At 33.7% G+C, this 72,089-nt stretch overlaps 1 protein-coding gene across 1 annotated transcript; it reads left to right on the top strand.

The window, feature by feature from the left end:
• Positions 1–47,936: 47,936 nt before the first annotated feature.
• On the top strand, positions 47,937–52,144 carry LOC134722322 (uncharacterized). Its single transcript, XM_063585930.1, has 2 exons — positions 47,937–48,316; positions 51,174–52,144. The coding sequence occupies exons 1-2, from the start codon at positions 47,953–47,955 to the stop codon at positions 52,142–52,144; spliced, it is 1,335 nt and encodes a 444-aa protein (XP_063442000.1). The 5' UTR covers positions 47,937–47,952.
• The last annotated feature ends 19,945 nt before the right edge of the window (positions 52,145–72,089 follow it).

Below are 72,089 nucleotides of genomic sequence, written 5' to 3'. Positions count from 1 at the left end.
CAATATATACACATGTTGTCTGTCCAAGGTCCCCTCTAAAAAGAATAGTAATGTACTAACTCCACGATAATATACTTCAGTATCACGTGACACCACCTTTCTTCTTCGCGCGTGTGTCTAATTTAAGATTTTAAAGAGTTCCCCAACTATATATAGACATCACTCTTAGTCTACGAGAAGAGAAAGGGGGGGGTGGTGTTCAAAGGCATGTATACTATACGTGCCATGTGACTTTGGTACACTCAAACTGGTTGCTGCTACTGTGACAAAGTCTAGAACGGGGTGACATCCTCCGCTATTGCTTGCAATGGCAAATCTAGTGTTAGAATAACTCATTCGCTATTCATTTTTTCTGATTAGAAAACAGGAAATAGAGTATTTTTCTCAATTGTACGTGTAAAATTGTTCACAGATATTTGTCACTGAACAGCACAAAACGTATAGACAAGGAATAAACCAATGCAAAATGTGTCACGTTATGCTGTACAAAGTATTGATCAATCAATCAAATCATGATTCAAGTGATCAAATCATGATAAGAGATCAATCAATCAAGTTTTGAGATCAAACAAGTAATGCGTCAAGTGCAGATATCGGAAAAAAACGTCCCCTTCCCATTTTACAAACTGCCTATCAATCGATTAATCAATCAATCAAACGATTAATCAATCAATGATTGATCAATCATGATCACAAACCATCAATCAACCAATCCACATATCTTTCACGTTGAGTTTATGAAACAAAATACGTTTAATTATCTGTTGAACAATCGACTTTTGCGTATTATTATGTCACCCCTTTGAAAAAGGGGGGATATATTGTTATGGCACCCTAAACGGAGTTTGGGTGGCATATTGTTATTCTACGTTTCTTTTTTTATGGCACCCTCAACGGAGTTGGGGTGACATATTGTTATTCTACGTTTCTTTTTTTCTTATTATGTCACCCCTTTGAAAAAGGGGGGATATATTGTTATTCTACGAATTTTTTCTTCCACACTTTTTGTCCAGCCGATTTCTCGGAGATGCCTTGACATGTATTTATAAAATTGCACCATAATGACAATCCCAATGTGCAAAGTTGCAGTAAGCATGGAATGGTTCAAGATGGCCGCCGTTACCATGGAAACGGCAAAAATGTAAAAAACCGAAAAATGGTCCAAATTACATAAAACTTTCAGAACTAATAACTCATCGATAGAAGACGTGACTTCCATCTTGAGAACTTTCAAAATGGCTACCGTTGTCATGGAAACCGTCCAAACGTGAAAAAAACGAAAATAAATCCTTAATTAATTCATAGAAAATAAACCGCTACAGATACGACCAAAAAAACCGTAAGTAGAAAACAGTAGTATAAACTGTAGAATTCATTGCCGTTGGAATTTTTAAGATAGCTGCTGTTACCATGGAGATAACGCTTAAAGTGCACATGGGGCCCATATGGTAAAAAACGTCAAAGTAACATTTTTGTACAGATTTTAACCTCATTCCCGTTAAAATTATATTGTATTGTCATCTGTCTTTGAAATTTTCAAAATGGCCGCCGTTGCCATGGAAACAGCTAAAAAAAAAAAAAAAAAAAAAAAAAATAACTCGAAAATTTGAGACAAAATTCTGTGATTAAGACTATGTGCAAAAAGTCATCTAGAATATGCTAGAAGAAAACTAATACATAATTCAAAGTGCTTCTATTCTATACGAAAATCGTGCTTAAGAGAGAAAATCGCCACTGAGAGAGAGAGAAACACGAAGAGTACACATAATTGACATTTCTGCACTTGCATTAAAGTACACATCCGTTAATTGAACACCTGCAAAAATATACACATTAGCTGAAATCAATCGATAAGCGTGTAATTAAATTGTACAAGATAAAATACATGTATCTCGTGATACGCGAGATATTGAAGAATAAAATGAACAGTTAGTATGCCGCTCCGTCAATATATACACATGTTGTCTGTCCAAGGTCCCCTCTAAAAAGAATAGTAATGTACTAACTCCACGATAATATACTTCAGTATCACGTGACACCACCTTTCTTCTTCGCGCGTGTGTCTAATTTAAGATTTTAAAGAGTTCCCCAACTATATATAGACATCACTCTTAGTCTACGAGAAGAGAAAGGGGGGGGTGGTGTTCAAAGGCATGTATACTATACGTGCCATGTGACTTTGGTACACTCAAACTGGTTGCTGCTACTGTGACAAAGTCTAGAACGGGGTGACATCCTCCGCTATTGCTTGCAATGGCAAATCTAGTTATGGCACCCTAAACGGAGTTTGGGTGACATATTGTTATTCTACGTTTCTTTTTGTTTTTTTTATTATTATGTCACCCGATCGACATTGTCGGGTGACATATTGCTTTTCTTATGTTTCTTTGTTATGGCACCCTAAACGGAGTTTGGGTGACATATTGTTATTCTTCGTTTCTTTTTTTCTTATTTTTATGGCACCCTCAACGGAGTTGGGGTGACATATTGTTATTCTACGTTTCTTTTTTTTCTTATTTTTCTTCCACACATTTTTGTCCAGGCGATTTCTCGAAATCCAATGGACCAATATTGATGGAACTCTACTATAGTGAGGACCCCCAGATCAAGTTGTGCACGAAGCATGGAATGGTTTAAGATGGCTGCCGTTACCATGGAAACAGAACAAATGTGAAAAAATCCATTTTTTTGTTTTGGTGAACTATTTGGATATGCTTTATCTTGGAATCATTATATTTTGATACAATGTAGGTGCCCACTATATACAGGTGTTGGATGATTTTGGCACTCATTAGAACTACTATGTTGCCATGGAAACTACTCCAAAAAATTCAAAAATCTCAAAATGTTCCAAACTTAATGAAACTTCACAGTAACGATGAGCAACATTGGAAGATGTGGAATTTGGCGTTGGAATTTCCAAAATCGCTGTTGTTACCATGGAAACAATGCAAAAAGGTCAAAACTTTGAATTTTCACAGAACATTCTAGAACATCAATGTTTAATTTATTCTAGAGACATTAAATGGTATATGATTATGGAGGGAATAAATTGCAGCGGGGGTTTGACTTTGGAATATTCAAAATGGCCGCCGTTACCATGGAAACAGCAAAAATACAAAAAACTTCAAAATGCTTCAAATTTATTGAAACTTATAACAAATGTTGCTCAGCTAATGTAGACTTGACTTTTGAGTTTGGAATTTCCAAAATGGCCGCCGTTACCATGGCTACCGCTCACCTGGCAATAGGGGAAGGGTGCCATCCGCTATTGCTTGCAATCGCAAATCTAGTTATTATGGCACCCTCAACGGAGTTGGGGTGACGTATTGTTATTCTACGTTTCTTTTTTTCTTATTATTTTTATTTTTATTTTTCTTCCACGCTTTTTGTCCAGGCCATATCTTGGCACTGTATGATCCAATGGTCATGGAACTATACCATAATGTTACCCAGCATATGCAGTTTTGCAAACAGGGTATGGCATCACCAAGATGGCTGCTGTTGCCATGGAAACTGATAAAATGTGAAAAAAATTGCAAATTCTAAATCTTTCATTATAAGACCTAGCTGGATGAAACTTTATGGTAATGTTCCTTGGTATGACTAGATGTTGTTACAATATTAGGAATTTCCAAAATGGCTGCCATTGTCATGGAAACAGGGCGAAAGTTTAACATTGGCCCTATGGGAAAACACATTGAAGCTGCATTTCCTGCAAGAATATCGGATCAAACCTTCTACAACTTAATGGTTATGTAACATGGCATGTCCGAAAGAGGCTCCTGTCTTTGGAATTTTGAAAATGGTACCCGTTACCATGGAAATTTCAAAAATTTCAAAAATTTCAAAATGCTCCAAAATTAATGAAAAGTTACAAAAAGGTAAATAGACATCTGTAGATGCCGTCTTTGACTTTGTTTTTTTTTCAAAATGGCTGCTGCTCACCTGGCAATGTGGGAAGGGTGCCATCCGCTATTGCTTGCAATGGCAAATCTAGTTATTATTTTTATTCTTCCACACTTTTTTGTCCATTCTATTTCTCGGAATTGGCTTGAACAATATTGATGGAACTATACCATAATGTAGACAAGAACATTCTATAGTGCAGTGGGGTATGGCACCGTCAAGATGGCTGCCGTTACCATGGAAACAGAACAAATGTGAGAAAATCCAGTTTTTTGTTTTGGTGAACTGTTTGGATATGCTTGAACTCAGAATCATTATATTTTAATACAATGTAGGTGCCCACTACAGCCCTTGGATGGTGTAAACTTCCCAAAAAAACGTGTATGGTGTAATGGTGTATGGTGTATGGTGCAATGGTGTAAGGTGTATGGTGCTATGGTGTATGGTGTAAGGGGAATGGTGTAATGGTGTATGGGGAATGGTGTGATTGTGTAACGTGTGATCGGGAATGGTGTGAATGATGGTGTACGACATTTCATTAGTTGAAAACGAAGTTCTTTTTATTTTGTTTTTTCAAATTGTAAACATAAACAATGATAATAATCTTTATATTGGAAATTTAATTGCATAATGGTTTATTTCGGATCGTGTAGATAGAATGGGTAATGGTGTATGGTGTAATGTGTAAGGTGTATGGTGCAAAGGTGTAACGTGTATGGTGTAATGGTACAAGGTGTATGGTGTAATGGTGTATGGTGTATGGTGTTATGGTGTATGGTGTTAGTGGGAAGTTTACACCATCCAAGGACTGTATATACAGGTGTTGGATGATTTTGGCACTCATTGGAACTACTATGTTGCCATGGGAACAACATCAAAAATTTCAAAATTCTCAAAATGCTCCAAACTTCAGGAAACTTCACAGTAATGATGAGCAACATTGTAAGATGTGGAATTTGGCGTTGGAATTTCCAAAATATCTCTTGTTACCATGGAAACAATGCAAAAAAGGTCAAAACTTTGAATTTTCACAGAACATTCGAGAACATCAATGTTAAATTTATTCTAGACACATAAAATGGTATATGATTATGGAGGGAAACAATTGCTGCAAGGGATTGACTTTGGAATATTCAAAATGGCCGCCGTTACCATGGAAACAGCAAAAATACGAAAAAAATCAAAATGCTTCAAATTTATTGAAACTTATAACAAATGTTGCTCAGCTAATGTAGAGTTGACTTTTGACTTTGGAATTTCCAAAATGGCCGCCGTTTCCATGGCTACCGCTCACCTGGCAATAGGGGAAGGGTGCCATCCGCTATTGCTTGCAATCGCAAATCTAGTTATTATTATTTTTATTCTTCCACACATTTTGTCCATGCTATTTCTCAGAATTGGTCAAATCAATGTTGATGGAACTGTACCATAATATGAACCGCCATGTTAAGTTGTGCAAGAGACATTGGAATGGTAAAAAATGGCCGCCGTCACCATGGAAACTGAACAAATGTGAAAAAATCCAGTTTTTTGTTTTGGTGAACTATTAGGATACTATTTAACTCAGAATCATTATATTTTAATACAATGTAGGTGCCCACTATATACAGGTGTTGGATGATTTTGGCACTCATTGGAACTACTATGTTGCCATGGAAACTACTCCAAAAAATTCAAAAATCTCAAAATGTTCCAAACTTTATGAAACTTCACAGTAACGATGAGCAACATTGGAAAATGTGGAATTTGGCGTTGGAATTTCCAAAATCGCTCTTGTTACCATGGAAACAATGCAAAAAGGTCAAAACTTTGAATTTTCACAGAACATTCCAGAACATCAATGTTTAATTTATTCTAGAGACATTAAATGGTATATGATTGTGGAGGGAAAAAATTGCAGAGGGGGTTTGACTTTGGAATATTCAAAATGGCCGCCGTTACCATGGAAACAGCAAAAATACGAAAAACCTCGAAATGCTTCAAATTTATTGAAACTTATAACAAATGTTGCTCAGCTAATGTAGACTTGACTTTTGAGTTTGGAATTTCCAAAATGGCCGCCGTTACCATGGCTACCGCTCACCTGGCAATAGGGGAAGGGTGCCATCCGCTATTGCTTGCAATGGCAAATCTAGTTATTATTATGTCACCCGATCGACAATGTCGGGTGACATATTGCTTTTCTTATGTTTCTTTGTTATTATTATTATTCTTCCACCTTTTTTTGTCCGTCAGGTTTTTTGGAGTAAAATGGAAACAATGTTGAGGGAACTCTACTATAATGAGGACCCCCATCTGAAGTTGTGCACCTTGCTATGGAATGGTAAAAAATGGCCGCCGTTTCCATGGAAACGGAACAAATGTGAAAAATTCCACTTTTTGGTTTTGGTGAATTATTTGGAGATGCTTTAACTCAGAATCATCATATTTTAATACATTGTAGGTGCCAGCCATATACTGGTTTTGGATGATTTTGGCAATCATTGGAACTACTATGTTGCCATGGATACTACACCAAAAATTTCAAAAATATGAAAATGCTCCAATTCTTTTGAAACTTTAGCATAACGATGAGCAACTTGAATAGATGTGGAATTTGGCGTTGGAATTTCCAAAATGTCTGCTGTTTCCATGGAAACAAGGCAAAAATGGTCAAAACGCTTTAAAAACCTTAAAAAGTGGCATTTACTATATTAAAATGGTAGGTCAAATCCATTGAAACTCTGATGGAATGTTCCCTCCAATGTACCAATGTGGTATCTGCCATTAAAATTTTGGAAAGGTCTCTGTTACCATAGTAACCAACCAAAATGACAAAAATTTCCAAAATTTCAAAATGCACCAAAATTAATGAAACCTAATATGACTGTTGACTGTCAGGTCTGCATGAGATTTTTGAAGTTGGAATTTCCAAAATGGCTACCGTTGCCATGGAAACTGCAGAAATGTCAAAATTTTCAAAATGCTCCAAACTTAATGAAACTTAATATTATTGTTAACTCCAAACTTAATTAAACTTAATATTATTGTTAACTAACATGTACAGATGAGACTTTCGACTTTGGAATTTTCAAAATGGCTGCCGTTGCCATGGAAACAGTAGAAATATGAAAACTTTTAACAATGCTCTAAATGTACTCAAAATTTACAGAAAGATATATTGCAATTCATAGATCTGCTTAATTTACCGTTAAATTGTTTTGAAATGGCTGCCGCTTAGGGGCAATAAGGGAAGGGTGACATCCGCTATTGCTTGCAATGGCAATTCTAGTTATATTTATTCTTCCACACTTTTTTGTCCATACTATTTCTCAGAATTGGCTTGAACAATATTGATGGAACTATACCATAATGTAGACAAGAACATTCTATAGTGCAGTGGGGTTTGGCACCATCAAGATGGCTGCCGTTACCATGGAAACGAAACAAATGTCAAAAAATCCAGTTTTTTGTTTTGGTGAACTATTTGGATACTATTTAACTCAGAATCATTATATTTTGATGCAATGTAGGTGCCCACTATATACAGGTGTTGGATGATTTTTGTACTCATTGGAACTACTATGTTGCCATGGAAACTACTCCAAAAAATTCAAAAATCTCAAAATGTTCCAAACTTAATGAAACTTCACAGTAACGATGAGCAACATTGGGAGATGTGGAATTTGGCGTTGGAATTTCCAAAATCGCTGTTGTTACCATGGAAACAATGCAAAAAGGTCAAAACTTTGAATTTTCATAGAACATTCTAGAACATCAATGTTTAATTTATTCTAGAGACATTAAACGGTATATGATTGTGGAGGGAAACAATGCAGCGGGGGTTTGACTTTGGAATATTAAAAATGGCCGCCGTTACCATGGAAACAGCAAAAATACAAAAAACTTCAAAATGCTTCAAATTTATTGAAACTTATAATAAATGTTGCTCAGCTAATGTAGACTTGACTTTTGAGTTTGGAATTTCCGAAATGGCTGCCGTAACCATGGCTACCGCTCACCTGGCAATAGGGGAAGGGTGCCATCCGCTATTGCTTGCAATCGCAAATCTAGTTATTATTCTTATTCTTCCAATGATTTTTGTCCGGCAGCTTTTTTGGAGACAATGAAACCTGACTCTTGATTATAGTAAACTATAATGAGGAACAAAAAATTTCGGGTTGCAGTGGGTCTGAAGACCATTAAAAATGGCTGCCGTTACCATGGAAACGGAACAAATGTGAAAAATTCCACTTTTTGGTTTTGGTTAATTATTTGGAGATGCTTATACTTAGAATCATTATATTTTGATACATTGTAGGTGCCCACTATATACTTCTTTTGGATGATTTTTGGCACTCATTGGAACTACTATGTTGCCATGGAAACCACACCAAAAATTTCCAAAATATCAAAATGCTCCAAATTTTATGAAATTTCACAGTAATGATGAGCAACATGGGAAGAGGTGAAATTTGGCGTTGGAATTTCGAAAATGTCTACCGTTACCATGGAAACAATGCAAAAATGGTAAAAATGCTTCAAAAACCTTAAAAAGTGGCATTTACTCTCTTAAAATGGTAGGTCAAATCCATTGAAACTCTGATGGTATATTCCCTCCCATGAACCAAGGTGGTATCTGCCACTAAAATTTTGGAAAAGTCTTTGTTACCATAGTAACCAACCAAAATGTCAAAAATTTCCAAAATTTCAAAATGCTCCAAAATTGATGAAACCTAATGTGATTGTTGACTGTCAGGTCTGCATGAGATTTTTGAAGTTGGAATTTCCAAAATGGCTACCGTTGCCATGGAAACTGCAGAAATGTCAAATATTTTCAATATGCTCAAAACTTAATGAAATTTAGTATTATTGTTAACTGGCATGTACACATGAGACTTTTGACTTTGGAATTTCCAAAATGTCTGCCGTTGCCATGGAAACAGAAGAAATGTGAAACTTTTGACAATCCTCTAAATGAACTTAAAATTTACAAAAAGATATATCGCAATTCATAGATCTGTATTCACTGTTTTATTATTTTGAAATGGCTACCGCTTAGTGGCAATGGGGGAAGGGTGACATCCGCTATTGCTTGCAATGGCAATTCTAGTTCTTATTCTTCTCTTTCTGACCCCTTAAACTGTCCTACCATTTTCTTTAAAGCATTAGAGGATGAAAACTTTATATTTATTCTGGGTATAGGTCTGTATCATGGGGGTTGCAGAACCAAAAGTCCATGATACCAGGGTGTCATCTTGGCATAATTAGGGGGGCTCAAAGATGGGTGGGGTCATTTTTTTTTTACATTACCTAAATTTTCTGCTGTATATAGAGTAGATGGAACTATAATTTCTTTTATGTATATTTAGAGACACATGTCTGCTTCAATATGGAACTTATTTTATTTCAGTAGGGGGTCTCCTTGGCATAATTTTAGGGGGGTGAAATTTCATAGAACATTCCAGAACAACAATGTTAAATTTATTCTAGAGACATTAAATAGTATATGATTGTATATAATTATGGGGGGAACACATTACAGTGGGGGTTGGACTTTGGAATATTCAAAATGGCCGCCGTAACCATGGAAACAGCAAAAATATGAAAAACTTGAAAATGCTTCAAAATTAATGAAACTTATAACAAATGTTGCTTAACTTATGTATTCTAAACTTTTGAGTTTGGAATTTTCAAAATGGCCGCCGTTGCCATGGAAACAGCAAAAATGTCCAAAAATTTCAAAATGCTTCAAAATTGATGAAACTTAAAACAAATGTTGCCTACCATATGTGGACATTATTTTTGACTTCAAAATTTCCAAAATGGCCGCTGTAACCATGGAAACGGCAAAAATGAGAAAATATCAAAATCCATTCGATTTAATGAAACTTTACACATAGGTAATTTGGCATCATTGATACCGCAGAACAAACGATTTGGGGTCCGTTTTGGTGACTTTTGTGTTAGCATCCTAACACAGGATTACTTGTTATTATGTCACCCGATCGACAATGTCGGGTGACATATTGCTTTTCTTATGTTTCTTTGTTATTAAGTCACCAAAACGGAGTTTTGGGGACTTTATGTTTTTGTTCGGTTTCTTATTATTAAGTCACCAAAACGGAGTTTTGGAGACTTTATGTTTTTGTCCCGTTTCTTATTATGGCACCCTAAACGGAGTTTGGGTGACATATTGTTATTCTACGTTTCTTTTTGTTTTTTTTATTATTTTTATTATTATTTTTCTTCCACACATTTTTGTCCAGTCTGGAACTCTCATGGGAATTGACCCAAGAAGATGGAACTTTACCATAATGTTAACCACCAAATGAAGATTTGCTTTTTGGGGTTGGCACTTTCAAGATGGCTGCCGTTACCATGGACACGGAACAAATGCGAAAAAATCCAAGTTTGGGTGACATATTGTTATTCTACGTTTCTTTTTGTTTTTTTTATTATTTTTATTATTATTTTTCTTCCACACATTTTTGTCCAGTCTGGAACTCTCATGGGAATTGACCCAAGAAGATGGAACTTTACCATAATGTTAACCACCAAATGAAGATTTGCTTTTTGGGGTTGGCACTTTCAAGATGGCTGCCGTTACCATGGACACGGAACAAATGCGAAAAAATCCAGTTTTTTGTTTTGGTGAACTGTTTGGATATGCTTTAACTCAGAATCATTATATTTTAATACAATGTAGGTGCCAACTAAATACAGGTGTTGGATGATTTTGGTGATCATTGGAACTACTATGTTGCCATGGAAACAACACCAAAATTTTCAAAAATATCAAAATGCTCCAAACTTCAGGAAACTTCACAGTAACGATGAGCAACATTGGAAGATGTGGTATTTGAAGTTGGAATTTCCAAAATATCTCTTGTTACCATGGAAACAATGCTAAAAGGTCCAAAATTTCAAAAAAAATAAAAATGCTCCAAACTGGATGAAACTTTACAGGAATGGTCAATGACGTAAGCAGAGTTGACTTTTGAAGTTTGAATTTTCAAAATGGCCGCCGTAACCATGGAAACAGCAAAAATGTCCAAAATTTCAAAATGCTCCAAATTTAATGAAACTTAAGAAAAATGATAATATGAATGTGTAGATGCACATTTGGACTTTGAAATTTTCAAAATGGCTGCCGCTCACCTGGCAATGGGGGAAGGGTGCCATCCGCTATTGCTTGCAATGGCAAATCTAGTTATGGCACCCTAAACGGAGTTTGGGTGACATATTGTTATTCTTCGTTTCTTTTTTTCTTATTTTTAATATTATTTTTCTTCCACTTTTTTGTCCAGGCAATTTCTCGGAACTGTATTGACCGATGTCAATGGAACTTTACAATAATGTTAACCACCATGTGCAGATTTGCAAATAAGGGTTGGCACCACCAAGATGGCTGCCGTTACCATGGAAACTGGTAAAATGCGAAAAATTACAAAAATTTTCAAAATGCTCCAATCTTTCTAAAACTTTTCAAAAATGTTAATAGGCATGTGTAAATCGGGTCTTTGACTTTGGAATTTTCAAAATGGCTGCTGTTACCCTGGCAATAGGGGAAGGGTGCCATCCGTTATTGCTAGCAATTACAAATCTAGTTATTATTATGGCACCCTCAACGGAGTTGGGGTGACATATTGTTATTCTACGTTTCTTTTTTTTCTTATTATTATTATTTTTTTTTTTCTTGCAACAAATTTTGTCCAGGTGATTTCTCAAAATCCAATGGACCAATGTTGATGGAACTCTACTATAGTAAGGACCCCCATGTGCAGAGTTGCAGTAAGCATGGAATGGTTCAAGATGGCTACCGTTTCCATGGAAACAGAACAAATGTGAAAAAATCCAGTTTTTTGTTTTCGTGAACTGTTTGGATATGCTTGAACTCAGAAACATTATATTTTAATACAATGTAGGTGCCCACTATATACAGGTGTTGGATGATTTTGGTGATCATTGGAACTACTATGTTGCCATGGAAACTACACCAAAAATTTCGAAATTCTCAAAATGCTCCAAACTTCAGGAAACTTCACAGTAACGATGAGCAACATAGGAAGATGTGGCATTTGGCGTTGGAATTTCCAAAATAGCTGTTGTTACCATGGAAACAATGCAAAAAGGTCAAAACTTTGAATTTTCACAGAACATTCCAGAACATCAATGTTAAATTTATTTTAGAGACATTCAATGGTATATGATTATGGAGGGAAAAGATTGCAGCGGGAGTGTGACTTTGGAATAATCAAAATGGCCGCCGTTACCATGGAAACAGCAAAAATATTAAAAAAATCAAAATGCTTCAAATTTAATGAAACTTATAACAAATGTTGCCTAACTTGTGTAGACTTTAATTTTGAGTTTGAAATTTTCAAAATGGCCGCCGTTGCCATGGAAACAGCCAAAATGTCAAAAAAAAATTTAATTCTTCATATTGAATTAAACTTTACACACACATTATTTGGCATCAATGATACCGCAGAACAATGATGTGGGGTCCGTTTTGGTGACTTTTGTGTTAGCATCCTAACACAGGATTACTAGACTAGACTTGACATCTGTAGATGCACTATTTGACTTTGCAATTTTCAAAATGGCTGCCGCTAACCTGGCAATGGGGGAAGGGTGCCATCCGTTATTGCTAGAATTACAATTCTAGTTCTTATTCTTCTTTTTGTGACCCCTTAAACTGTCCCACCTGGAACTAGGAAGCAGTAGAGGATGGAAACTTTATATTTTTTATGGGTATAGGTCTGCATCATGGGGGTTGCAGAGCCCAATGTCCGTGATACCAGGGTGTCATCTTGGCATAATTAGGGGGGCTCAAAGAGGGGTGGGGTCAATTTTTTTTTACATTTCTTTAATTTCCTACTGTATGTAGAGTAGAAGGAATAATGATTACTTCTATGAATATTTACAGACACATGTCTGCTTCAACATGGAACTTTTTTTATTTCAGTAGGGGGTCTCCTGGCATAATTTTAGGGGGGTAAATTTTCATGGAACATTCCAGAACATCAAAGTTAAATTTATTCTAGACACATTTAATGGTAAATGATGGTATATAATTATGAAGAGAACAATTTGCAGCAGCACTTTGTCTCTGGAATATTCAAAATGGCCGCCGTTACCATGGAAACAGCAAAAATATGAAAAACTTCAAAATGCTTCAGATTCAATGAAACTTATAACTAATGTTGACTAACTTTTGTAGAATTGACTTTTGAGTTTGGAATTTTCAAAATGGCCGCCGTTACCATGGAAACAGCAAAAATATGAAAAAAATCAAAATGCTTCAAATTTAATGAAACTTAAAACAAATGTTGCCTAACTTGTGTAGACTTTAATTTTGAGTTTGAAATTTTCAAAATGGCCGCCGTTGCCATGGAAACAGCAAAAATGTAAAAAAAAATAATCTTCATTTTGAATTAAACTTTACACACACTTTGTTTGGCATCAATGATACCGCAGAAACAACGATGTGGGGTCTGTTTTGGTGACTTTTGTGTTAGCATCCTAACACAGGATTACTAGTTATTAAGTCACCAAAACGGAGTTTTGGGGACTTTATGTTTTTGTTCGGTTTCTTATTATTATGGCACCCTCAACGGAGTTGGGGTGACGTATTGTTATTCTACGTTTCTTTTTTTTCTTATTATTTTTCTTGCAACAAATTTTGTCCGCGCGAGTTCTTGGAATCCAATGGACCAATGTTGATGGAACTCTACTATAATGAAGACCCCCACGTGAAGTTGTGCACCTTGCTATGGAATGGTAAAAAATGGCCACCGTTTCCATGGAAACTGCACAATTGTGAAAAAATCTAAATTTTGATTTTGGTGAACTATTTGAATACTAATTAACTCAGAATCATTATATTTTAATACAATGTGGGTGCCCACTATATACAGGTGTTGGATGATTTTGGCACTCATTGGAACTACTATGTTGCCATGGAAACTACTCCAAAAAATTCAAAAATCTCAAAATGTTCCACATTTAATGAAACTTCACAGTAACGATGAGCAACATTGGAAGATGTGGAATTTGGCGTTGGAATTTCCAAAATCGCTGTTGTTACCATGGAAACAATGCAAAAAGGTCAAAACTTTGAATTTTCACAGAACATTCTAGAACATCAATGTTTAATTTATTCTAGAGACATTACATGGTATATGATTGTGGAGGGAAAAAATTGCAGCGGGGGTTTGACTTTGGAATATTCAAAATGGCCGCCGTTACCATGGAAACAGCAAAAAAACTTCAAAATGCTTCAAATTTATTGAAACTTATAACAAATGTTGCTCAGCTAATGTAGACTTGACCTATGAGTTTGGAATTTCCAAAATGGCCGCCGTTACCATGGAAACAGCAAAAATACAAAAAACTTCAAAATGCTTCAAATTTATTGAAACTTATAACAAATGTTGCTCAGCTAATGTAGACTTGACTTTTGAGTTTGGAATTTCCAAAATGGCCGCCGTTACCATGGCTACCGCTCACCTGGCAATAGGGGAAGGGTGCCATCCGCTATTGCTTGCAATCGCAAATCTAGTTATTATTATTATTCTTATTTTTCTTTTTCTAACCCCTTAAACGGTCCTACCATTTTCTTGGAAGGAGTAGAGGATGGAAATTTTATATTTTTTCTGGGTAAGGGTCTGCATCATGGGGGGTGCAGAACCCAATGTCCATGATACTAGGGTGTCATCTTGGCATAATTAGGGGGGCTTAAAGATGGGTGGGGTCATTTTTTTTTAACATTTCCTAAATTTTCCACTGTATGTAGAGTAGATGGAATTATATATTCTCTTATGAATATTTAGAGACACATGTCTGCTTCAACTTGGCACTAATTTTATTTCAGTAGGGGGTCTCCATGGCATAATTTTAGGGGGGTATATTTTCATGGAATATTCTAGAACATCAATGTTAAATTTGTTCTAGAGACATTTTATGGTATATGATGGTATATAATTATGGAGTGAACAATTTGCAGCAGAAGTGACACTTTGGAATTTTCAAAATGGCCACCGTAACCATGGAAACAGCAAAAATAAGAAAAACATCAAAATGCTTCAAATTAAATGAAACTTATAACATATGTTGTGAAGCTAATGTAGACTTGACTTTTTAGTTTGGAATTTCCAAAATGGCCGCCGTTGCCATGGAAACTTCAAAAATGTGAAAATTTTCAAAATGCTTCAAAATTGATGAAACTTTAAACAAATGTTGCCTACCATATGTAGACATTACTTTTAACTTTAAAATTTCCAAAATGGCTGCCGTAACCATGGAAACGTCAAAAATGTGAAAAAAATCAAAATCCTTTAAATTTAATGAAACTTTACACACAGGTTATGTGGCATCATGGATACCGTAAAACAATGATTTGGGGTCCGTTTTGGTGACTTTTGTGTTAGCATCCTTACACAGGATTACTTGTTATTATGGCACCCTCAACGGAGTTGGGGTGACATATTGTTATTCTACGTTTCTTTTTTTTCTTATTATGGCACCCTCAACGGAGTTGGGGTGACGTATTGTTATTCTACGTTTCTTTTTTTTTCTTATTATGGCACCCTAAACGGAGTTTGGGTGACATATTGTTATTCTTCGTTTCTTTTTTTCTTATTTTTAATATTATTTTTCTTCCACTTTTTTGTCCAGGCAATTTCTCGGAACTGTATGGACCGATGTCAATGGAACTTTACAATAATGTTAACCACCATGTGCAGATTTGCAAATAAGGGTTGGCACCACCAAGATGGCTGCCGTTACCATGGAAACTGGTAAAATGCGAAAAATTACAAAAATTTTCAAAATGCTCCAATCTTTCTAAAACTTTTCAAAAATGTTAATAGGCATGTGTAAATCGGGTCTTTGACTTTGGAATTTTCAAAATGGCTGCTGTTACCCTGGCAATAGGGGAAGGGTGCCATCCGTTATTGCTAGCAATTACAAATCTAGTTATGGCACCCTCAACGGAGTTGGGGTGACATATTGTTATTGTTCCGTTCTTTTTGTTCTTATTTTTATTTTTATTCTTCCACACATTTTGTCCATGCTATTTCTCGGAATTGGTCAAACCCATGTTGATGGAACTATACCATAATGTGAACCGCCATGTGAAGTTGTGCAAGAGACATTGGAATGGTAAAAAATGGCTACCGTTTCCATGGAAACAGAACAAATGTGAAAAAATACTGTTTTTAGTTTCGGTGAACTGTATGGTAATGCTTTAACTCAGAATCATCATATTTTAATACAATGTAGGTGCCCACTATATACAGGTGTTGGATGATTTTGGCACTCATTGGAACTACTATGTTGCCATGGAAACTACTCCAAAAAATTCAAAAATCTCAAAATGTTCCAAACTTAATGAAACTTCACAGTAACGATGAGCAACATTGGAAGATGTGGAATTTGGCGTTGGAATTTCCAAAATCGCTGTTGTTACCATGGAAACAATGCAAAAAGGTCAAAACTTTGAATTTTGACAGAACATTCTAGAACATCAATGTTTAATTTATTCTAGAGACATTAAACGGTATATGATTGTGGAGGGAAACAATTGCAGCGGGGGTTTGACTTTGGAATATTCAAAATGGCCGCCGTTACCATGGAAACAGCAAAAATACAAAAAATTTCAAAATGCTTCAAATTTATTGAAACTTATAACAAATGTTGCTCAGCTAATGTAGACTTGACTTTTCAGTTTGGAATTTCCAAAATGGCCGCCGTTACCATGGCTACCGCTCACCTGGCAATAGGGGAAGGGTGCCATCCGCTATTGCTTGCAATCGCAAATCTAGTTATGTCACCCGATCGACAATGTCGGGTGACATATTGTTATTCCTCCGTTTCTTTGTTATTATGGCACCCTCAACGGAGTTGGGGTGACATCTTGTTATTCTACGTTTCTTTTTTTTCTTTTTATTATTATTATTATTTTTATTCTTCCACACATTTTGTCCATACTATTTCTCAGAATTGGCCAGACCAATGTTGATGGAACTGTACCATAATATGAACCGCCATGTTAAGTTGTGCAAGGGACATTGGAATGGTAAAAAATGGCCGCCGTTACCATGGAAACTGAACAAATGTGAAAAAATCCAGTTTTTGGTTTTTGTGAACCGTTTGGATTTGCTTTAACTCAAAATCGTCATATTTTAATACAATATAAGTGCCCACTATATACAGGTGTTGGATGATTTTGGCACCCATTGGAACTACTATGTTGCCATGGAAACTACACCAAAAATTTCAAAATTCTCAAAATGCTCCAAACTTCAGGAAACTTCACAGTAATGATGAGCAACATTGGAAGATGTGGCATTTGTAGTTGGAATTTCCAAAATATCTGTTGTTACCATGGAAACAATGCTAAAAGGTAAAAAATATCAAAAAAATATAAAAAGGCTGCAAACTGGATGAAATTTTACAGGAAGGGTCAATGGCATCAGCAGAGTTGACTTTTGAAGTTTGAATTTTCAAAATGGCCGCCGTTACCATGGAAACAGCAAAAATGTCTAAAATTTCAAAATGCTTCAAAATTAATAAAACTTAATAAAAATGATAATTTGAATGTGCAAATGCACTCTTTGACTTTGAAATCTTCTAGAGTTCTGCCGCTCGCCTGGCAATAGGGGATGGGTGCCATCCGCTATTGCTTGCAATGGCAATTCTAGTTATTATTCTTATTCTTCCAATGATTTTTGTCCGGCAGCTTTTTTGGAGACAATGAAACCTGACTCTTGATTAAAGTAAACTATAATGAGGAACAAAAAATTTCGGGTTGCAGTGGGTCTGAAGACCATTAAAAATGGCTGCCGTTACCATGGAAACGGAACAAATGTGAAAAATTCCACTTTTTGGTTTTGGTTAATTATTTGGAGATGCTTATACTTAGAATCATTATATTTTGATACATTGTAGGTGCCTACTATATACTTCTTTTGGATGATTTTTGGCACTCATTGGAACTACTATGTTGCCATGGAAACCACACCAAAAATTTCCAAAATATCAAAATGCTCCAAATTTTATGAAACTTCACAGTAATGATGAGCAACATGGAATGATGTGAAATTTGGCGTTGGAATTTCGAAAATATCTACCGTTACCATGGAAACAATGCAAAAACGGTAAAAATGCTTCAAAAACCTTAAAAAGTGGCATTTACTCTCTTAAAATGGTAGGTCAAATCCATTGAAACTCTGATGGTATATTCCCTCCCATGAACCAATGTGGTATCTGCCACTAAAATTTTGGAAAAGTCTTTGTTACCATAGTAACCAACCAAAATGTCAAAAATTTCCAAAATTTCAAAATGCTCCAAAATTGATGAAACCTAATATGATTGTTGACTGTCAGGTCTGCATGAGATTTTTGAAGTTGGAATTTCCAAAATGGCTACCGTTGCCATGGAAACTGCAGAAATGTCAAATATTTTCAAAATGCTCAAAACTTAATGAAACTTAGTATTATTGTTAACTGGCATGTACAGATGAGACTTTTGACTTTGGAATTTCCAAAATGGCTGCCGTTGCCATGGAAACAAGAAATGTGAAACTTTTGACAATCCTCTATATGAACTCAAAATTTACAAAAAGATATATCGCAATTCATAGATCTGTTTTCACTGATTTATTATTTTGAAATGGCTACCGCTTAGTGGCAATGGGGGAAGGGTGACATCCGCTATTGCTTGCAATGGCAATTCTAGTTATTATTATTTTTCTTGCAACCAATTTTGTCCAGGCGATTTTTCGAAATCCAATGGACCAATTTTGATGGAACTCTACTATAGTAAGGACCCCTACATGCAGAGTTGCAGTAAGCATGGAATGGTTCAAGATGGCTACCGTTTCCATGGAAACAGAAAAAATGCAAAAAAATCCAGTTTTTGGTTTTGGTGAACTGTTTGGTAATGCTTTAACTCAGAATCAGTATATTTTGATACAATGTAGGTGCCCACTATACACAGGTGTTGGATGATTTTGGCACTCATTGGAACTACTATGTTGCCATGGAAACTACACCAAAAATTTCAAAATTCTCAAAATGTTCCAAACTTCAGGAAACTTCACAGTAAGGATGAGCAACATTGGAAGATGTGGAATTTGGCGTTGGAATTACCAAAATATCTGTTGTTACCATGGAAACAATGCTAAAAGGTCAAAACTTTGAATTTTCACAGAACATTCCAGAACATCAATGTTAAATTTATTCTAGAGACATTAAATGGTATATGATTATGGAAGGAAAAAATTGCAGCAGGGGTTTGACTTTGGAATATTCAAAATGGCCGCCGTTACCATGGAAACAGCAAAAATATGAAAAATTTCAAAATGCTTTAAATTTAATGAAATTTATAACAAATGTTGCCTAGCTTATGTAGACTTGACTTTTGAGTTTGGAATTTTCAATATGGCCACCGTTACCATGGAAACACCAAAAATCTCAAAAATCTCAAAATACTCCAAACTTAATATAACTTTACAAAAATGACAATTTGCATGTGTAGATGTATTTTTTGACTTTGGGAATTTTCAAAATGGCTGCCGCTCACCTGGCAATGGGGGAAGGGTGCCATCCGTTATTGCTAGCAATTACAAATCTAGTTATGTCACCCTGACGGAGGTCGGGTGACATATTGTTATTGTACGATTCTTTTTTTTATTCTTATTATTATTATTCCACACATTTTGTCCATACTATTTCTTGGAATCGTATGGACCAATTGTAATGGAACTATACCAGAATGTTAATGACCATTGTCAGAAGTGCAGTCGAGGTTGGCACTTCCAGGATGTCTACTGTTACCATGGAAACAGAAAAAGAGTGAAAAAATGAAGTTTTAGTTTTTGGTGAATAATTTTACTATAACGAAACATCTAATCCTCATATTTTTATACAATGTAGCTGTCCTCTATATACATGCTGTGGATGATTTTGAGATTAATTGGAACTACGATGTTGCCATAGTAACTGATCAAAAATATCAAAAATTTGAAAATTCTTAAAAAAACTATTAAACTTTTACAGAAATGTTGCCTGGCAAATCTAGATGTGGCATTCAACTTTGGAATTTCCAAAATGGCTGCCGTTACCATGGAAACAAGGCAAAAACATCAAAATGAGAAAATGTGATGGAACATTCCAGAACATTAGTGTTGTACAGGCATTAAATTTTATATGATTGTAAAATATTATGGGGAGTACAATATGAAGCGGAAGTATGACTTTGGAATTTTCAAAATGGCCGCCGTTGCCATAGAAACAGTAAAAACATCAAAATTTTAAAAATGCTTGAAACTTTCTAAAAATTTGCAAACTGATGCATTGTAAAGTAAATTAGTTAATTTAATGTTAAAATTTCGATATGGCTGCCGCTTAGTGGCAATTGGTGGACCAGGGTGACATCCGCTATTGCTTGCAATGGCAATTCTAGTTATGGCACCCTCAACGGAGTTGGGGTGACATCTTGTTATTCTACGTTTCTTTTTTTTCTTTTTATTTTTATTCTTCCACACATTTTGTCCATGCTATTTCTCGGAATTGGCTTGAACAATATTGATGAAACTATGCCATAATGTAGTCCACTATCTGAAATTGTGCAAACGGGGTATGGCATCATCAAGATGGCTGACGTTGCCATGGAAACTAAACAAATGTGAAAAAATCCAGTTTTTTGTTTTGGTGAACTATTTGGTTACTATTTAACTCAGAATCATTATATTTTTATACAATGTAGGTGCCCACTATATACAGGTGTTGGATGATTTTGGCACTCATTGGAACTACTATGTTGCCATGGAAACTACTCCAAAAAATTCAAAAATCTCAAAATGTTCCAAACTTAATGAAACTTCACAGTAACGATGAGCAACATTGGAAGATGTGGAATTTGGCGTTGGAATTTCCAAAATTGCTGTTGTTACCATGGAAACAATGCAAAAAGGTCAAAACTTTGAATTTTCACAGAACATTCTAGAACATCAATGTTTAATTTATTCTAGAGACATTAAATGGTATATGATTGTGGAGGGAAAAAATTGCAGTGGGGGTTTGACTTTGGAATATTCAAAATGGCCGCCGTTACCATGGAAACAGCAAAAATACAAAAAACTTCAAAATGCTTCAAATTTATTTAAACTTATAACAAATGTTGCAGAGCTAATGTAGACTTGACTTTTGAGTTTGGAATTTTCAAAATGGCCGCCGTTACCATGGAAACAGTAAAAATACAAAAAACTTCAAAATGCTTCAAATTTATTGAAACTTATAACAAATGTTGCTCAGCTAATGTAGACTTCACTTTTGAGTTTGGAATTTCCAAAATGGCCGCCGTTACCAATGCTACCGCTTACCTGGCAATAGGGGAAGGGTGCCATCCGCTATTGCTTGCAATGGCAAATCTAGTCTTATTTTTATTTTTCTTCCACGCTTTTTGTCCAGTCCATATCTTGGCACTGTATGGTCCAATGGTCATAGAACTATACCATAATGTCACCCAGCATATGAAGTTTTGCGAACAGGGTATGGCATCATCAAGATGGCTGCTGTTGCCATGGAAACTGATAAAATGTGAAAAAAATTGCAAATTCTAAATCTTTCATTATAAGACCTAGCTGTATGAAACTTTATGGTAATGTTCCTTGGTATGCCTAGATGTTGTTACAATATTAGGAAATTCCAAAATGGCCGCCATTGTCATGGAAACAGGGCGAAAGTTTAACATTGGCCCTATGGGAAAATACATTGAAGCTGCATTTCCTGCAAGAATATAAGATTAAACCTTCTACAACTTAATGGGTATGTAACATGGCATGTCCTAAAGTGGCACCTGTCTTTGGAATTTTTGAAATGGTACCCGTTACCATGGAAATAGCAAAAAATTCAAAAATTTCAAAATGCTCCAAAATTAATGAAAATTTACAAACTGGTTAATAGACTTCTGTAGATGCCGTCTTTGACTTTGTTTTTTTTTAAATGGCTGCTGCTCACCTGGCAATGTGGGAAGGGTGCCATCCGCTATTGCTTGCAATAGCAAATCTAGTTATTTTTATTATTATTCCACACATTTTGTCCATACTATTTCTTGGAATCCTATGGACCAAATGTAATGGAACTATACCAGAATGTTAATGACCATTGTCAGAAGTGCAGTCGAGGTTGGCACTTCCAGGATGTCTGCTGTTACCATGGAAACAGAAAAAGAGTGAAAAAATGAAGTTTTAGTTTTTGGTGAATTATTTAACTATAACAAAACATTCAATCATCATATTTTTATACAATATAGCTGTCCTCTATATACGTGCTGTGGGTGATTTTGAGATTCTTTGGAACTACGATGTTGCCATAGAAACTGATCAAAAATATCAAAAATTTGAAAATTCTTTCAAAATTTATATAACTTTCACAGAAATGTTGCCTGGCAAATCTAGATGTGGCATTCAACTTTGGAATTTCGAAAATGGCTGCCGTTACCATGGAAACAGGGCAAAAACATCAAAATGTGAAAATGTGATGGAACATTCCAGAACATTAGTGTTGTACAGCCATTAAATGTTATATGATTGTAAAATATTATGGGGAGCACAATATGAAGTAGAAGTATGACTTTGGAATATTCAAAATGGCCGCCGTTGCCATAGAAACAGTGAAAACATCAAAATTTTAAAAATGCTTTAAACTTTCTAAAAATTTGCAAACTTATGTATTGTAAAGTAAATTAAGTTAATTCAATGTTAAAATTTCGAAATGGCTGCCGCTTAGTGGCAATTGGTGGACCAGGGTGACATCCGCTATTGCTTGCAATGGCAATTCTAGTTGTAATTGTTGTTATATTTATGACGTACGAATAATCAATTGGTATTTAATATCTTATTTTATTTCAAATTTGAGAGGAATGTTCTGATGAAATAAAAAAAAGTAATTAGCATTTTCATTTGGTCCTGTCATTGTCGAGGTTTATCAGCTGCCCTTGTCAACGTTGATCGGGTCACATTACCGCTATCTTTTATATATATATTATTCCTGTATTTATGTAAACAATTCAGAGGAATATTCTGAGAAATAATAAGTAATTAGGTTTCTTTCATTGTCGAGGTCCTGTCAGTCAACGATGGTCATGTCACGTTTTCGCAAGTTTTTGAAGAAAAAAAATCATGTCTTGAAAGATGACTTCTTATTTTATATTTTACATTTGATATAATTCCTTTGGAAAATAAAAAAAAGTTATTAGCATTTTGTTTTGTCCTGTCATTGTCGATGTTGGCCCTGTCATTATCAGCGTTGGTCAGGCAGGTAAAAAAAAAGAGGGACGAAAGATACCAAAGGGACAGTCAAACTCGTAAATCTAAAACAAACTGACAACGCCATGGCTAAAAATGAAAAAGACAAACAGAAAAACAATAGTACACATGACACAACATAGAAAACTAAAGAATAAACAACACGAACCCCACAAAAACTAGGGGTGATTTCAGGTGCTACGGAAGGGTAAGCAGATCCTGCTCCACATGCGGCACCCGTCGTGTTGCTTATGTGATTACAAATCGGGTAAATAGTCTAATTCGGTAGGTCAAATTCATGAAAGGGAAGGGGATTGCAGTTACGACGTAAGGAACATATCCGATATCAGTTGTGAAACGGTTATTCCATAACGGTCAACCAACTCGTGATGGCGTCCGTAAAATTTACGAAGGGATGATTTCAACTTCACCATTTGGAACTCTTGGTTTAAAAGCTTCCTTGTGAGCAGTAACCCTCTATCAAGAAAATCATAATAGGAAATGCAAGTACGGGAATATCGTATCAATTGGGAGATATATACCCCGTATGCAGGTGCTGCTGGAATGTTGCTGCTTAGAAATGGAAAGTTCACAATTGGAAAGCTTAAATCATCTCTTTTGTCGTAAAATTTTGTCTTCAACCGACCCTCATTGTCAATTTCTAGGTGTAAGTCAAGATATGAAGCCGACTTAACTGTATCTGTAGTATCCTTTATCTCCAATTCGATGGGATAGATGCGATCCACATAGTCACCAAATTTTGAATTGTTTAGTGAAAGAACGTCATCTATATAGCGGAAAGTAGAGTTAAAGGATATTGCTAACTTCTTATCTTTCTTCCTAAGAAGTTTCTGCATGAAGTCAGCCTCATAATAATAAAGAAACAAGTCAGCAAGTAGAGGGGCACAATTTGTTCCCATTGGGATGCCTGTCAAAGACATGTTTTCTAACGTTTAAAAAAAAAAGAAAAAAAATTTTCTTCTTACATCGCTATATAAAATGATAAAATCTTATTATATTTCAAATTCTAAATAAATCCTTTCAGACCTTTGAGAAATGAAAAAGTTATTAGCATTTTTTATTTGATCCTGTCATTCGATGACTGTATATAAAAATCGATTTTATGAAGATTGCGTGTACTTTTATTAAACATGAACGCCTTAAACCTTATATTGTTGAACTGTTACACTAATTTAAGCAGTACAACACCTATACACCATTAAAAATCTTTTTCTTGGGATATATCAGTTTGTTTTGAGGATATTAGGTTTTTCTCGTATTTCCCGGGAAATAGTGGTACCCCTTAAAATGTAAACAACCCATAAAATACAATGTTATATGGAATCGTCCAACATTAAGGACGTATATTAGATTATGTTAGTTATACGTCCTTGTCCAACGTCCATTTATCATACGACTCAAAATGTAAACAACCCCTCAAATACAATGTTATAGAGAATCGTCCATAGCAGGTGAAAGACATAGAATTCACGAATGCACGGTTTCCCCTGATTTTGTCAGTTGGTATGAATGATATTACATGCATTAAAAATAAATATGTCGGGTGATAAAATATTTAATAGTTTTTTGTTGGTTGAAATGTCCCTGAAATGTGATGGGATTATGCAGCACTTGTATCCCTGCACCAGTTTACTGGCTTCAGTTTTGAATATAGACTAGTGTAGAGACTATAAATGTGTACAAACCTGACATCTAACTATGTTGTAGAAAACGTGATCATCAATTCATCACATATACACAGAGAACAATGTATTTCACAATACATATGCATTAATCCAAATTTGCTTCCATTCGAACGGTCTCAAGAGAAGAATTTCCCGCGGAAATGTCATGTGATATAAACATGGAATTGTCCACACCGATATGGGTGAAATACGTATAATAACGATTGTGGACACAGCAATAAGAATAGATATTAGACCCTCATGAGCTTGGTGTAAAGTAAAAAAAAAAGTAAAAATCATTTATTAAATAAATTTGCTCGATTAACTCTGAAGTTAATAAAAATTTGCGTCTATCGAGTGAACCCCTTAAATAAAATAATAATGTGTTCTTGACGACTTCCCGGCGGGATGATCAATAAAAAAGATATATTCTTATTAAGTATGTTAATGAAAGTGTTTTTAGGTCGTATACGAAGAATGAGGCATTATCTTATCATTTATTCTTACAGAATTTACATATATTCAATTTAGGTGTATTTTTGTCGAGCATGCAACTTGTTTCGCAGAAAGCTCGACATATGGATAGTGAACCGGCGGCGGCGGCGTTAGCTAACTTTTTAAAAGCTTTATATTTAAGAAGGTGGGAGACCTGGATGTTTCATACTTAGCATATAGATACCTCATGTTACGAAGTTTCCGTCAGTCACATGTCAAATGTCCTTGACCTCATTTTCATGGTTCAGTGACCACTTGAAAAAAAAAGTTCCCATTTTTTGTAATGTTGAATACTCTCTTATTATAAGTGAACAAGGTTTAGTTGTGGTGGTCAAGTCCATATCTCAGATACTATAAGCAATAGGGCTAGTATATTCGGTGTAAGTAAGGACTGTAAGGTGTGCATGTCCAACTGGCAGATGTCATCTGACCTTAACCTCATTTTCATACTTCAGTGGTTATAGTTAAGTTTTTTTTTGTCTGTTTTTCTCATACGTTATGCAATAGATCTACTATTTTTGATGTATGGAGTGATTGTTAGGTGAACAGGTCTAGAGGGCAGATGTCATCTGACCTTGACATCATTTTCATGGTTGAATGGTCAAAGTTAAGTTTTTGAGTTTTTGTCTTTTTATCTTATGCTATATGCTATAGGTCATTTATATTTGGTGTATGGAAATATTTTATGATCTATATGTCAGTCGCGCAGGTTTTATTTGACCTCGACCTCATTTTCACGGTTCATTGCTCAGTGTTAAGTTTTTGGTCTATTTTTCTTAAACTATAAGTAATAGGTCAACTTTATTTGTTGTATGGAAGTATTGTTATATGTACATGTCTGCTTGGCATGGTTCATTTGACCCTGACCTCATTTTCATGGTTCATTGGTTAATGATAAGTTTATGTGACAATTTTAACAAAGCTTTATTATTAGGACTATCAACTTAATATCAATAATAAATAAAGAAGGCGAGACATTTCAGTGTGTGCTCGTTTAATAATTACAACGGCCATAATTTTGACAGCCAACTTTTTTACAACAATTTATTCTGAAATTAAAATGCATACCTATAAAAATAATGACAATGAGTAGTAATTTAAACCACAACAACAAACTGGAACAGTAAAATGATATTCAACAATATTTATTAGAAACAAAATTCACTATTCATATTAGTGACACCATTTTAAATCCTCTTCTAAATTTGCATGTTCTTTGTCGATCCTGCAACTTGTTTTGCAGAAAACTCGACATAGGGATAGTGATCCTGCGTCGGAGGCGTAAGCTTACTTCTTAAAACCTTTATATTTTAGAAGGTGGAAGACCTGGATGCTTCATACTTTGTATATAGAAGCCTCATGTTACGAACTGTCCGTCAGTCACATGTCCAATATCCTTGACCTCATTTTCATGGTTCAGTGACCACTTGAAAAAAAGTTAAGGTTGCAGTCTTGTAATTGACCGCTCAATAGGCTTACATGCAAAACAGCTGATCTTTGAAAATAAAAAAATAAAAACTGCTACATAGAAAAAAAATCCATGTTCATATCATGTATGTACTAATGTGAAATTGTGATTTAATCCAAAAAAAGGGGGTCTTGCCATGAAGAATAAAAAGTTACGCAATCCTGAAGTCAAAACATTTTGTTTCTACTTTCTGTTTGCTATTTTTACTAGGACGCGCTACTTCCAGTAAACATGATGTTCTTCGACTTTCCTGGATTGATATCCCAAAAAGATGCAAGATTTTTTAAAAAGTCTATATATATGTTTCAATTAAGCATAAACCTATAATCAAACAGAAAAAATTGAGTTCAGAAAAAAATTCAGAAAAAATTACAAGACTGGTACCTTAAGATTTTTTGTAATGTTGAATTATCTCGTATTAAAAGTAATAGGATAACTATATTTAGTATGTGCGTACCTTGCAAGGTTTTCATGCCCGTCAATCAGTTTTCACTTTACCTCGATCTTATTTCATGGATTAGTGAACAAGGTAAAGTTTTGGTGGTCAAGTCCATATCTCAGATACTTTAAGCAATAGGTCTATAGATATAGGAAGATGTGGTGTGAGTAGTATATTCAGTGTATAGAAGGACTGTAAGGTGTACATGTCCAACTGGCAGGTGTCATCTGACCTTGACCTCATTTTCATGGTTCAGTGGTTATTGTTAAGTAGTGTTTTGGTCTGTTTTCTCATACATTATGCAATAGATCTACTATATTTGTTGTATTGAATGATTGTAAGGTGCACATGTCTAGCGGGCAGATGTCATTTCACCTTGACTCTATTTTTATGTACCAGTGGTCAAAGTTAAGTTTTTTGAGTTTTGGTCTTTTTATCTAATACTATATGCCATAAGTCAACTTTTTATTTGATGTATGGCAATATTTTGTTGTTTGGAAGCATAATTAGCTGTACATGTCTGCCTGGCATGGTTTATCTGACCGTGACCTGATTTTCATGGTTTATTGGTCTTTGTTTGGTTATCTTGGTAATAATTACATTAGATGTATGTTTCATTATAATACTTTATTCCGATTGGCTAACTGCACATCACATGTTATTCCTCAAGCAATTGCATCACTCAATAAAACTTTTCATTCACGATAACACATAGTCCCACAATAAAGTGCACAGGTGAATTGAATAAAAAAGTTATAAAATTCGTGTTTTCATGATCATAGCTAAAACATGTAATTATAAGTATTGAATGCTTCTTTTTGTAACTTAATAGGGTTATAAAAGCGTTGACCGTGCGCACATTTTTAGCGCTTCATACACAATGTACTTCGGTCAACGCTTTTACACCCCAATGAATTTACAAAAAGAAGCATTCAATTCTTAAACGTTAAAGGGAAACTTCGCAAAAAAATCAAAAATTGATATTATGTTCATTCTGTATAAAAATGCTCAAATTCATAGATATTAAAGTTTTATTCCGCTAGATAAGCGACCACCATCGATTTTAAATTTAGAGTATCAATTCTACGGTTCCGCCATTTTGTCTTCTTTCCCGATTAATAAAAAAAGATATGTCTATAAACCACAAAGAAACAAAACCACAGTAACCGATGTAGTCGTAATTGCGTGTCGATATCTTGTCAATCGTATGGTTGTTTTATCCGACTAACTAACTTGATACGGAAAATATTCTTTCAATTACCATGGTCTGTTGTTTTTAAACTTGATATTGGAATTAGGTGAAAAGTCAAAGTTGAAATCATAAATAAGTGTTCCATGAAAATTGTTTTCGAAAATCTAATTTGTTCATAATTCTTTAAAGTAATAAACTGTTTTCAAATAAATTTTGATCTTCCCTCTTCTGATCACCAGCATGGCTAAAGGTATTACTTTTTAAGGTATTGTGAGGGGTGTGAGGTGACACGTCCAGGTATTCAAGCGATTTCCTGTCGGGCTTGCAAGTTCACGCATCGTTTCACTTCTGCAGGTATTGATCAGTGTACACGGCTGATAACATTTAACTTTCCATTTTGAACTTTCAGATGTTTAATATACAACTCTGTCTTACTTGTCATTACCAAACTCATACGCTTTTTTATAAATAACATTTCTGGTGTAAAGAATAATATTCATAAAAATATAAATAATACCCAAAAAATTAGATTTGATGAAATTAAAATCTATTTAAATATTTTTTCCAAGGGTGAATTTGGGAAAATGTCATATATACTGATAGTCAAAAGTGAAGGACAGATTGGAACATACCAGAAATATTGATTTAAAAAAATGTACGCACTTGCCGACGATTCGTTTATACGACTGGATAGAAAGTTACGGAACTATAGCGCAATTTTAAATATATACATGTATACATTGAACATAAGAAAAAAACATATATTCTGAATAAATAGGGGTAAAAGTGTTGTAAATAGACTAGTCCACATATGCCAACAGTATGCACTAATCAATAGTCGATAGACTATTGTATACCAGAAGAAGAAGAGAACCAATTTGATTTAAATACAGGTCGATGTATAACTTTTGCTTTGGTTCATTGAAGTTGTGGACATAGTAAAATCACAGATTTATATTTCAATAAGATTGTTCTCGAACAGAGGAAGGAATTCGTCATCACAATTGTTATATATGCCACTGGACGAACGCTAATTATCCCGAAGGGATGTGAATATTTTGCTGGGAAAGTTTGGAGTATCAAAGTTTCAAATTGTCTTTCTTGGTATTCAATAACAGAAAAAAGAATAAATTACTTGTCCGCTAAATAGGGGTATTCTTGTCAGATGAAAGACTTTTAGTTATATTTAAAAAATAAAGAAATATGACATTAAATTGGTTCTGTCTTTTTTTTAAACATCGTTAAAAAGATGTGTGTCTAAGGTGAACGCCACAAGAACCCTGTAATACTAGTACGAGAGTATAGCATGTAAACCTTGCTTCTCAATAATATGGTTGTACAGGAAATCTTTTCATACAGATTGACAACTCATTGTCCGATATGCATGTAATATTTGCCACATGACGCCCATAGTTCTTTCTACCATCATCATCTTATTCTTTGATATTGCTGTCAACATCGATGGTTCACACCCAAACAAAATGGGAGTAATGGACCTTCAGAGCTTCTCCGTGTTATACACTTGTGAAATATATAGACGAAATTTCTGTATTAAAATGAATATACATCTCACAAACAGGATTTTCAAATAACGATTTTGAGTAATCACCTTACAAACCAATATAAACGTATGTCAAGATATAACCATGAAGGAATTTAGTTTTTGTCAGACACAAGAACTCATCACTATCATAAACGTATACGTATATATGCATACAATTTCAAATATCAAGAACAAGCGGTCGATGTCGATAGTGCGTTTTCTAACTGTTCGAGTTAGACATGTCACTTGTTCATTCTTGAAAGCCTTCGTATTCCCCGTCTAACGATGGGAACTATGGAAAGCCAACGGGGTCAAAATTCTTAATTCGTAACTTGTCAATTCGTAACTTGTAACTGTGTAATTTCTAAATTGTTAATTCGTAAATTGTCAATTTGTAACTTGCACCTTTGTAGTTTCAAAATACTTCATTTGTTAATTGTCAATTTGTAACTTGTAGATTTCATAATTCTTTATTGGTAAATTGTCTTTTTGTATATTGATGTTTTGTTACTTGTAACATGTAACTTGTCGATTCGTGAATTGTCGATGTGTGAAATGTCGAAGTGTTAAATGTCCTCGAAGTTGTATTATGCTAACGATCATTATGACGACAGATGGCGCTCGGGTTCTTCTTCGATGTATAATCGTCTTGTAAGTAGGAGTACCGCCATGTGGAATGTATACCTAAGTGATTTTAATCCATTAATTACAGCAAATGCGTCTAAAAAAAGAAAAACAAAAATGTATAGGATCCCAGTTTTATTTGTTTACTAACGTGGACTTTTGTTTGAGAACGGAAACTATAGAAAAAAAAACATCCCGACTAGTTCAGTCCCTCAACGTAATTGATCTCTCCTAATTTCGGGGTTAATGTAATAATCGTTGGTCAGTGGAATATAACGACTGGATTATTCAGGTATATACAATGAGGAGATGTGTTATTACACCGTATGATTGCCAATGAGACAGCTATCCACCAACGCGAAGTACAAATAAAGTCGATGTAAGCATCTATAGGCAACCTGGCTACGGCCTTCATCAATGACAAAACCTAATACCATATAGTCGGCTTTAAAAGGCTACATCATTACTGGAAAACCCAGGTACTAGTAATAAACGATTTCTATTAATCATAAAATGCCATTATCGGACCATTTTATTCTGACAGTAAAGGACTGACATATATATTCTATTCTGCTGTTGTCGGTTCTATGGTCGGGTTGTTGTCTCGATGACACATTCCCCATTTCCATTCTACATTTTATGTATTAATATATATGCCTTCTGAATTTTTCTGGTCAAGAAGCTTAAATATTGTCGCTACCAGATTTCCTAATAAAAATGTATAACCAAAAAGTCAAATATTCACGAGTCCCTCGATCTCAACAGCTGCTGAATGCCCCGTACTCCCGATATGAACCCCACCTGGTGCCACACATCCTTATAGCCCGCCAACCTTACTAAATCTAACATGTTGTCAATCGTTAATTAACTGAAATGATTTACGATTTTAATCAATAAATCTGTTTTTTTTTATACTTGCATGACAAATATAAAATAAAAAATCATTTGCAATGAATTCGTAACAATAAAATCCTAATATCCTATTGACAAACCAGGTTGTATTCCGCCTGCCTCTTCTGTCGAGCAGTCAGCCAGGATCATAGGCTATCATTTTACTCTAAAAATGACCAAATACATACTCTTTTGGCCAAACCCCAAATAATGTGCAAATATGTTCTCGGAGTAATAAAATTTAAGAACCTTAGTGAGCGCGCTCACATGCCCCACGCCCCGGCAATGGAGAAATAAAATAACTTTAAGAAAAAAAGTTGTATAAGAAAAAAAAAAAATTATAATTTCTTGTCGATAAACCTAAATAGTATATGTCCTTATTATCTACAAGGTTTCGTGAAATTCTGTAGTGTGGTTTCAGAGGAGTTGCGACGATAAATTGTTGCAGAGGTATATCCTAAAGCACATAAGTTCAAAGGGGCGTAACTTCTAGGAAAAAAAATGAATTGTAATTTCTTGTCGATATGCAAATCTACTTAGTATGTCCTTATTATCATGAAACTCTGTTGTGTGGTTTGAGAGGAGTTGCGATGACAAGAAACAGGACCGAGAGAATGACGTACGTACGGACAGGTCAAAACATTACACCCTCCGCAACTTCGTTGCGTGGGGTATAAATAGTGTAAGCATATAAGAGATAATTGCCTCTTTCATGCAAACGGCGATATGGCAATATCTTTTCTCTGACAAGTCAGAGGGAGAGGGCGTCAATTTGTTTAAAAGTGGGAGTATTAGGAAGGGGGGTTTGAGATTTCCAAAAAAACACTGGCCTTTGTTAGTCTTGTATGATTTTTATTTTAAATTTTATTTATTTGGTTTAATTCGGAGTTCAGTATGACGTCCGGTATTACAGAACTAGTATACATATTTAGGGGCCAGCGGAAGACTGACTCCTCCGGGTGCGGGAGTTTCTCGTTGCATTATATACCCATTGGCGGCCTTCGTTTCTTGTCTTCTCCATGGTCGGGTTGTTGTCTCTTTGACACATTCCCCTTCTCCATTCTCAAATTTATGTAGGTAACGCGTGTAGAAAAAAATAAACAGTTTCATAGTTTAACGATCATGGTCATTAAAAAATATATAGAGGGGGCACCTCCTAGTATATTTCGATCTAGTACCATGATCATTTTAGATCTGTATCTGTAGGAGAACGTTGTAGATACAACAAGTGAAACTGAGAGCTACTGCTCACTGATGATACCCCCGCCGCAAGTGGATAATATGCCAGCTATGCTGGCACTTATGGTAGAAGCATCGTTTTGGGACAAAGAACGATAACTCTTGCTAGACGACCCATCTGAAAAGTTTCGTCACTCTCGTTAAATCTCGTACGATTATTTTTTTTTAATGGCTGCCATAATTCTCGTTTCAACGCGATCTTGAAAAAACGGGACGGATCGGAATAATTTCGATGTTAATTACGTCATGAATTTTTATTTGTTTGCAAAAACAAGAATTCAGAAATTTTGGTAACTTTTGTAGTTTATTTAAATTTTATCGTACCACGGAAATTACCGAAGTTAGGACAACAACATCTGACGCCATGTTTCGTCTGCTACAACATGTCATTATCAGTGAGGTCAAATCAAGTCACCTAAATAATAACAGGTACTGCATTTAAAAGTCACAAAATCATAGTAAACGATAACATATTTAGTGTAAAAGTTCCGTCCAGTCATGGGAACACAGTAAAAAACTCTGCAAGTAATACATTTCGGATTTTTTTTTATAATGGCCATGCGGCATGCGGGGTAGACTCCAGTGCACCGGTTGTGGTTGACCACGACTAATTATGTACACCTGCCACATAATTCCCCATACCAAAGAACAGTGATAATGACGTTGGTTATACTGTTGATCACGGTAAGTCATGAAACCCACAGACTAATTCAAAACTAATGATTACCCCCCCCCCCCCCCCCCCCCCCCCCCCCCCCCCCCCCCCCCCATAATTCACAATCTGTCTGGTTTTTTTTTTTAAGTTGGTTAAAAAACTAACAATAAATGTGCAATTTGGGTACTCTCATGTTAGCAACTTCACAGCTACAAATTTATTTTCATAACTTCCTTTGGCAAACTCTCAACAAATCTTTTCAATGATTATGTCACATAGATCCCTTTATAACTCAAAATTAAATTGGTGACCGTGCAACTATATTGTAAACAAGAATATTCTAAAAAATAAGCACAAAATAAACTTTTGTCTGGTTCATAGAAAAAGTTGGTGAAAAAAACTCACAATATAGATGCAATTTGTGTACTTTCATGTTAGCAACTTCACAACAGAACTGCAAATTTATTTTGTATGACCAAAACAAACAAAAAAGTACAAACTTAAAGGCAATAAAATGCTTTGCCATGCACAGCCTGATACGACCGCATATGTATATTGAGCATATAAGGGAGTCAACATCAAAAGATCAATGAAGGATAAAAAACTGAATTCAAATAGTTTGGGGGTGGGGGGTTAAACTTGCTGCAAGTTTTGTTTAACCTACATTGATTTTACATATATTCATATGGGTCAATCAATTTTTACCAAATTAAGTTAAGAGGGGGGATGGGGGGTCAGTAAATAAAACTATCTGAATTAAGTTTTTTATCCTACATTAAACTTTTGATGTTGTCCCTAAATACCACAATTTTTTTTGTCAGTTGAAATCAAACATGTTTTAATTTTGGATCCTTTAAACTTCAATATGGACTAATTTGAAAACAGGTAGCAGGTAGACCCAAATATTTCTATTCAGCAGAAGTCTCTAACTACATATCTCCTTAATTTCATATGATAATAAGTCCTACAAAAATATTGAAAATGTGTACATTTAATTTTTCTTGTAGCTTCTCATGTGAAAGCAGTACCTTTTTGGTCACTATTTATGTGTTGCGTCTAAATAAGAATTGTAACACTTCATAGTGACCGAACAGGTTAAACAAATACTTCTGAAGAAACCGAAAAAGAAGACAACTTGAAACAGCACCAGCCATGCCAGTATACATGTACATGTATGTATGAATAAAAACTCAGATCAGAATAGCATGGACAATACAGGGGCGGATCCAGCAATTTTTAAAAATGGGGGGTTCCCAACACAGGACAAAGGGGGGAGGGGGGCCCATTCAAATGCATTGATTGGCCAAAAAAAGGGGGGTTCTGACCCCTGGAACCCCCCTTTCAATTTCAATACAACATGTTAGTTATATGTCCTTGTGAATATATCTTGAGGAAAGTTATCAATAAATCTGCAGATAATGCAATTTTATCAAGAGTTTTGTACATTTTCTGTTATAATTTTCATACAATCAGTGAAACATTTAAACAGGCTAAACTAAATCTTTATTGCTGAAAGTGTCAAACAATGACAAGTGTTTTATTTACCACTCATGTGTTTTTGTGAGAGAAAAAAATCTTGTGCAATATTTGGAATTAAAGGGAAAGAAGATCCTTTTTGCCTCGCACTGGCGCATGTCAATTGTGAATATATACTTACCAAATATATTTTCTTTATCTTGATACTCACAGAGACATTATCAAGAAGTACATATCATAGGAAAAATACACAAATTACAGATAAAATATTAAAAACACCCTATTTTAAGTGCATCTCCTGCCAAATCAGTATTTGTTGTATCTATATATATACTAGATAAGTATAATCAATGTAAATAAGGTAACTGGTCCGAGTACACAGTTATCGTCCTTTGATTTTCGTTGTCCACAAATATAGTCCTTAATGTGGACAGTGTGTTACTTGCCAATTTATGTTATACCCCTTCCAAATTTAATTCTCCATGTTTTATGCCTCATATAGCAAGTTGGGGGGTGAAATGACACTGTAAAAAAATTTGGGTCATAAATATTTAGGTAAAGTAGTGATTAGGTCCAGCTGAAAAAGGTCAAAAATTAGCACTTCGGAAGCTGTCAAAAGATTTCAAGACCCCCTTAACACAAAATTGTCCATATTTTGAGTTAGAGCTGATGAAGTTTTCTATAATTTTGATATAATTTGTCCCAAAAGTAGTACAACACACTGTAAAAATGTTATTGAGAAAGCGCAGGTGAGATTTTTTTTATTTACATTTATTGTCTAAAAGAAATGCACTACGAAATAACTGTGTACTCGGACCTAAGAGGTGAAATCAGGAAATATAGAATCTGTACTTTGGCAACTTCCCTGAATGATCTGATGGTGTCAATTTGTCAAATAGCATAAAACTAAAGGATTTAAACTTTTATTTGATAGAATTTCTGCAAAAATGACCAATTTTGGCATTATATGGTCAAAATAAGCATTTCATAGCTTTTTCAATTTTGATGCATAAGTGGCATTTTGACTTTCTATCTGACATGTTTTCATGTGTCAATTTTTGTGTTTCTATGCTTTAATCCAGTTGTATTACTCATTTGTCAACTCTGAATCTACAGAAAAGAAGATTATCTCAGACAATATGAGCAAAGTGTGTTGTATAAATGACCCTCATCTAACGCCTTGTTTGGATCAAGTTAAATGTGAGGAGCATGGTACATAAAAGTTGAAGTCCATAATAACGACCTCACTAAATTTGTATAAAAAGCACTTAACAATGTCTTTTGTACCTATTACATTTCACATAATATCTTTCTTTACCTCTGTAGGATACCATGTGGTTCAAATATAAGCCTGTTGAGACTAAAATTGATGCAAGTATTTCACTAAAAAGTGAAAAATCTTTGTATCAGACCATACTGTCTGCTCAAAAAGTTGAATGTAGTAGGCTTTTTGTGCTCAGATTTATTGTATCATGTCACCTGAGTATAGAAATGATAGAAAAGACACAATTTTTTATTTCCTATAGCTTCAATATGAATTTTTAAATGTAAATATGTGCTACGGCCTAAATTGACCCTAAATTATTTTTAGTCATACTTGGCCAAAGACCCTTTTAAACTAATATGATATGTTATTTGTAACTTTTCTTTCCATTTAAAATACATTAAGTACATATGTAAGGATTATTTATAATCAAAAAGCTTCACAAATTTAAAATTGTTGGAAAATATTACATCTTCATGTAAGGCTCCCCTTCATTGGAAAACCTCCATTTTTAGGCACAGGCTCATATAAATTTGACTTTTGAAAAATTATGCTAAGTCTGATATATAAAATGAGTACTGTATTGCTTTAAATACATGATGTATTATATATTCAGGCATTTTAAAAGTATTTTTTGGCAATATTTTAATTTTAAAAGCCCCAAATGTTGATAGTTGAAATTTCTCAATTTTAATGTCCAAATTTAACACGTAAAGTTGAATATAGAATTAATCATAGTGTCTATAATATATATCCTATTGCTATGAAACTTTGTAAGCAGTCTTATAGTATATTAAGCTTTTGTCATACCAAGTTTTATAAAGATTGGGCAACTTTTTCTATCCTATTAGGTCCGAGTACACAGTTATCGTCCTTTGATTTTCGTTGTCCACAAATATAGTCCTTAATGTGGACAGTGTGTTACTTGCCAATTTATGTTATACCCCTTCCAAATTTAATTCTCCATGTTTTATGCCTCATATAGCAAGTTGGGGGGTGAAATGACACTGTAAAAAAATTTGGGTCATAAATATTTAGGTAAAGTAGTGATTAGGTCCAGCTGAAAAAGGTCAAAAATTAGCACTTCGGAAGCTGTCAAAAGATTTCAAGACCCCCTTAACACAAAATTGTCCATATTTTGAGTTAGAGCTGATGAAGTTTTCTATAATTTTGATATAATTTGTCCCAAAAGTAGTACAACACACTGTAAAAATGTTATTGAGAAAGCGCAGGTGAGATTTTTTTTATTTACATTTATTGTCTAAAAGAAATGCACTACGAAATAACTGTGTACTCGGACCAACTTTTGGAAGAAAATCCCAAAATAAAAAAATAAAATACCCCCAATAATAATGTACCATAACCCCAAAATCAATTCTAATCTTCCTTTTGTGTATTGAACCTCCTAGTGAAATTTCATGGAGATCCATTATCTTATACTCAAGTTATTGTCTAAAACCAAATGTGTCTTCTTGAAAACAACTATGACATGATTAAAAGCATTACTGGAAAGCAAATTTTTGCCATGCTTGTATTTCCCATTTCCATTCTCAATTTTATTTTGCTGTCATATAAGAACTTGAAAAGTAAGCTACATCATGTACATGTATAAACAAAAACAAATATATGCAAGAAAGGGCATAAAACCATATTGGGCTGTAGTTTTTTATTCTTAGTTTTACGAACCCTCCTACCCTAATTTTTGCCAAATAGGAAAAAAAATCAAATTAAAAATATTGATTTTTATTTTTTTTTCTCCTCCGACCCAGTGTTTTTCATGCAAAAAAAGTTCATAACTGCATGAAAGAATCTAAATTTATGCTCTTGGTGATTTAGTAAGCTGTTGCACATGGATTTTCAATTCAAACTTTGTCAAGAAAAGAAAAAATAGTTGTTACACTAGTAGAAAATCTCCTGGTGAAATAAAAAAAAATAATTTTGATATTGACGGTTGGTATTAAAAAAAAAATCAGCAGCAGCAGTTTTTTTTGTTTTTTTTTTCGTCCTCCTACCCATTGTTTTTTTTCAAAAAATTTCGTAAAACTAAAAATATAATAACTATGGCCTAAAACCGACTCAGAATTTAATAGTACATGATATTTATGTAGAACTCACAAACTTGAGATGATCAGAAATACAAATGGTTTTTATTCGAGTCAGATTTTTATTACCCAAACCCTTCAGCGATATCAATTAAAATTATTTAGTCAAAATTTAACACTAGTATTAAGGTTTATCATAACAGTCAAATTGGCAAATATGACCTTAATAATAATTATCACCTAAAAAAATACTGTGTACAAACTGACATATGTGCGGTTTGGGAAGATTTTTATGTTTTTAGATATATAAAAGTTAAATTTATTTTGCATACCTGATAGATAAAATCATTTTTGGTAAAGATCTGGATTCAAAATAATTTTTTTGTCCTATGCTTGAACAGATTTTTTATTCATCAATTTTGGAATCAGAATATTTTTTCAGGAAAAATAGCATAACCCCTCATGCCTTTTCAAGTTCTATGTTTGTTCCCTAAACATTTTCCATCTGAACTTTCTTTTAAACATAAACAATACGTTAATGTAGCCTTCGACATTCGTTCTGAACATGCATCAAATATTTGCCACTGGATGTTAAACAACAAACAACCATCAATACATAGGACCAGAGACATATAATACAATTGTATTATATGTCTCTGATAGGACATTGTCTTAGTATAAAGCTGGCATTTAAGGTAACGCCTTCCTCATATTATAAATAGTGTAAAAATATGCAAGTGTTCGATAAACAGGAAGTTGTCGAGTGATGAATCTGAAAACGCATCACACGGTATAGCTGACTTATATAAATCCTGAAACAAAATTTCAGAAATCCTTGTATTGTAGTTCCTGAGAAAAATTCGACGAAAAATATTCATTGGACGGACGGACTGACTGACGGACTGACGGACTGACGGAAGGACAGACAGAGGTAAAACAGTATACCCCCTCTTTTTTAAAACGGGGGTATAAATACCGGCTTTAATACAACGGTAGAGAGAGTGCCGTCGATGTATTGACGATGCACGAGTGTAGTTTCTGAACGGCTGTCAACGCTCGGTGTACGCACTACGCTTCTTTAATGTGGTTCTATTTGAATACTGTTTTTAGGAGAAAAAAATGAGTTAAAATATTGTTGTATTTTACTCGTTGAGATCTCAAAACGTTTCGTGTAGTTTTTAATCTGCATGTTTGTTCACAATAGTTCTTGACTGATTATTGTTAAATCGGGTCCTTGGCAGCAATTTAGTGTTCTTTTGGACGAGCTTTTTTTCAAATGTCTGGTTCTATATCACTGCGACCACCTCGTACAGTAATATTAGCTTCTGATTTGAGCGTCTTGTCTGTATGTCTTGTGGTTTCAGATTGGTGAGCGTGTTTGAGACGCAGCCAACTTCTCTGGATTTGTACTCTCCTGTTATAAATCTGACAGGTTGTCGGTATATTCTTTCAAGCTTATTGATGTTTGTAGATGTGAACTGGTCCCATACTATTGTCGATATGATATCTTATTATTGACCTGAACATTTAAATATACGCTGTTTTCTCGCATTCCGATTGACAATATCTCAAATTTTAGGACCTCGGTTAGTTTTCTCGTTCCTTTACATTTTATTACAAAATAGTGCATATTCAACACAGTCTTGATATATAGTATTAATTAAAAAAGTGAGTCATTTAAAGTTATTTTTCATTCAGTTTGTTTTGCAAAGTACCTATATGATATCATTAAACATTTTTATAGATATTGGAAGATGTCACGGGTATGAGCACCAATGAGACAATTATCCATCCAAATAACAAATAATGAAAGTAACATATTATAGGTCAAGATACTGCCTTCAACGCGGAGCCTTGGCTCACACCGGCAAGCAACAGGCTATAAAGGGCCCTAAAATTACTTGTGCAAAACTATTCAAACGGGAAAACCAACAGTCTAATCTATATAAAAAAAAACAAGAAACGAGAAACACGAATACATTTTATAAACAAACGACAATTACTGTACATCAGATTCCTAATTTATGTTCATTACTCGGGAGCTAAATAAAGACTGTTCGTCCATTTGTTTCATGTATTAAAACATAAAAATTATCATTAGATATTTACATTCTTTTCTGAAATTTCAATATTGAGATTATAATATTAATGAATGATGGTTGTCAAACCATTTCTGCCATTATACATTGAGTCCCGGAAATTTGCAGGCCCAGGACAATATTAGTATTTTTCCAGCACCGTCTTATATTTCATGTTTTGAGTCTTGTTTTGACCCGGTTAAATATTAATTAGAAATTTCTTGCCAAGTGACAGTCATAAATTTGCGAAGTTGATAAAGAAGCGCGTTCCAGTGACACATCTATATACCATGTATACCTTCATATTATATAAAAGAAAGTGACATACCTCATTGCATGTTTGGTGACCAGTACATTAAATAAATATGTTTATACGAGGTTACCTAAATATAAAACCGAGTCCCTGTTATACATGCCATATAAAACAAACAATGTATTTATTTATTTGTTATCTTTTATATGTATGCGCTGTACATAATTGAATTAAACTCCTTTGGTATATATTCCATATGGCGGTGCTCCTACTTACAAGAGGATTATACATCGAAGAAGAACCCGAGCGCCATCTGTCGTCATAATGATCGTTAGCATAATACAACTTCGAGGACATTTAACACTTCGACATTTCACACATCGACAATTCACGAATCGACAAATCACATGTTTCAAGTTACAAAACATCAATATACAAAAAGACAATTTACCAATAAAGAATTATGAAATCTACAAGTTACAAATTGACAATTAACAAATAAAGAATTTTGATACAAAGATACAAGTTACAAATTGACAATTAACGAATGTAGCATTATGAAATTGCACAGTTACAAGTAACAAACTGACAATTTACCGATTAAGAATTAGGCATTATGAATTTAACAATAACAAGTTACAAATTGACAATTTACGAATTAGCAAGTTAGAAATTACACAGTTACAAGTTACGAATTGACATGTTACGAATTAAGAATTTTGACCCCGTTGGCTTTCCATAGGGAACTGTTTCTGATTGTGTTGACTATAAATGCTTGTATGGTAATTCTGTCGTTTATCTGTACAAGCGGTTGCATTTCCTCTCCTTTCCCAACAAACAAACGAACGAAACGCTACTAGTCTGCTTTCTCTGGAGCTCATCCTCAATGGCTCGTATACGTCAGGAAACTTACATGTCTACTAATAATGATTGTTTCAAGAACAACGATGTATGGACGAACTATTCCAAATTCGTCAATATCAGTTATGCATGAAAGAAATATAACTTTTATTACAACTACTATATGACTTATTTGGATTAATGACGGCTATCATGTTCAACACTGCACAAATATTATCATAGAATAAAAAAAAAAATCCTCAAAAATCCTTAAAAAAAATAATGCCTAATTAGCTTAGAATTGGTATTTTTTCACAAAAAGTTCGTGTAAATGATTGTCAAATGAATTTAATTATGTAACTTGTAAGAATAAAATGTTAAAAAGAAACTAAAAAAAAATCATGTATGTTGTATGTTTTCATCAATTAAAAACTTTAAAATTGCAATAGTTTTATTAGCATTTAAACACAGCCAGATTTGAATACAAGTTAAGAAATTCCGGTAAAGTCAATCATATCAAACAGATGTACAATGGTATATCAAATTGGGTAATATTGCATTTAGTTTTTATTAAAGATTAAAACTACTATTTTTTACTCATATTTGAATCTTTACGCCAATTGCCGCTAAGAAAGTAATCAAAAATTGTTTCCTTTTATTTTTATACATTTGCGGATTTACGAATCTGAATTTGATTTTCAATTAATTTACACAATTTTATTATTGAATCTTTATTCTCATCGTGTATTAAATCTTAGTGTATTAACATCGTGACATCATACTCTTTCTAATTTTTTCTGTTTATCCTTTCCAAATAACAACATTTATACCTGTGTACGCTTGAACTCACACCTGCGGCTAAATAGCTACAAGGTAAACGAATTGACCTCAAGCCGAGAAATATACAGTGACCTTTACAAAATAATATACACACTCTGCTCACACATTAGTTGCATTGAAATGATTATCAAGATTTTTTTTTCAAGATTCTTTATTTCTTATAAAACCAAGTAAATGGTACAAAGAAAGATATTTTTACATACAATAACATACAGATTTTGCGCATGACAAGTTTGCACAAAAACGAGCAACAAGAATGAGAGATTGTTGATCAACCTGGAGAACATACTTCTATATTGATAATTCTAATTAATTTACACAAATTTTTCAATACACGAATATTTTTTGAAATAAATAAACTGCCGAATTTCAAAACATTTACTCGGCTTATATAGTAAGGTTTAAGAAAAGCTCTTCTACTTTCTGTTAGAGCTGTACAGTTTAAAATATAGTGAAATTCATCACCTATCTCATGAGAATTACAAAGTACACAGTACCTTTCCTGTCTAATAATTTTACGCCATCTACCGGTTTCTATAGGTAACCGGTGATTTCCAGTTCTAAACCTACATAGTGTTATTTTATCTTTATAAGGTAATAAATCTAAATATTCTTCAAATTCGAAGTTTTCTTTAAATAATTTGTAACATAATGCTTTTGGAGAATTCTCCATTTCTGATTTCCAAGTCTGCTGAAATTGGTCAAAAATTCTTTGTTTTATGCTTAACTTTAACCATTTTGGATTAAAACTATAGTTACCCTGATTTAACCAAATATTTGAAAATCCATATTTATTTAAGATATTTTTTATACAAATCAACCATTCGAAAGTAAATCCACCATCTACGTTAAGTTTATAAATATAGCTATATAGAATATTTGTCATTTTACTATCAGAACTGTTTACAATATTAGACCAAAAAGATACCATACGGTGTTCCACATATACTGACATAGGATAAGCACCTAGCTCTCCATATACCATAAAGCTTGGGGTTGATTTTTTCAAGTTTAACAAAAGTTTACAAAACTTCAAATGCACTCTTTCTATTTCATCAGTATTACTAAATCCCCAAATTTCACAACCATATAGCAATATAGGCCTTACAATTTTATCAAAAAGATCGTACTGACATTTAACTGTCAGGTTATGTAAGCGGCCTTTTTTTAGAACTTCATACATAGCTTTGGTGGCTTTACTAATGAGTTGATTTTTAGCACTTTTAAAACTACCCGTTTTGGAAAAAATAATGCCTAAATATGAAATATCCTTGACAATTTCTAAATCATTACCAGCAAGAGTAAAATTTAATTTGCTTGTCAATCTACCATTACCAAAAATAACAATTTTTGTTTTGGTTGGATTAACTTTCAGTTTCCATATATCACAGTATTCATAAAATGTATTTAGCTGTTGTTGAAGATCTTGTGCAGTTTCAGAAAATAAAACAGTATCATCTGCATAAAGTAATACATAAAGTTTCAAGTAAATATTAAGTTGTTCTTCTATTTCATGTGTCACTGTGTTTAGACCTATTACATCATTTCTATGAAAAAAATCTTCCAAGTCATTCAGATATAAAGAAAAAAGAAAAGGAGATAAATTTTCTCCTTGTCTAACACCTATATTACATGGAAAGTATTCGGTAGTATCACCATTAAATGAAATACGAGATTTAATACTACTATACATATTAAAAATTACATTATACATTTTACCATTTATATCATTTAATAGTAATTTTTGCCACAGGCCATTTCTCCAAATGGTATCAAAAGCTTTAGCAAAATCGATAAAAGCACAAAAAAGTTTCCTCTTTTTGTTTTTCATCGTCTGAATGAGAGAATATAAAATAAATAAATTATCAATAGTGGAGTATCCTTTCCGGAAGCCTCCTTGGTTTTCGCATATTAAGCTATATTCTTTCGAATATTTATTTAATCTGTTATTTAATACAGATGTGAAAAGTTTCCCAAAGCAGCTTATTATGGTGATAGGTCTAAAATTCTTTGGATCAAATTTATCCCCTTTATTTTTAAACAATGGAATTATATCGCCCCATAACCATTCTTCGGGTACAATACCTGTATCCAAAATTACATTAAATAGTTTTACATAAATATCACACATAACACTGAAAGAATGCTTCAGATATTCATTAACAATTCTATCATTAGCAGATGCTTTATTATTTTTCAGACCCTTTAAAGCATTTTCAACTTCCTCACGAGTTATTACAGAGTTAATATGTACATTCAAACTATCTGCATCAACCTGGCTTTCCGAAGGATTTTCATTATCTTCATTTTCACCGCTATTCAAATCTTTAAAATAATCAAACAAAACAGCAATAGGGATATCTGGAGTTTTGGATTTTTTGTTACCGTTTAAAATTTTCCAGTATTCCTTTGGATTTTTTTATTTCAAATTACTAATCTTGTTTCTAATTTTCTTGCGGTGTTTATTAATACTTTTATCCATTGTTCTTTTGTATTGCTTTTCTAGAGATTTTGTCTCATTAAAAAGATCTGGTGAAAAGTTACGTTTCAGTTTTCTCTTAAATTTTTTGAATTTTTTTCTTGCAGTCTTGCAATCTTCGTCAAACCAAGGCTTGGATGTATTCATTTTAACATTATTTTGTTTATCACATTTCATATAAGTACCAAAAGTAGTCTTAGCAGCATTAACAAGTATATCACAAGTTCTTTCAACAATATTATTTACACAATTATGATTTACATCTTCTATATTTACAGACTCAAGCTCAGTTAGAATAATGTCAGTATGGGTTTTATCTATATTTTCAATAAAGGTATCCAAATTTTCGATGTCCCATCTTTTAACCTCTTCAGTTGGTGTGAACATCTCTTTTTTAAAGTGATTTTTTTTCTCATTTTCATATATACACATAGAAAGTGACAATGGAGTGTGAGCATCGGAAAATAATTTTGATGTTTCAAGAATAGAAAAGTTTTGAAGAAGTGTAAGAAAATTTGCCGAGCCAATAACATAATCTACCACACTGACATTTTTACATGTAAATTGGCCTTTATCTTTGTCATCCCCGATTCTACCATTACAAATAAATAAATTATTAGCTCTACATAGATGTAAGAAAATGTTACCAAAATTATTTTTCTTTTTATCCATACTTTTTCTTGAAATATCAATATTGGAGCTCGCTAACGTGTTTAAAGATACATCATTCAAATCAAACATTCCTGAAAATTCATCATAGGTTACTTCTGTAAAATCTAAGTCCTCGCCTGTTCTGGCATTGAAATCTCCAAGAAGGCATACATAACTATGATCTGAACTAAACATAAGAAGTTCGTGTTCAATTTCGTTAAATGGGTCACCTATACAATATGATGAATTTTCTGGTGGAATATATACAATACCAAAAATAATATCTTGACATAGATGAAACATTTTTTTATCAATTTTGAACCAAAAAATATATTTACAATCTGTTTCAATAGGATGAATGTGCTCAGATAAGTTAGATTTATAAGCAAGGATTATTCCCCCTGATTTAACATTTGCAAATGTACAGCGATTTTTCATTTTAACAGTATACCCTGGTATATTTATTTCATCTACATCATCGGTCTTTGTTTCGACAAAACATAAAATATCATAATTTTGAATAAGTTCATTAAATTCTGGATACTGAATTCTTCTATTTAAACCACATACATTCAATGTCAGTATATTTAAATTGATTATATTATAAGACAATAGTTTGTTTTTATTTTTAATATTGTTTACAACTTCCGAGTAATGTTTACACTGTTCTCCACGGTAATCCTATCTGTGATCAGGCGTGTCTTCTCTCTCTGGTGTAGAATGTACCCTTGGGCGTTTTTGTGGCCTTGACGTTGATTGACGAGGATCTACATGCGTACTCTCCGACTCGTATACATCTGGATTTACTAGTTCATCATTTACGTATAGCTTATCTCGGTTAAGCACAACCTTTGCTTTTTTTCTTCTCTCCTCTTTCATGATCGGATATGAACGTCTCCGTCTCTGTTCTATTTCGGGTGGAAATTGTTCATTGACAAGGTAATCCGATCCTTTCAAGTGTTTTCCTGCTTTCTTCACCATTTCTAAGTCAGAGAAATATACAAACTTGGCAACAATGGGTCTTTTACCATTTTCCGATCTCCTCCCAAAACGATGTACGTTGCTGAATTCAATACGTTGATCAATTTTCATCTCATGGTATAGGAAACGTCGTAGTTTGTCTTCTATATTTTCGTCTCTATGTTCCGACAACCCTGTGAAAATCAGGTTGTACTTCATGGCTCGACATTGAATGTCGGTAAGTTTCGTTTTCATGTCATTATTTTCCCTTTCTACTTTGATGAGATCTTCAGCTATTCTACATCTACTAGTATCTAATCTCAGGTAGTCCTCTTTTATTTTGTCAAAACCCTTTTCTAAGTAGTCTGTCTTTTTTTTAACTTCATCAAAGATATTACTGGTACCTTGACAATTCGTTTCTAAATCTGACACTCTAGTTTTAACATCATAGATATCTTTTTCGGCTGTTATCACCCTAGCTGTTATGGATGTTAGTTTGTCGTTCATTTGAGTAAGTGTTGAAGTATTTTTTCCTGTATTTTTTTCAATACTTGACAGTCTAATATCCATTTTAGTTAACAGAGTTAATACATTGTTCATTAAAGTAGACATATCAGATGAGTCCCCGTATAAAACATTTCTGCTTTCATTTAAAATTTCAGCCGTCGACTTTTCATTTCTAGATTTTTGATCTTTTCTGTTAGCCATTTTGGAAGTGTTCGTTAAGACCCTCAATTTGAAAAACTGAACTCTATATATCTATTGACGATCAAATCGGAAAGGAATGCAGGACGGATGAACTTCATTTAGCTTCATAAATGGGGGTTTAAGGTGGTGAGAACCCCAATATAACATCACAATTATACGTACAGTTCTATGAGTTCGATATGAAGTTGTTATTCATTATTTTCTCGAAGATTTCGAACGAGAGAAAAAATGCACGTCCATCTTGTCATGCGCACATAAACATCTCTATTATTATCAAAACAATAACGGTAAATAGAACTGAAATATTTTCAGTTCAATATCAGTAAAAATGTTCAATAAATATTTTATGAATAAAATCTCAACAATAATTAATTAAATTTATTCAAAAACATTTACTAGAGATAATTTTATAGGAGTTTAATTCAATCAATACAAAACGGTATATGCATATTTATTTTCGATCATTATTATATTGTGGTTAATAACTACGACCATTCGTCAGCTGTGCGCTTTTAATTACGTATATAGTCGATAAGCTCTAAGAGTTAAACAGATTTTATTTTTCCCAGAATTCAATAAATCGGGCTAATACGTCACGACCCACTCGAGAATTCAACCAAAAAAGTTACAGATACTTGATTTTCTCCGTTATTAGAAGGAATATAAATTTAAAACTTTGCAAATGTGTTTTTTATGTTAAGAGGTTTGTTTTTTCTAAAAAAACTAGTAATTACGATGCGAAATATGTTCTAGTAACCCCCCTTTGGCCGATCATTTGATATTCTCGCATAACTGATTTTGAATTGTGTTCACTCCACCTTTAGTTTTAAAGTGAATTCTTTTTCCTAGTCATTACATTAGAATACGTTAGAGTAATCAGATCGAAATTTAGAGTTAGCCTGTTTGAAGTTAAAAGTTTGACGATGGCCGACAGACCTCGCAGAGACGTCCATGGATTGAATTATAAGTCACTATCGGAGTACGGGATCCCAGATGCGGGGGAAACCAAAGAGGAGAAGAAACTTGAAGATCCAAGCAGTGTTAAAAGGAAGTTGGACGTGAGGGACGAGAAAAAATCTCTAAGCAGTGCGAAGAAGAAGTTGGCGGCAGCCCTCAGTCTAGACAAATCCTGCAATGAAGATGATGTTGAAGACGAGGAGTTGAGATGTTTAAGGGCGGAGTTAAAAAGCACAGAAGATGATTTAAAATCACAGAGATTACAAAACGAAAAGTTGAAGTTGAAGGAAGAGTTAAAGAGAAAACAGCAGGAGTTAGAAAAAGAGAAAGGTGAGAGTAAAAGTACTTTACATAAGAAAGTGGCTACGACATCTAGCGACAAAAGTAAAGAGAAGGTTTTACGGGAAAAATCAATTAAAGACCCTTCACTAAATGAACTTAGGCAATTTGAAAAATTAAACGAAATAGTAGACACGAAGTTATCAAAGCTAGGTCTTCTTGAGCAAACAATTGATTCTGATTCGTCTTCTAGTACTTCATCTGAAAAATCTCACTCTGTCACTGTAAAGAAGGGAAAAAAGAAAGTAGATTGTATCAGGGTTTCGGATAGTTCCGATTCAGAGTCAGATTGTGACGAAAAGAAAAACAAGAAAAACAAGAAAACCAAGTCCGGAATTAAAGCAAAGGCTTCCGACAAAGTCAAAACTCAATTGCTGTGGCCCCAATCTGCTCTTCAATATGAATTCGTTAACGAGTCTGTGTCCTTTAACGATTTAGATCCTAAACTTTTTACTGCAGGTGAGCTGGAGATAATTACAAGTAAAAACATTTCAGAAAAAGAGAGGTCAGGTCGTTTAAATCTACTAAAGAAGATAACATATTATAGCAATACTTATTCTTGGAAAGGTCTGCTATCTTTCTATGCTGCGTGGTTACGCAAAATTGAGTTAGGTCAGAAGTCCTGGGATGATGATCCATCGTCTATCGAAGTTCCTATTCTTACTCAGTATATTGTGCCTAAAGCAAAAACATCGAGTTTTCCCGCTAAGTCGTCGGAAAATAAGGATGACCAGGTTTGGTTTTGTACTCTTTTTAATAGGAACCGTTGTACGCACAAAGGGTCACATACAACTTTCATTAAAGGTCAGCAGAGAGTAGTTCAGCACATTTGTGCAGTATGCTGGAAAAAAGATAAAAGCAAACTAAGTCATCCTGAATGTGCTAACTCCTGTCCTAATTTTCCAAAGTCTGGATGACTAGATATATCTTTTTCTCCGATGAATCCTGACGCTGAAATTTTTTATCCTGAATATTTGAAACGAAATCAAGCACGTAAAATTTTTTCTAGTTCCAATACGGTAGTATATGAAGGTAATAGAGATTTTTCAAATTGTTCAGTTTGCAAAGAAGTACACAATTTAGATAAACATTGGTTTGAGTTTTTAGAAAGATCTGTGTCGGATCACGAACTTATTATGAGTTCGCAGAAGTATAATTTTGAGGATAGTAAAATCCCAGTGGTTTCGCATTTGAATATAGACTTCTTCAAATTCATGTTAACAGATTATTTTGATAGAAACATTTGTCAATTTTTGGAATTCGGTTTTCCTATTGGTTGTGAAAATTATACTGAATTTTCTTCTGAGAAGATCGTTCAAAATCACAAGGGAGCGGTCGAGTTCCCGGATGATTTAGAGAAATATTTGAAAAAAGAAATCGAGAAGAAAGCAGTATTAGGACCGTTTCACGTAAATCCGTTTTCTCATGATATTGTCATTTCGCCGCTGAATAGTGTTCCCAAAAAAGGTTCTCAGGAACGGAGGATCATCTTAGACTTAAGTGTAAAAGGAGGGGGTGCTATCAACGGTTATATTGACAAAGACAGCTATTTAGGAAATGAGGTTCATTTAAAATATCCAAATGTTGATGCATTAGTAGAGCTTATTAAAAAGCATGGTCGGAACTGTTTTATTTTCAAACGGGACTTGAGTAGGGCTTACAGACAAATTTTCATTGACTTACACGATGTGCACTTAGTTGGATACAAATGGAATGATCATTTATATTTCGATAGAGTCCTCAGCATGGGTTTGCGATCAGCTGCTCATATTTGCCAGCGTGTTACAAATGCAGTTGCTTTCATGTATCGGCAAATGGGATTTGATATAGTAAACTATTTAGATGATTTTGCGGGGGTGGAATCAGTTGACAGAGCCGATAAGGCATATATTGAATTAAAGCGTTTACTTGATTCCTGTGGTTTAGAAGAATCGTCTCATAAGGCAGTTTCTCCTAGTACTAGGATGGAGTTTCTGGGGATAATATGTGATACTAGTAAACTTTTGTTACAAATTCCTGACGATAAATTAAAAGATATTCAGGAAATTTTACTTTTTTGGACAAACAAGAGATCTGCCAAATTACGCGATATTCAATCGTTGGTAGGGAAATTAAATTTTATGGCGAGCTGTGTTAGACCTGGACGTATATTTATGAGCAGGTTGCTCAATTGGCTTAGATCAGCTTACGATCAAACTGGTTATATTGTAGTGCCTAGTTATGTTCAAAATGATATATTGTGGTGGGTCAATTTTCTACCTCATTACAACGGCATATCAATGATGATGATAGAGGAATGGTCGATACCGGACGAAGTTTTTTCTTCTGACGCTTGCTTGTCGGGTTGCGGTGGTTGGTTTGGTGGAAAATTCTTTCATCAAGTTTTTCCAGAATTTATTATGGAGTCTAATCTACATATAAACTGTCTCGAGTTATTATCTATTATAGTATGTTTAAAGTTGTGGGCGCAGTGCTTCAGGGGAAAGAGAATTTGTATTTTGTGCGATAACATTACTTCTGTTACTGTAATTAACACTGGTAAGTCCAGAGATACCTTTTTACAGTGTTGTCTGAGAGAACTTTGCTACATTGCTGCTATATACGAATTTGAGATTAGGGCTGTTCATTTAGCAGGAACTGACAATAGGTTACCTGATTATTTATCGAGATGGCATACTTCGGATAAATTTGCTGCATTGTTCTATAATGCGGTATCAGGTTCATTAGAAGAGTTTAGTGCGGAAGAACATTTGTTTAAATTTTCGCATAAGTGGTAATTACGTTGATAAAGTTTATATTTGAACAAGCATTGGACAGCCAATAAAAGAAAATTTTGAATGCTTTTCAGATTTAGAATTATTACAGTTAAAAGAGGATGTTAAAGTTTCTACTAGAGCAGCATATGCGCTAGGATCGAAGAAAAACTTATTAGTCCAATGGAGAGCCTTTTTACTATTTTGCACGTACTTTAATATGAGTTTTATTCCTGCAAATTTGGATACTATTTGTTGTTATGCACAATTTCTCAGTCGGTCTTTTAAATCTGTAGAATCTATTAAGAATTATATTAATGGTGTAAAAGTTATGCATTTAATGTTGGATTGCTCTTTTCCACACTTAGACAGTTTTGTTTATAAATTACTGCTTAAAGGATTGTCACGAATCAAGTCACATATGCCACGTAGAGCTTTACCCATTTCACCAGATATTTTATTAGAGATGGTGGAACATTTTGATTTAGAAAATGGTTCTGATTGTGTATATTGGTGTCTTTTTTTGTTTGCCTTTTTCTTGATGTCCAGGAAATCTAACTTAGTTCCAGATTCTTGTTCTCAATTTGACAAGAATAAGCAATTGACCAGAGGTAAAGTCTTTGTTGTTAACGATATTGCTATAGTTGTTTTTGAATGGACTAAGACTATTCAACATGGGGAAAGAAGATTAAAGATTCCGTTGGTTAAAATCCCTGGCTCTGTCCTTTGTCCGGTTTCTGCGTATAATCATATGTGTAGTAAAGTTCCGGCATCTCATGATTCCCCTGCCTTTGTTATAAGTAAGAATTCGAAGTTGACACCAGTCACTTATGGTCAGTTCCAGAGAAAGCTGAAATCTGTTATTCTGAAGACAGGGAGAGATCCTAATCTATATTCATCACATAGTTTTAGGAGAGGTGGTGCCACTTTTGCATTTAGTTCACATGTACCTAGTGATCTTATTCAATTACACGGGGACTGGGCAAGCGATGCCTATAAAATATATTTAGAATTTTCTATGAAGGATAAAATTTCTGTAGTTAGAAATATGGCAAAATTTGTTTAATTGTCTTTCAGAAGTTGTGACCAGTAAGAAGGTTTTGGTTTTTACAGATTCTATAGGGAAATATTTGGATGACATAATTTGCATGGATTTGGTCGCGGTCAGAGGAGTTAGGATATATTCTTTAAGAAACATGATTAAGGGTAGAGATATATGTTTAGCTAACTATTCTCATATTATTATTCACTTAGGTACGAATGATATAGTTAATAACTCTGTTGACAAAATTATTGCTGATTTTAGGGAACTTATTGTTACTATCAAATCTTATTCATCCAGTATAAAAAATTTTATATCTTCTATTCTGCCAAGGCCTGTTGATTTTTCTTATACAGGTAATAAGTGTAAAAGTGTTAATTTCGAATTGAGCTGGATGTGCACTAAGAGTAATTTAAGCTATATTAGGTCTTTTAAAAGATTTTTTCATAAAGGCATTCCAGTAAGGTCATTATTTGCTTTTAAAGATGGTGGGCTTCACCTTAATGAAGCTGGGCAATATGAATTGCGCAAGTGTTTCCAGCATGCTATTAATCATATGTAAATAATTTAGTATTTTGTATTTTGTCTTCATGTATGTCATTATTATTATTTAGTTTTTATAGGCTAGCCTAAAGGGAGTGTTTCATTCCTTAGGTATTTGAATTTTCAAGGGAGTGTTTCATCCTTTGGATTCATTAGTGTATATATGTCTCTTTAAGGTACTCTACTTTTAGGAGAGATTTCCGTGAGTATCTCCTAAGTAGATCTAGCAGCTGAAGAAGTGTTTTATTCTTCCTGCTTGGAGTTGAACTTTCAAGAGAGTGTTACATCTCTTGGGTTTAACCACATCTGTAACTTGTTTGGTTTTGTTTGGCGGGCTAGTTTGGCGGATATTTAATTTTTGTGGCCCGCCTTAATTTATATTATTCTAGTTTAACTGAATAAGTATTAATATTTGTATATGTATTGGTAATTGTTCTTTATATTATTGTAATTCATGTATGTAAAGATTTATGTTTTCGGCCAAATAAATTTATATTAATATTACAGTCTTTTATGAAGCCAAGAAGTAATTGGTTTGTTTTTTCTAAAAAACTAGTAATTACGATGCGAAATATGTTCTAGTTACCCCCCTTTGGCCGATCATTTGATATTCTCGCATAACTGATTTTGAATTGTGTTCACTCCACCTTTAGTTTTAAAGTGAATTCTTTTTCCTAGTCATTACATTAGAATACGTTAGAGTAATCAGATCGAAATTTACCCACCCGCCCTCTCCTTTTTTTTTTTTTTTTTTTTTTTTTTTTTTTATTTTTGTCAAATTTCTAGTTTATTTATTTTATTTTATTTTTGCATTTTATGCATCAGTAACTTATGTGGCGGATATTTAATTTTTGTGGCCCGCCTTAATTTATATTATTCTAGTTTAACTGAATAAGTATTAATATTTGTATATGTATTGGTAATTGTTCTTTATATTATTGTAATTCATGTATGTAAAGATTTATGTTTTCGGCCAAATAAATTTATATTAATATTACAGTCTTTTATGAAGCCAAGAAGTAATTTGAACATGATTAGATGATAAGTAAAAAATCGCGGAATTTCCCTTTAAGTTTATGTGACAGTTGCAATAAAGCTTTATAGTTAGGACTATCACCATAATATCAGTGATTGGTAAAGAAGGCGAAACATTTCAGTGTGTTCACTCTTGTTTGGTTTATTCCTTGAATGCCAACATCTTTTGATCTACAAACAATTTACCTGTAAAATAATGTTGGCGTTCAAAGAATAGGTGTTAGTAGTTGTCACAACAAAGTGCCTACTTATCAAAACAATCATACTAATTAATTAGATAGGTGAATTACAGATAGCTAAAAATAGCTGTTTTTGTTACTGCTTGAACAAATATGGATTTTCACAAATTGAAAATTTTTAAAAGTGTTGCATCACAAAGTCAACATGTGAATATTGTCAGGAATTCAAATATGCGTACCGTAAATGCTTCAATAGACTTTTTTGAATTTGGTGGTTTTCAATATTTCTATAGTTGTGTGTGCTGTAATATCGTTCAATATTACTCGACTTTGTATCTTGTGTTAGGAAGTTATCATTTTTACTTAATATTTTTTTTATGATTTTATAAAGATTAAAAAGATTTTTCAATTGAAAATTATATATACAGATATAAGTATACGAGGCATGAGTTACAATAAGACAACTACAATACAAATAAATGGGAGAACATATAGGACAGAGAAATACACGAATAATAGTTAACAAAAGGTACCAGACTTAAAATTTAATACGCCTGATATGCGTTTCGTCCACACAAGACTATTCAGTGATGCTCAGATGATTTTTTTTCGAAAAAGTAAAAAGTTGAAGAGCACAGAGGACCAAAAGTTGCAAGACGTTGCGACCAATACGGCTAGGGTTAAGTACAATCACAAAAAGACTGAACTCAGAGGAAAATCAATACGGAAAGTCCATAATCACATGGTAAAATCAAATAACAAAACGCATCAAAAACGAATAGACAAGAACTGTCATATTCCTGAATTGGTACATTTCAGACCATGGTAAGACCATCCTTACTATTTAGAATGATTCATACTTTTGCAAACAGTATATTTTATATACAATAGATATGCATGATAAAACTGAAGGGGTGACCATAAACTACAGAATGAAAACGGATACATTATATAAAACAACATAACTAGCACATGAAAATACACAGCTGAGTTATCCAAAGCAATCAACGCAGTGACGTCACATATGAGTTTCTTAAGTGACATCATATTTGAATTTCTAAAAAGATTTCCCAAAAATAAGATAAAATTAGGATTATTTTGAATATTTGAAAATTTCAATACTAAATTATTATCAAATTGTGGTAGTAATTAGATAAATAATTGTATTATCTAGCTATGTAACTGTTTCAAATGCGCAACCAAACTCATACCTGTGTATTGCTACCTTGTTTAGCAATCTTCTTATGACCTGACCAAGCTCCGTCTAACTTTTACTTGCTTTATGTACAACTCAGTTTTCAGGCGAAAATCTTTCTTGCAATGCTTTTATTAATGTAGTATAATCCATTCTTTTTTCAGTAGGTACATCACTTAACACTCCCTGTGCCGGTCCTCTTAAAGCAGTTGCAAGGTAAAGACCCTTCTCTTGGACATCCCAGTTGTTGATCACTTCACAGGCATCAAATTGAGACTTAAAATCGCCCCAGTCACTCTTTTCGGCATAGTTGACAAGCTTAATTTCGCGCCGTGTCTTCCCGTGGTAAGGCGTGTCAGCGGAATTAGTGTTGCTTGTTTTGGCGTAATTGTACCCTCGGTTTCGGTGATAAATCTGGCATCGGCATTGTTTCGGTTTCTGCTTCTTTCTTTGTGGTTTGTGTCTTCTGCGTTGTCTGTTCTTTTGACCGCGATCCTTTGTCGTCCGAATTTATAGTGGTCAATGACCCATATAAACGCGGTACTTCGAATGTTAGAATATTCCAATATGTACCGACGCTGGCGCGCTGCGTTTTTTTGCATGAAATCGCCGTGACATGTTAGAATCATACCAGAGTCACTTTAATCTTTTTTTGGGAGTTTTTGGGAAAAATGTAAATTTGCACTTGGTGCCTGGCTCAATAGAGTCTGCAATCTATCGCTTAATCTTCTTTTAACAAACTTATTTGATGCCCAAACTCATTATACTTGTCCATATTTTTTTTTATTAATAAAGATATAACCAGAGCCTTGCTGTATCCCACCTCTGCCACAAAAAAAATATTTCACGTACTGGGGGTACGCAACTGCTGTACTCTGGGTTTCGTACTAGAGTCGTTCTTTGGATATAGTAAAGGCTCAGCAATTGGATGCGTAACTTTTTCAACTGAATATCCGGATTCTCTTTATATTAATTCTGGGCGTCGAGATTAAGTAGCCTTTGGGGGTTAGACGATAAATGTCAAGAATGATAATTATAATGACGTCCCTGTTTGGTAAATGCTTAATTTAATATCTTCATATACTTTTGCTTAGCCAGTGCTTTCTAAAAGCAACGGATTATCATCTATGTACTGATCCAGTGCTTTACCTGTGACACATGCTTAATATCTACTTGATCTGGGCCAGTGCGTTACTTATGGTAACTGCTTAGTATCTACTTTATCTGGGCCAGTGATTGTTAGACTGTTTGGTCTGGGTCACTACTTTACTCGTATTCAATTCTTCACGGTCTGTAAATGCTCTACCTTGTATACAGCCAATGCTTCTCTTTGAAGCCACTGATTCTCTAACAGCTATAATTAATTTATCACTTGGTTCCTTATTCAGGAATACTGCTTATAATTCTTATTTAGAATTATACTTTCATCTCGCCTTTAGTCTGTCTCTGGTAATAAGTATCCAACTGCTCGTCTTGAATTCTAAGCTCAGAACAACGTGAACTGTGAAAACCTGGGTATATATAGCAAATTGTAGACTCGTCCATACAATAGACCATTCCGAAAACGATTTTATCTCTAAAACGTTTTTTACAACACCTAAGCATACATGAAATAACAAGCACTATTGTGAGTGTTATATACTTTGTAACAACTGATTAATTTCTCTTTAATTATGAGTAACATAATATCTATATTTGGTATGTGCGTACCTTGCAAGGTCCTTATGCCCGTCAGACAGTTTTCACCTGGGATCGACCTCATTTCAATGATCAGTGAACAAGGTTTAGTTTTGGTGGTCAAGTCCATATCTCAGATTCTATAAGCAATAGGTCTAGTATTTTTGGTGTATTGAAGGACTGTAAGGTGTACATGACCAACTGGCAGGTGTCATCTGACCTTGACTCATTTTCTTGGTACAGTGGTCAAAGTAATTTTTTTCAGTTTTGGTCTTTTTTCTAATACTGCATGCAATAGTTGAACTATATTTTGTGAATGGAAATATTTTGTGATCTACATGTCAGCCTCGCAGGGTTTATTTGACCATGACCTCATTTTCATGGTTTATTTTGCAGCAACATAAAGACCTCTTATTTTTCTACCCTTTACACTACTATTTCCCATGGTCATTTGAAAGATCGACTCCACCATCTCATTAAACAGAGCTATTTCTATTAAATGGGAATCGTAGATACAAATTTCTTGTTTTGGAGTACAATAATTCATATTTTGTGAAAAACCACACTGAATCTACCAGAAAATATATTGAAGATGATATTATCGAAATGCTGGACATTTTGATAGACAATATATTTGTTGAGGTTGGAGGGTTCATATTTCAACAGACAATCGGTATTCCAATGGATACTGATTGTGCACCCCTACTAGCCGATTTGTTTTTGTACTCATGTGAAGCAAAATTCATTCAAACCTTTTAAAGACAAACAGAAAAAGCACCTTGCGATATTCTTTATGTTATTACGTTATTCTCGTGCATGTTAACATTATCATATACAGGAGTTTGCTCCTAACACACAAACTGATCCAACAAAGTTATGAGGACAGATCAAAAATGACACTCCGCAAATTTTACGAACACCATCACAAATTGGTTGATCCATACGATGTATCATTGTCCAAACTAACTTTTTTAGAAATATAACACGTTTTAGAAATATAAATGTGACGTCACTTTGGTCGTTGCATTTGGCTAACAGGGCTGTGAATTTGTAATATATTCGTTTTTATTCTATAGCTAGTCACCACTTCAGTTTAATCGTGTATATCTATTATATAGTCATTTTTATAAAACTAACTGTTTTGCAAAACTATGTATTATTCTTGATAATAATGATGTTTTTCCCCAGATAAATAACCCTTGCCACAATTTTTTGGAACTTTTTGTCCTCGGCGATCGTCAACTTTGTAGTTGTTATGGCTTTTAAATTTTAACATCTGAGCATAGTTTTGTGTGGACGTAGCGCGCGTCTGGCGTATACAAATATTTTTTAACCTGTTACCTTTTGATGGCTATCATTCGTTTGTTTCTCTGTCCAATATTTTCTCCCATTTATCTGTTTATTTATTGTAACCCTGTCGTGTAACGTTGTCATTTTAAATGTTATAATTATCACTGCAATTAAAGCGGGAAATTTGGCATGCCACAAAACCAGGTTCAACCCACCAATTTTTCATAAAATAGTAGTTTTCTTATATTTGATACGTTTCCCTCAGTTTTAGTTTGTAACCCGTGTTTGTTTTTTCTCTATCGATTTATGAAATTTGAACAGTGGTATACTACTACAGTATTGCCTTTATTCATTGGTCAACGTTAATTTTTTTAGTTTTAGTCTTTTTTCTAATACTAAATGCAATAGGTCAACTATATTTGGTGTATGTAAATATTTTATGATGCACATTTCAGTCTCACAGGTTTAATTTGACTTTTCACGGTTCATTGGTGAATATTTTTTGTGTTTTGGTCTGTTTTTCTTAAATTATAAGCAATAAGTCGAGTATATTTGTTGTATGGAAGAATTGTACATGTCTGCCTGGCATGGTTCATCTGACTTTGACATACAGAAAATTTGCCAACTTTGATGTGCAACCTTTATCACAACCCTAGTCAAGTTTCTCATTTATGCCTTAGAGATATCGACGAAAGTAACACGAAGTCCATGTTTAGTCCTAGATGCATCATTTTTTTATTAGTTGTTAGAAACTTTGAACTAGTTGTGAGTAACTGTGAGTACTTTCAGATCTGTATTAAGTGTTTTATTTTTGTTGTTGGAATATACAAGTACCCGGTCACGTCCACTCTGTGAAGTATTTCTACTTGTATCCATCTGATGAGTTCAACCTTTTCATCTGAATTCTTTACTTCGTTCTTATATTGTAATGTTTCACCACTCAGGCTAGGGGAGGGTTGTGATCCCGCCACATTCTATGTATGAACCTGTCCAAAGTAATTCGGTTGTCGTTTGTTGGTGTGTAACATATGGGTTGTTCGATCATTTTGTACATAATTTAGGCTGTTAGATCTAGTTTTCTCGTTTGAATTGTTTAGCATTGTCATTTCGACGCATTTTATTGCTGACCTATAAGGGTTATACTTTCTGTGTCATTTTGGCTTTTGTGTAGAGCTGTCTCATTGTCAATTATACCCCATCTTCTGTATAATATTTGATTTATGCAAGCTTCTCAAAAATATTTTTCCTCAATGGGTCCTAAATCAAACGGTTATTAGGGCGTGACATCATTTATCAAATGACGTCAATGTTTCGTATGTGACGTCATAACATTAGAAAGCTCAACGTAAGACGTCAAGCTTTCATATTTTTTGGCACAAGAAAAGCAAATATAAAAAAGAACTCAATGAAATACCATACAAAACACACAAAAAATACAATAAACAAAATATTTCTATAAAAAATTTGACAGGACGTTAATTGTAAGGTAAGCCAGGTGCTTCGGACAAATAATAACCAGTTCTTTAAAGTTTTAAAACAAAGCAAAAGTTAATCTGAAGGTAACCCATGTGCCAGGATTCAGAAAGCAGTTCCTCTATACTTTCCTGTTTAAATATATCGCAAAGCGTATAAAACATGGCAAAATCTGTATCGCATGCAATATTAATCTTGTTTGTTTTTGAATCTTATATGATTATCTTTTCCCTCTTTTAAAATTCAAATCCTTATTTCGGGTTAACAAACTTCACAATTCTGTTTGCGGATTCTAGTAATTCCAGTTGTTGCTTAAAGGCATGAGCTGGTGTTGATCTTTCTTTTTGGCGGTAATTGGGATTACTCTTCAAAACAATTCTTGGAATTTCATCGCCATTCTGTTGAAAATTTTCTGAAAAAGATCTTAATAATCAACTGGTTATAAAACCAACTTTAACCAGCACAACATTATTTGCTATGGACATTTCTAACGTTTTATTAATGGGGATGGAGAAAGTTAATGACGGTTAGAATTATATATCTCTAAAGCTCCGTTTTGCTCAGATTAAAATCATATAAGGCTTTAAATCATAAATAAATACTATAGTCAAGGATTTTATTTCCAGATATGTATTTTTAAAAGCATTTAGAATCAGACATCTCTCCTCTGACCTTTCGAACAGCAGATTTGCATTTTCTACTTGACGTTTATAGTTAGCTAGTTCCTTTCGCCCGCTATAGTCTGTAAAGAACAAACGTATGCAAAATTAGTTAACTGGTTTGCTCTTAATCTTTATTCTTAAAATAAAACTATTCTAATCTTTTATTCTGTACAAAATAAATAATGTTTGAAAGATTTATTTAAATAGCCGAAATGTCACGTATAAATAAGCAGACGCAAATGTTTTATCTAATTAAAGGAAAACACAAAATAAATATTTGTTTGACTGAATATTTGATTTTAACAGAATTCATTAACATATTTAAGATCATTTAATACCTTCAACTTGAACAGTTTATGCCCGACTGCATGTTATTTAGAATTGCATTTACTTAAAATCTTTGCATTGATTTAGTATGACATGTGAAGATTACGTAACCAGTTTATAATAAAGGACAAACCAGTTATTTGAGATATGAATTTGTTACTCAATGATGGTTTTTATTTAAATTAAAATAGTTTTGTATTATACTTTGTATGAAAAAATATGATGATTTTTTTTCGATGTCGTAATTGGTATTTTTAGGAAAAGGGGGGTGGTGCGCAGTTGGCGATGGGAGAGACGTTTTTGAATTTTGATTTGGTAGTTACGATATTAAGTTAGTAAAACAAAAGGGTCAGTATATAAGGAAAGCAGCTATGTATCAAAAGACGACTGTGAGGTATTCAGTACAAAATTGAAGTACAACTTACGTGGGTATGGATAGGCACGTAACAACGTTTTTCGAAGACCAATTTGTTCGAGGATACCTATCTAAAATACCAACAATAATAACGTCAAAAAATATTACAAAATAATTTATAAAGTATGACATCGTATGAATGTAAATTCATCTAAAGCTATGAAACTGGACCAAATTATTAAAAAGATCTATTTCCGCAGAACATTTCGTAAAAAGATTCCCCATCATATGCCACATATCTATAAACAGTGCATCTTACCTAGCAACTGCTTAGGTGTTGTCAAAGCTTTAGTTTTTGTTTTAACTTTACAGATCGGTACAAGACACAAAAACTATTATCTTAAAACAATCGACACATGGCACTCCAATAAGATTACTATCAATTACTGAAAACGGTTTTAAAGCGAATTAAAACTAATTAAGAATGCTTGCTTTTCTAGACTTTTAACATGTCATTCAGTACTTACCAAACGGATTTAGCATATAGATGTCATAAACATAGTCAATTTTGATTGTTTTAATAACCGTTACATCCATACTTTTGAATCCAGAAATCAAGCATCTTGATAAAGTCCGTTTCAAAGAATTTTGTTTTGAATAATATAAAAAAAGAAGATATGGTATTATTGCCAATGAGACAACTATTAACAAAAGACCAAAATGACAACTATAGGTAACCGTACGGCCTTCAACAATGAGCAAAGCCATACCGCATAGTCAGCTATAAAAGGCCACGATAAGACAATGTAAAACAATTCAAACGAGAAAACTAACGGCCTTATTATTTAAAAAGAATGAAAGAAAAACAAATATGTTACACATAAACAAACGACAACCACTGAATTAAAGGCTCCTGACTTTGGACAGGCACATACATAAATAATGTGGCGAGGTTAAACATGTTAGCGGAATCTTAACCCTTCCCCTAACCTGGGACAGTGGTATAATAGTACAACATAAGAACGAACTATAAAAATCAGTTGAAAAGGATTAGCTCCTTCCCGATATGTCACGTATAATCAGACGCAAATGTATGCACCAATGAAAGGAATGCACAAAATATATATTCAATTTCGCCTTTCTGTAAATTTTGTTTTTCACAGAAATCATTAACATATGCAATACCTTCACCTTGGAACAGTGAATGTCCTACTGCCTTTATCTAGAATTACATACAAAAAACTGTTCAACATTTTAATCTAACATTTGACGAAAACGTAAATCTATCCATAATAAAGGACGACAGAGAAAACAATTTAAGTGGTTATAACAATATAAGGATAAATAAAGCTGCTTTCTTAAAAAGAGGGTAAAAACTGTTTTTCCCGACAAAGTGTGATTAAGTATAAGAAAGTCTGTTTGACATTTTGAATTTTAATGAACGTAATCTATGTATTGCTGGTAAATTAAAGGATTTCGATACAAAAAACTACTTAAAACCATAACTTAATTTTTCCATAGATACAAAGATTTGCTTTTGAAGTTTGGTTGAACATGTAGAAAACATATTTTAAACGGAAAAGCACATCCTCATTTTACAGAGATGTTGTTTACCGAGCTCATACATTGAGTAACGATCGAGGTAAACTAATTGATCCTTTAAATAACTTATTGTAAAAGGTTACCAATTCAACACTGTAATTAGATCTTTGAATATTGTTTTTATTGGTAATACTATTGATTTTGTTATCAGTTAATCAAAAGCAAACCAAATATTATTGTAAATACATATGCACATTCATGGATCTACAATCTGTCGATACCTGTATGATACACAAGGTCAATGACTGTTTATGGCATCGTTACACTAAATCCATTGGAAATTGGATGATGTGTACTGATTGATAATCCAGTCTAAGATGCATAATTTGTTTTTATAAGTTGTTATTGACTTTTAACAAGCTGTTTGTAACTGCGAGTAATGTCAAACCTGTACTCAATGTTTTGTTGTTGTTGTTGTGATGTGATCATCGTACTTATTTGACAAGTTAAGACTTTTTCAACTGACTTTTATAGTTTGTTCTTATGTTGTATTGTTACACTACTGTTACCTATGGAAAGGGAGAATCCTGCTCACATGTTTAACCCCGCCAAATTCTATATGTATGTATGTGCTGTTTCCAAGCCAGTAGCCTGTAATTTAGTGGTTGTCGTTTGTTTATGTCTAACATATTTGTTTTTCGTTAATTTGTTGTACATAATTAAGTCTGTTAGTTTTCTCGTTTGAATTGTTTTACATATGTCATTTGTTCTGGGCTTTTTATAGCTTACTATGCGGTATGGGCTTTGCTCATTGTTGAGGGTCGTACAGTAACCTATAGTTGTTATCTTTGTAAGTCATTTGGTCTCTTGTAAACTGCTGTCTCATTGTCAATAATACAACGTATTGTTTTTTTATATATAAAAACAAACTGGGAAAATCAGACTTTAGAAAAAGAAGTATCTGCCTAAGTAACTGATGTATAGTTTACGTTGGCCTCTACTTATTTTAAATGATTCTTGATTATAAAATGGCATATCCATATTTGATATCTCATTATACGACGCCCCATTTTAACTATTAAACGAAAGTAATCTAATATTTTCAAGTTGGATGATGATTTATGTGTTTTGTCCTTCTCGACCATGACACGACTATATTTTGGTCATGCTGTAATTTAATATTTTGTTTTTCGTATATAACGCCATCATTTATCTTTCTGACATTAATCAGTCGAGCTTTATAATAATGTTGTGTAAAAGATATGTTGGGAACAATAAGTATTAGGTTTGTTCACACTTGACATATTTTATCAATTACTGTGATAAATAATTTGGTTTATCATCAAGTAACATAGAAAATACATAATTTATATACGCACAACTTACAGCTATTGGACTTATTCATGAGGAATTATGTGCACCATCTGTCCGGAAATAAATTTCTAGTTCGGTGGTTCCATTCGAGTACTCTGGAACCAATATAAAATTACCACAACCTGGTATTGTGAAAAATACAGTCGGATGTCAACAAAATACATTAACTTTGATAAATTTATTCAAATAACCGATATGTCACGTATAATCAGATGCAAATTTATTCCCCAATGAAAGGAATGCACAAAATATATATTCAATTTCGCCTTTCTGTAAATTTTGTTTTTCACAGAAATCATTAACATATGCAATACCTTCACCTTGGAACAGTGAATGTCTTACTGCCTCTTATCTAGAATTACATACAAAAAACTGTTCAACATTTTAATCTAACATTTGACGAAAACGTTAATCTATCCATAATAAAGGACGACAGAGAAAACAATTTAAGTGGTTATAACAATATAAGGATAAATAGAAGCTGCTTTCTTAAAAAGAGGGTAAAAACTGTTTTTCCCGACAAAGTGTGATTAGGTATAAGAAGGATGTTTTCCTTTCGAGCTGTTAATTGATAAACTTTGGAAATACACATCTGTTTAAAACACAATTGTGAGGTCTACAATACAATGTAGAAGTACAATTTATTTTGTTTTGAGCGGGGTGAGGGTGGATACAACAACGTTTTTCAAAGACCAATATGTTCGAGGACATCTATTTAAAATACAAACAATCAAAAACGAATAAAAATGACGTATACAATCTGATGTCGTACGAATGTAAATCCATCTAAAGTTAATAGATCATACAAAATTCTAAAATACAATCCTAGCAGAAAATCTCGTCCATTGCCTCAATGTCATAATTCATAAATCTAAATACAGTATACCCAATCAAGAAACTGGTGCTATTAAAGATCAAGTTTTTAAATGTGAGCTATCCATGCAGCTGAAAACTATATGCACTTCTGGATAGAAGAATCACAAACTCTTTCTTTTCAATTCGCCGTTTCAGAATCTAATGCATTCTGTGTAATATATTCAAAAGCGTACACCAAAACGTTGTGATTGGTCAAAAAAGTTCTAAACAATTGAACTTAAACCAATGACGTAACGTCATTTTCATTTTGGTGTACGAACAATGAGAATACCCATAGTCCTCTAGTTTCTGAAACGGCCAATTCACAAAGAATCTTTTAACCCGATTTGTAATAACATGAGCAACACGACGGGTGCCACATGTGGAGCAGGACCTGCTTATCCTTCCGGAGCACCGGAAATCAACCCCAGTTTTGAATGGTGTTGGTGATGCTCAGTCTTAGTTTTATATGTTGTGTATTACATGTACTATTATTTGTCTATTTGTATTTTCCATTTTTAGCCCTGACGTTGTCAGCTTGTTTTCGATTTATGAGTTTGACTGTTTCCTCTGGCATCTTTCGCCCCACTTTTAAGGTTACCACCTAAACAGTAGACATGAGGTATCATTGATGCCTTATTTTTATTGTAGTTTCAGTTCATTGGACTTTGACATTATTCAAAATATTAGGGTTTTTCTCCCCCTAGGCAACTTCAGCTTACATTGAATAGGCACAACGTTTTGTTTATAAATCTGTATATCATTCGAAATACAAAGGTTTTTGAACCTCCATATAAATAACATCAGACGTATTTGGCAAAACGTTTGGAATATTTGGTTTTCAATGCTTTTTAACATCCTTATTGATGTTACCTTCGAACTGTTTTGTATCGATCGCCACTAATGGGTCTTGGGTACATAAGGCATATTTGATGATCAGTGAACTTAGTCATTATGACCTTCAAATAACTTCTGCCGGACAATTTCCTTGTTTGTTCGGCAAACTTACCTACAAGTCTGCCTGACGTGGGTTTTGAAACAGGAGTTATTATTAGTTTATTACAGCTTTTTGAAATCAGGGGTGAACAGAATTGACACCGGTGTGGAAAATTCATACACCCTTAATTTTAGTCAATCACTCTTTTCTTTTATCTTTTCTTCTTACTTTTTTGACCTTTCATATTTTCTTTATTTTGGCAAAATTTAATTTTTTGGATTTTTTTGGCAAAATATAATTTATTCCGGGTTGAACAAGTGTGAGGTGTTATTTACACAGAGGTTATTAACCATTCAGATTGCAGGATTTCTGCTGCATAAAATATAATGTACTTTAGTCCACGTGGATATCTTTGCTGGAGTTTTAACATTTGGGTGTCAATAAGGACAGAAAATAATATACCTTATTTTTTTTTCCATCTATGAGTTTGAATGTCCCTCTGGTATCTTTCGCCCATCTTTTAATCTGAACGTTGAACTGTTAAACCTGATCAACGCTTTCGATTGGCACATTGGATAGAGTAAACTAGGAATTAAACCCAAAATGTAAAAACAAGATAAAAGAAAAGTAGAAAGAAGATAAAACAAACTGATTCCAAGTTTACGTTGGCTTATTTCAAAAACAGGTGTGATACACAAGAAATCGAATTAGCTAAAGTTATAACAGACAATTTTAATTTGAATTAAGATCTACCACTGTTAAATTAAACTAATGCAGAAACTGACAGGAATCTATAAGGCATACGTTTTCTTGTTGATTACTTTATACAGAAACATGAACAGAATGCCAAACACCAGTTAGCCAGGTAAAAATTGATTAAATCGATCAAGCAATCGAACTGTGAATTCAAGAAGATAGGAAAGATGTAATACGAAAATTCATGCTTAATGCACTTCGGATCACACAGAGGTTTGCACTAGGGAATATTCATTGATTTAGGCACGGAGCTATGCCTGACAGGATTGGCATTCAAAGACTGACCGTCGCACAATTTAGTTTTTACAAGGACCTTGACTAAGTACATTCAAAAACATACCGACTGAAAGGCAAACCGTAAAGAGTGAACCAACAATTCTCTAGTGTCTTATAACAAGCAAGAAAAATCTGTACCATATTATAAAAGAGGGACGAAAGATACCAGAGGGATAGTCAAACTCATAGATAGAAAATAAACTAACAACGTTATGGCTAAAAATAAGAAGACAGACAAATAATAGTACAGAACACACAACATAGAAAACTAAAGACTAAGCAACACGAACCCTACCAAAAACTAGGGGTGATCTCAGGTACTCCGGAAGGGTAAGCAGATCCTGCTCCACATGTAGCACCCGTCATGTTGCTTATGTAATTACAAATCCGGTTATAGTCTAATGCGGGAGGTCACATTCATGAAAGGGTAGGAGATTGTAGTTACGACGTAAAGAACATATCCGATATCATTTGTGAAACAGTTATTCCATAACTGTCAACCAACTCGTGATGGCGTCCGTAAAACTTACGAAGGGATGATTTCAACTTCACCGTTTGGAACTCTTGGTTTTAATAACATCCTTGTGAGCAGCAACCCTCTATCAAGAAAATCCTGATAGGAAATGCAAGCACGGGCATATCGTATCAATTGGGAGATATATACCCCGTATGCAGGTGCTGCTGGTGCTGCTGGAATGTTGCTACTTAGAAATGGAAAGTTCACAATTGGAAAGCTGAAATCATATCTTTTGTCGTAAAGTTTTGTTTTCAACCGACCTTCATTTTCAATTTCAAGATGTAAGTCAAGATATGAGGCCGACTTAACTGTATCTGTAGTATCCTTTATCTCTAGTTCGATGGGATAGATGCGTTCAACATAGTCACCAAATTTTGAATTATTAAGTGAAAGAACATCATCTTTATAGCAGAAAGTAGAGTTAAAGGATATTGCTAACTTCTTATCTTTCTTCCTAAGAAGTTCCTGTATGAAGTCAGTTTCGTAATAATACAGAAACAAGTCGACAAGAAGAGGGGCGCAATTTGTTCCCACTGGAATGCCGACAGTCTGTTAAAAAACACGTCCTCCGAACGTACCAAGTATGTTGTCAATCATAAATGCGACCTACCGAATTAGACTACTTACCGGATTTGTTATTTCAGGATCTGATTACCCTTCCGGATCACCTGAGATAACCCATAGTTTTTGGTGGGGTTCGTGTTGTTAATTCTTTAGTTTTCTATGTTGTGTCGTGTGTACTATTGTTTGTCTGTTTGTCCTTTTCATTTTCAGCCATGGCGTTGTCAGTTTATTTTCGATTTATGAGTTTAACTGTCCTTCTGGTATCTTTTGTCCCTCTTTTATGTACAAGTGATATTTGATAATATAAAAAAAAACACGCTTTACGACGGTGCAATTACTTTGTTGTTTTTACCTTTTTTTACGCTTTAAAACTGAGACTTATTGATTTGTACTTAAAAATATCGGTGATCTAATATGTTCACACCATTTGCCTTTCTAAATACTAAGAATTTTCTTATCCCAGGCATAGATAAACTGAGCCGTATTTGGCACCACTTTTTAGAATTTTGGGTCACTAATTTGGGTTCGAACTACTAAGTATGGCTTAAGATCGTTTCGCTATAATACTGCACAAATCTGGAATGAGCTACCAAACCATTGTCGAGTGGAAACATCTTTTGACCAATTCAAAAAATTGGTACAGACATGGGATCCAAGTAACAGCTCATGCCAGTGCAGTGCATGCATTTAGTGTTTAAACCTGTTTTATTTTTATTTTCTGTGTAACTATCTAATTTGTGCAATCTTATTATTAACTTGTGCTATATTTTAAGTGTACTATATGCTTTTAACTTATATATGTCATTATGGTATCTTACTATGCATTATATGTTTAGAATTGTGTTGTTTTCATGACTTTTTTGTATGTGTGTATTGTATTGTGTGTGTGTATTGTATTTTGTTTTTAAGTCGATTTGAAAAGCTCATTAGAGCTTGTGTTATGTAGTTTATTGAATATCGACTCTAAATAAAACTTTGAATCTTGAATCTTGAATGATCTTCAACTTTGTACTTGTCTGGCTTTCATTACTATTTTGATCTGAGCGTCACTGGTGAGTCTTATGTAGATAAAATACACGTATGGTGTATTAAATTATAAGCCTGGTACCTTTGATCACTATAAGCATGACCTATTGTAATGTTTATTTGTGTATTTCTTTGTCCTAACTGTTCCTGTATTTATTTGTACTGTAGTTCTGTCATGTGATGTTGTCATTTTAATGTTATATTTAACCTTTCCAAGTCAAAAAATGGTCATTGTTATAGTATAGTTCGTTTCTGGTTGTGTTACACTTGCGTGTTGTGTTTCTGTTGTGACGTAGTTCTCTCCTTATCTTTGATGTGTTTACCTCAGTTTTAGTTTGTAGACCGGGTTCGTTTTTTTCTCGATCGATTTAAGAATTTCGAACAGCGGTATACAACTGTTGCCTTATTAATCGTAATTTCTGAAAGCAATAATAAATCAGTTGAAATCAAAATTTTGTCGACGACTTTTGTAAAAGACATCAAAGTTATTGCATATCTCTTTCAAAACAAATATACGTAAGCTTAACATTTCACACACATCATTTTGAAACTTATTACCTTTTGAATCAGATTAAGATAATTTGCACATTATGAGTATATTATGCTAAATAAACTTTGCATCAATTCAGTATATTTTGAACTTGATAAATTTAACAAAACAGATGAGTGTTGAAACATGTTTATGATAGTACAAGGTTTTCAATGGTATTCGTCGATGTTGTAGTAAAATTTAGAAACGTCACAGGCGTATCATTATTTTGGATTTTGAAATAGCGAAGAGGTTAGATATTGACCAAAAGAAGACGTTGAGACACAAAATGTAACTTTATGTTTTATTTTTTGATAAATTACATACCAAAACAAAAACCAAAAAAAATCGGAATTTGAAATGGTAGCTTTTCTTAATTACGGACTGGTAGAATGTGAGATCAAACCTATCAAAATAATTGTCATCGTCCGATGAAAATGATTCTCTCAACAGATAGCTTTAGAATTCCTAATTAATATAGTTTTCAAACTTTTCAGATTCGAGCGCCACGGAGGAATCTTGTGTACACAAAACGTTCGTCAGTCGTATTCTTGATGAGTAGTGAGTCATTATGATCTTCAAATAACTGAATTTATTGAACTTTATTCAAAGTCCTCGTTACTATGATGGATTTTTCACACTTGGATGGCAATAGTGACTGAACATCATCAACCCTTATCTTAATTCCTTGTTTGAACTTTCAACCCTGATAGGAAAGCTTTTTATTTATGGGTACAAAAAGTACAAAGACGATAACAAAAAAAACACCTCAATGCATTCAAACTTGTCCTACCTTTTTACGAACTAAGATAATCAACACCAAAAAAAAAAAAAAAAACCAAACTGATTTCTATTTTATTTTGGCCTATGCTTCTTTTTAAAATAATGTTTGATTATCCAAGTATGAGTGTGTATTTATATTTGATTTTCATATAAATACGAATCTTGTCGTGGTTCAGACTTTTCAACGATGATCTTATATTTTCAAGTTGATTTGTTTATGCTATAATGTGATATTCTGTTTGCGCATATAATTTAACAATTAAACGAGTCTTGCCTTGGTAAAAGGCGAAGTTTAATTGTAATTTTATGAGTTGTGATTAAAGATTAAGATTGTGCTGCGCATGTGTGAACTTCAGTCTTCAAAGTAAAGTTTTATCAATATGACAAACAATGATATATATGCTAGAGTGCAGGCGATTTGGTGTCACGATATCACAGTAGCATGGGTTCGAATCCCGGCGAGGGAAGAACCAACAATTTGCGAAAGCAAATTTACAGATCTAACATTGTTGGGTTGATGTTTAGACGAGTTATATATATATATATATATATATATATAAAACGTCTGAATAATAGTCAACGATTTTTCCCACGAGGGCGCTGGATCGTTACAAGTAACGATACATGTACACAATACAATAAATTATATAAACGCCTAAAAAGTGTACATAACAACACCAATAACACAAAAAAGAACTATAAATGTAATTATTTATAAATATTTCGGATAACAGATATCCTTCGTCAGTCAGATTCTGATGTTAAATGAATCATCTTTAAGTCTTCTTAGATTATAAACTTTTACTAAATCTTGAAATTTATACAATAAAAAAGGCAAACCGAACATCAGTTAAGACGCTTGCATCATTGCAAAAATATGTTGAATATGAAATAGGTTATATGACTAATTACATCAGAGAGTTCAAATAAATGTTTTAAATAAAAATAATAATGTGCGATATGAACTAGCACAATTCTAAAGCTTTAACAGTGTCGATAATTATGATGTTACAAGAAAGATTGCGTCAATAAGAATTCCAAATAAACAGCATTGAACGGTCTTATTTCTAAATAAACAGCACTGAACGGTCTTATTTCTAAATAAACAGCACTGAACGGTCTAAATTTCTAAATATTTCAGATTTAACAACTGTAGTGTAGTAACATTAGAGTCTGCGATGTTTAAAACAAACGGCCGTTTAAAAAAATAACAAATTTTGACTAAAGTAAAATAGTTGGACGTGGCTTGGTACTTATGCATCCCTCAAAATATTAAGCAATTTAGATTGTTATATTCAACAGATATATTTTAGAAATGAGTAAGGATAGAAATAAAAACGGGGACTGTAATAATAAGTAATATAACCCAGATGTGAAGCACCGCATGGTGTCGAATTACATCTTTTCATTTATCCCATTTGGTGCCAAAGTTGTTAATTTTCTTATCCAAAATCTTTCCCGAGTAAGTCTATCCTCCCTAGACCAAGCAGAGTTGTGGTCAATGATAGTAATGGTCAGTCGATTGAGATCTGCCTTAGTGTGGCCAGGGGATCTCAAATGACGACTAAGAGGGAGGTCTGGCTTGCATTGGTAGTCGCTACGATGACCGTTATATATATACGAGTCTAAATTGAAAACTACGTTCAAACCTATGACTGCGTTGGATAAAAACCGCAATTTTTATACGTGTGCATGTCAAACAAATTTCGTTGTAGAAGGGTCCTAAAAACAGCACAAACAACATTTTCCAAAAGACCAAAAGAGTGAAAAAGTATATTTAAACAAAACGCATTTGATTAACAGGTCGAACAACTGATGTTCTTTAACCCTGCTGACTGCCATTGGCGATTGCCAAATAAAATTGATCACAAGTTGTAACAAAATGGATCTTAATATAAATTTAATACGTCACAGAAAAAAAAAATTGTTAACTTGTGGACAGGATGTTGTGCCACAAACATTCGGTGTCAATATTTCTTTAGTACACCATATCCGGATTTCGACAATAAATGTCTCTTCAGTGATGTTAGGGATCGAAACGGTATTTGGAAGGCCAAAAAAAGTACCCTCATTT

The sequence above is a fragment of the Mytilus trossulus genome, chromosome 6, assembly GCF_036588685.1.
Source record: "Mytilus trossulus isolate FHL-02 chromosome 6, PNRI_Mtr1.1.1.hap1, whole genome shotgun sequence".
NCBI classification, from domain to species: Eukaryota; Metazoa; Mollusca; class Bivalvia; order Mytilida; family Mytilidae; genus Mytilus; species Mytilus trossulus.
This window is presented reverse-complemented; position numbering and strand designations above follow the sequence as displayed.

Bases quoted from the DNA above. Each gene is read 5' to 3' on its own strand.
- LOC134722322 (XM_063585930.1), top strand. From the start codon at position 47,953: ATGGCCGACAGACCTCGCAGAGACGTCCATGGATTGAATTATAAGTCA. The intron at 48,317-51,173 runs GTGAGAGTAAAA...AATGCTTTTCAG, and splicing joins GGAGTTAGAAAAAGAGAAAG to ATTTAGAATTATTACAGTTA.